Source organism: Galendromus occidentalis, unplaced genomic scaffold (genome assembly GCF_000255335.2).
Source record: "Galendromus occidentalis unplaced genomic scaffold, Mocc_1.1 scf7180000077078, whole genome shotgun sequence".
Classification (NCBI taxonomy): domain Eukaryota; kingdom Metazoa; phylum Arthropoda; class Arachnida; order Mesostigmata; family Phytoseiidae; genus Galendromus; species Galendromus occidentalis.
The window spans coordinates 34,954-105,427 of record NW_003805066.1 but is presented as its reverse complement, the minus strand read 5'-3'; the positions used below and the strand labels follow the sequence as shown (position 1 = coordinate 105,427).

At 52.2% G+C, this 70,474-nt stretch overlaps 3 protein-coding genes across 3 annotated transcripts; 1 reads left to right on the top strand and 2 right to left on the bottom strand.

Annotated features, from left to right (window-relative positions):
- The first annotated feature begins 37,670 nt into the window (after window positions 1-37,670).
- On the top strand, window positions 37,671-39,139 carry Tsp68C (Tetraspanin 68C). The gene is made up of 4 exons (XM_003740652.2): window positions 37,671-38,246; window positions 38,377-38,496; window positions 38,617-38,672; window positions 38,764-39,139. The coding sequence occupies exons 1-4, from the start codon at window positions 37,671-37,673 to the stop codon at window positions 38,888-38,890; spliced, it is 879 nt and encodes a 292-aa protein (XP_003740700.1). The 3' UTR covers window positions 38,891-39,139.
- A 59-nt stretch (window positions 39,140-39,198) lies between these two features.
- LOC100904171 (D-beta-hydroxybutyrate dehydrogenase, mitochondrial) lies at window positions 39,199-41,417 on the bottom strand. Its single transcript, XM_029110696.1, has 8 exons — window positions 41,055-41,417; window positions 40,782-40,856; window positions 40,573-40,641; window positions 40,339-40,427; window positions 40,048-40,265; window positions 39,788-39,920; window positions 39,542-39,692; window positions 39,199-39,408 (listed from the first exon to the last, which is right to left on the bottom strand). Exons 1-8 carry the CDS (start codon window positions 41,247-41,249, stop codon window positions 39,199-39,201), a joined length of 1,140 nt encoding a protein of 379 aa, XP_028966529.1. The 5' UTR covers window positions 41,250-41,417.
- Window positions 41,418-42,681: 1,264 nt separating this feature from the next.
- On the bottom strand, window positions 42,682-48,212 carry LOC100903878 (serine/threonine-protein kinase VRK1). Its single transcript, XM_003740649.2, has 11 exons — window positions 48,061-48,212; window positions 46,836-47,167; window positions 46,590-46,720; window positions 46,276-46,466; window positions 45,973-46,108; window positions 45,610-45,852; window positions 45,361-45,504; window positions 45,097-45,280; window positions 43,568-43,669; window positions 43,270-43,395; window positions 42,682-43,151 (listed from the first exon to the last, which is right to left on the bottom strand). The coding sequence occupies exons 2-11, from the start codon at window positions 47,083-47,085 to the stop codon at window positions 43,087-43,089; spliced, it is 1,572 nt and encodes a 523-aa protein (XP_003740697.1). The 5' UTR covers window positions 47,086-47,167; window positions 48,061-48,212; the 3' UTR covers window positions 42,682-43,086.
- Between the last annotated feature and the right edge of the window lie 22,262 nt (window positions 48,213-70,474).

Sequence of the window (70,474 nt, the reverse complement as noted above, 5' to 3'; positions counted from 1 at the left end):
GCCAGCGAATAGAGTGGTCATTACCGCCAAGAACTTGAGGAACATCCCTCCGACGTGTCACAGCGATGAACAAGATGGCCCCGGAGAGACTGGACAAAGAGGAGAACGATGTGCCCCGTTGCTTCCCGGAGGGGCGCAAGGTGAATTCGCAAAGGAATGCGGGAGTTTTTCTTCCCGTGCAGCGAGGGAATCAGCTGTTCCGATTGGAGAACTTGAGCTGTTGAACGAAGGTCGGCCAAACAAGAAGCTCCGCTCTCTCATTTCGTTAGCTCCCTCTTCCTGCGCTCCGATGCCTTCGCCGGAATATTCCACCGAGATTCAGCGCCTCGTACTCTGATCTTCGTTCGAATCCAATTGTCGATTTTGAGTCAGCCTCGAAAATGTAGAGGAGTGTCTTTTGGGCTATAACTTCAACGAGCGTTTCGACTCTAGTTCCGTCGAAGCCTCGGAGCACGTTGACACCATGAGCTACGGTATTGCGATGCAGTTCCTGCGGCGCGAGAGCCCACCGCGTCGTCACCCGCCCGCCGAGTCGACGTGCGCAGCGTATTTTCGCCGAAGCGGACAGACTTCCTGCAGTCGCAACTGAATGAGGTAGCATGTCGCGCATAGGGGATACAGGGAAGGGATACAGCACTCAATAATGCAGCATTGAAGCGGGCACAGATCGTCATCCGTCTCCAGGGCAGGTGCAACAAGCAGCTAGCGGGCCTCCCTCCACCTGTGCCGTGTAGCTCTTCGCGACGAACGCAGGGCACAGACGAAGCAGGTCTCGGCGTAGCTTCGTTTCTGGTGGGGCAACCGCCGTTTGGGAGTCATTACGGAACGACCGTTTTCGGTTGACATTCTCTCATCATCGCTCATGACTCCGATTGGGAGATCCCTTCTCCTCTTCTAATTTCTGTCCTTTGTCTCAGAACACCGAGAATGACTCCACATCAAAAAGAAAACCTGTACACCGACTCGCTGAGGGAGCCTAGCCCTGCCTCTCCGCGGGGCATCTACGAAGCTTCTACGAAAGTTTTGTTGATTCTTCCCTCATATCGGCGCGAAGCATTTCAAAAGTTCCCCAAATACGACACAAGTCGAAATTGTCTCTTTGAGGACTTATATCGTCGTCTTGTCGCACTGCCGCACAGAGTTGATCCCTCTCGGAAACTCGATGGAGACATCCGCCTGGACGAAAAGCCGAAAAGGATATCACTCTACTTCGGAGAGTCGCAGCCATCCGTCTGTCTGGCGCTCGGAGCTCCCCCGCTCCAGCGATGAGCTTTCGGTCTACATCCGTTTTCTGTGGTCCTGCGTCAATCGCTCGAGGGACGACGCATGAGCCTTCGGCGGTGAAGCTTTCGGTTTTGCGAGAGCTGATGATTTTTTCTAGAAAATCGCTCTGCGGAAGAAACTCGCTCCAGAGCGTTCACTAATCGCAAGAAGAAGTGCCGAGGCTCCTGGACATCCGTGTAGATACTTCCCCGAGCCGACCGGGAGCTTCTCGGTCCCGGAGCTTTCTCGCGGCTATCCACCAGCCGAATCGTATCGAGTCAGAAATTTCAGAAAGTCTCGAGTGTCGCATACGGAAACATTTTCAAACCGTCGGACGAGATGAAATCCCCTCTCGCCCGACAAGACAATCCTCCCGATGAAATCCTCGTCCGGATACAGGTTTCTGTAAACAGCTCCTTCAAGTTGTCGAGCGTGAAATCTTGCAAGCCCTAGGGGATTGGCGCGAGTCGAGCGGAGAGGGCATGCACAATGATTGCGACAAAAAAACCGAATGCGGAGACTCGACGCCTCCCGCACCGGCAACCGATTCCCGACAATGTGCCCTGAGAGAAATGACTCAGCGATGTCGCTTCCGAACTTCCATCTCGACCCGGGTCGTGTTTTGTCGATGCACGTCTCTATCGGCAATCGGTTTTCCGCGCGAGGAATCGTACGTCCCATCGATCCCGGAGACCAGTAGCGCGTTGTCATATGTATCTCGATAGATTCCATCTCCGTAACGATGGTGCATTCGATAAATTCAAACAGAATTCCCTCTGCTCCGCAGGGAAATTCTCAACCGAGCTCGTTCCTCTGGGAGAACGGGGGCTTCATCCGGCAGGAGCATGAAATCGACTTTCTGACCGAGGTACGCGCCGCCAGGGACCCGATACCAGAAGACACCGACGACGGACAGGAAGTTCCTCCTGGCCGTGTTCGTTTTCTATCCTCCAGCTCTTTGCTCGGTCAGTAGACAGCCTCACTCGATCGGAACTGGCACGTCATTCCCATAAAACCTCAGCGAAGCACCTAATAAAGTTCCAGTTATGCGTTTCACGTTAGCCACGCGCCGTCTTGTCGTGCCCCGCTCCATACCGAAAGAATCACGAGGATGGAGTTCATCAGAGTTGATCGAGAGATCTTCCGAGGTGCTCGACCGAAAAGCTGACGAGATGCGGGAAGCTCCTGCGCGGAATTCGATACGGAACGTCATCTCAGCCGCCGCCGCCGCCGCTATCTTCTCAGACGAGTGTCGGCGCGAGAGTATCGGGAATGTTGGATGCATTTCGGAAAACACCGCCGCTACACGATCAGAGATGTTGTCGGCATCAAAAACAAGCCCCGGACTCCCAAATCCCAGAGTATTAGCAACCGAAGCCACACAGCCGACAGGAAACGCGGCTGATGCGATTTGGGAGCCGCTCCGACAAGATTCCATATTTATTCCGAAGCTCAGCGGAATGCGCCTCCGGAAGCGTGTTAGACAAACGAGATTTCGCTTTTCCTGGCTCTCGAGATCCTGATAAAAGCCGCTGAGGTCGAATATATCTCTACACGCACACTCCACGTTGTGGAGCATGTTTTCGGAGTCCCCGCTAGATATCAGGTCGCCACGGCGCGTATTACGTTGCGCCGCGGTCCCCCCCGCCGAATAAAACCAGGAGGAATACACATCGTTATGGTATGTCTGTCTTCGGGGGTTTTACGGGCCAGCGAAACGCAGACCCGAATCCATCCGGATGACGCTCGTCTGCTTATTGGTCTGGGCCTGGCTTCGCTGATTTATTTTCCCACTCTCGCATAGTCGAACGTTCCCCGTGTTGTTCCTATCTTGCCACCTGCAAACGAAGCCGTGACGGAGAAATATAATGCGCGAATTGTTCAGCCAGGCGGACTCTCATCGATTAACAGGCTGATTGGTAGGACGGCGTGGCGGTACCCGCTGGGCCCAGAGCGAATATCCTGTTTCTCTTCAGCGGTCGGCGATAAGCACCCGGTTTTGATACAGCAGTCGGCTGGCATCCAGAGGACAGCCGACTTGCTTCCAGTCGAGCGGCCCGTGGCCGGTCGCCCGTCTGCTTTTCCCATTCCCTCCGATTCGTGGCGTCCCGGTCGAGCAGGCAACAAACCGCCTCGCCATCGTCCGGCCGACGGCAACAGCATCAGCGACAACGCGCTGGGCAACTGCTAACGTTGATGACGATCCATCAACAAGGGTCTCCTCGCAGAGTTGATGTCCTCTTCACCCGAGCGGTCTTCCGTCTAGGATTAGATGGAGGGTCGTCGGGCTAGCCGGCCGACCCCCAGCCCGCTCCCGCCTAGTCTGTCCTACATTTGCTTGGCCGACGCAGAGCTCTGAATTATGAGAGATATGCCTCTGATTCAGCGAGCACGGCCGCTCGTCTGGCCACGAGCAGAGGTCACACGTCTTGTAATTAACTAATTAGATGTTAGATGCCTTCGGTCGCGCGCTTCCCGGCTCACTCTCAGGTTGGTGTCTTGTGCGCGGGGAACTACGCCGATTCACGCAGTCAGCCAGTCGTCCGGGGCCGTTATCAGGGCATCAGGACGATCGTCAGACCAATCGAATGACTTACGAGCGAGCCGGCAGGCCTATCCGCCTATCGGACTGGCCCTGCCAGAAAACGGCGCCGGCGCATCGACGGGATGTCTTCACCGACCTCGATGCTCCCAGCGCGCGGCCAGCTCATTACTCCGATGGCTACTCAGTCCCTCGAAATGATGGAGAATTCGAGATGGAATTCCGGAGAGCCTCCAGCTGGAAACGACGACTTGATCAAACTTCCGTAGTTCCGCGAGCGACATCAGCCATGAGTCCACAAAGAGCCATTCGTGAGATCCTATTAATTTGTCCCGAGCTCCCGATGCCCCTTTGTGTATAAGAGCATGTGGAGCTCGGTTCAAGTCGGCGCCTATTTCTTCTCTGCGCTCGAATTAATTTGCACAGGAATCGCACAGAAGCATCGATTAGTCAGACGAACAGTCGGCGGAGACTCGGGCCGTATGAGATGGGTCGGGAGAGAGGCGAGCGCTTCATTGGGCAGGATACGTAAAGCAAGAATCGTTTTTCGATCGCGGATATCGTGCATCGAATCGGCACGGATCTCGAAACAAGTCCCCGTAATTTGTACCGAAATACGAGCGGACATTCATATTCACGAAATCGAGCGATTGCGTTCCCCGTATGCTGATGCAGGTGAATTAGCGGCGTGTGGCAGAGTGTGCGGGCGTGTCCGAACAGTCTCGTCGCTCGCAGAATCAATAATCGTCTCCGTCAATTACACGGCTACGTCAATCATCATCTTCGGCGAAAAATTCCTCCCGGGTCCCCAGCCGGCAACGGTCTCGTCTCGATGTTGGTGTTTCCGACGGCTCGGAGATCCTGGCTGGAACGTGGGTGCGTGGTCTGGTTTGGAAATCCGATAACAACGTCCCCCACGTCCTCAACGTCGCACGGACACCAGGATCCATATTCCACTTCATGATTCGATCTGTTCCAAGCTGGACACGGCGCTGCAGCCGAGGAAGCACGATGACACGGAACGAGGGAGCGTCTATCCTTCCGGGCGGTGGTTTGAACCCGCTCGACTGTCATCAGAATGTTTGCGTGCGCGGACTGAACAGTTGAGGATCGTCGATGCGTGAATCGGGTTTTTCCTCAACGATTTCAATCCGATACGCTCATCGAGTACAACTCGAGGCGGGAGCTGGAAGCTGCACGTCTGGAGCCTAAGCGCCATCGCGAGCACTCACCGTGACCGAAAGGACGCAACTCTCTTAAATAGCAGTGCTAATCAATTACCTGCGTCTGGGAGGGGACTAATTTGTTGAGCGAGCACCGCATGAACACCTTGCCGTATGAATGGGCCGTGTGTATTCAGACCCCTCATATATGTACTCTCTTCATATGTTAATCGCTCTCCGTAAGCGACCGTCTTCACGCTTTCGTCCGACAGCGACCGAGCGAGTCGGATGAGATGAATACTTCGGTTGGAGAAACGTACCTCGAGCCTACCGCTCGAAGTCGCTAGTCATCGCCGTCGACTGTTCCGAAAAGACTGAACATCTTTTCGAAATTGAAAAATTCGAGATATGCACTCAGACAAATCATTCGACAAGAGCTCAGTTTGAAGCTTCGAAATGTGGTGCGCCGCTCCATTCTCCGGGCAACGAGCCAGGGAGATGAACTGAGATTAGGTCCGAGTTGGAGCCATTAATTTATCTCTGCGGAACATTCTGGGAATCTCTAGTTTCAAGGACTGGCTCTTCCAAGAACGCAAACGAGATCACTTCTTCATCTCCAAGTAGCTCTCGAAGCTAAAGGGCGGAACGAGCATGTGTTGTATTATACATATATGAAGGTGATTTTCCACCGAGCGACCGACGGGACGGTAACCTAGGACCGTGATGGCGTGAGGTTGATCATCATCGATTCGAATCGATTCTGATCATTGCCATCATCATCGTCTCCACGGCCGGCGGACGTCTCCAGGCGCTCGGCATCGTTGTTGTACAGAGCTCTCGGCGGTTGCGATCGGCCGAGGAGCACTTACCGGCTTTCCATGTTCCGCGAGGAGGAACAAATCGACCGTGTCCGCTTCATCCTAACATACCGTTTCATCATTCCTCCCTTCCGGATTTTCCTCCTGATGAGTTCCTCGGAATATATTCCCCGTATATTGCAGCCGGGAAGTCATCTTCACATCATGAATTACCCTCGCTCAGATTCATTTTTCGAACTTCTCTCGCTCATCCATTTTTCAACAATCTTCGTGAGTGAGCTCGAAGGGTCGACTCGCCTCCGTTGCCAGGGATCAGCGCGAGTGAAAAAAAGATGACTCGCGAACGGTTGAACACGCTGTCAGAATGCATCACAATGCTTCTCCGTCGTCGTCGTTGTGGTCTCGACGCCTGGCATGAAACATTCATGCAAGTAGCTCGAGGCAAATTCCTCGCACTCACTCAGTCGAGGATCAACTGTCTCGTCCGCCCTCCCGCCGTCCTGCTAGCCGTTGAAGCCGAGTGCTGAGCACGCCGAGCACATTCAATGATTCCGAGGGCTGTTCTTATCTCTAGGAGGCCGTTCGCCCGAAACAAACGAGCTTCCATTAAACACTGCCAATAGCAAATCCTACAACCCACTACCGGTGCGGGGAATCATCTGTGGCAACTCGCTCCTATGTAGTGTTACTCATTCGAGATGTGTGAGATTGCGTCATCCGACCGTTCGGTCGAGCGAACACCTGCTCCTTCTCCTCCTACCTAGTTGTCTCGAAGATAGCAAGTCCAGCATTCCTGGCACGCGTCCAGGACACCTCGTTGGTCACAGAGGTCATTGAAGCATTTTAACTCCGAGGCAACAGGCACTTATGCCCGCCCTGCTCAGTCGTCGTTCCACAACAACAACAAGAGTTCTTGTAGTTTCGGACAGATGTTCGCTCAACAGGTGCTCGAATACTCCGACTTCTCGATACCGGCTCGTGCCATTTCGTTCTTTTTATCGTGGCCGCGCTCTGTCATCGCGAGCCCTCGTGCAGGTGGATCCAGAGGCGCTCCCGAATCGGGGGCTACCGTCTCTCCAACGAGAAGAAACTCTTGAAGGAACAAGTTCTGACGTATTCGCGAAGAGGATGGCTGCATCGATGTCGTTCCCTTTTTTTCCATCACCTACTCTACCCCTCGGTTCCGGAGAACGATTCCGTGCAAGTTAGCATATTCGATGCATGTGCCACCCGCACCATTCGTCTTGTCGCTTCGTTCGCAGCGTAGGCCGAAGAATTTCTCGACGCGGAGATCAGACGTCAAAGTACGGAATCGAAATCACGATCGGAATTCCTCAGATTGCTTGCTCGCTCGCTCTGAGCACGGAGCCGTCTCATCGTAGGCCGAAAGTTGCCGCGCAGTGGTTGTATACGAATGTAGCGACTATCGTCGTGTCGAACGCATAACGAATATACTACGGCTCACTCGTTACTCCCTGGACTCTCTACCTCGTAGGAAACTCAGGAAACAGGACGCTCATTCTGGACTCCGCTGAGCAGTACACACTGCCGCTCAGACTGGCGTGCGTCGGCACTGAGCCAGCGCGTGACTTCGGGAGCTAGTCGACTTTCACTCCGACTGAGAGGACAAACTGCGTCTCCGTTGGGAGAATCACTTATCCTCGGAACAGTGACTGAATCTGAACTCTGGTTTCTTCTCTTGCCGCGTTCCGTTTCCTCAAGGGAGCGAGTTTGGGAAAATTTGGATAACAGTCAACGGAAAGCTCGCTGAGAATCGCGCGATGGACCCTCTGAGACCAATACAGAGTTCCGGGAAAGGACTCGGATCGACGCTCGAACTGTCGAGTATACGGGATTCACGCGGTGCGATGAGGATCTTCAAGGAACTTTGATCCAACCTATTGGAGGTAGGACGATGCATGCTTCACCGACAGGCCGGAACAAAGTGATGGCCGGCCGACCAGCCAGCCAGCCCAGCCCACTTATCTGTTCGCTCGACGGCTGCGTCTAGTCTTTTATCGATCGATATCGCATATGAATACAACATCGATGCAAAGCAGTGAAGGCTTCCTATCGAAAGGAGATATTTTGAATTTCAGGAACGTGATGCCCTTCGCACCACAACGGAAATCTCTATGCATATATGTACACACAGAGAGACGAGAGGAACGAGCGGTCGGCGGAGAGCTTGACGGCTCCCAATGAATCGCGGCAACGGATATTATTCACCTCCGAAAATTGATCGGACCCGACCCGCTGGAACGGAAGCCCAATTACCAGGAACGGAACATGCCGAGAATCTCGGTTTCCGAAAAATCGTATAGTCTACCAGTCTACCCGACCGAATGGACCGTAATTGTCTATCGCGTCCCGACAGGCGTCGCGTCGGGCAGATTCGAGTCTGAGGGTCATTGGTGAAGGTCGCGTGCCGGAACTCCAACAATGCCGTCAGTGGCGACCGTTCGTGGCGTTGACGACGACGGCCGCGCTACACGAAACTTTTGGACTCTTATCCATCTCTCGACCCGGTGAAAAAGACGCAGCCCGCCTCTCTGAGCCCGCCTGTGTATATCAACGACGCTATCTGGTCGTTTATGCCTCCACCGGCAGACTCCATCTGTAGCAGCGGCCGCAGCGATGGCCACAGCACCGACAACGACTCTGACGACAGCAGCGAGAACGTTTTTTTTTCCTCTGTTTGGGAAGCCGTGCATGCGTCCTCCGGATTGGCAGAGACCACTCCCAAAGAATGATGACAGATGACGCAGGGAACTCACAGAAACAGTCATCTGTCCTTCGGCACGACCAGACAACAGCGGTCGTAGGGGGCGACGGCCGGCCAGCGGAAGCACAGAAGGCTACCTCTGGTCTGTCAACGAGTACAAGACGTTCACCGCGTTAGGCTATACCTCTTGCTGTGTTTTTGCGATCGATGATGACACGTGTAGAGTCCTATCATATGAGATAATCATCCGGGTATGTCATCGACGAACCCGTGTATGCCTCGCACTCAATTCGTTGACAAATTTTAGCCATAAAGGACGGATGAGCTTATGTAATTCTGAATTCAGAGCACTTGTTACTAACGGTGGGTCCTCCAACATCATCAAGTACCTATATCGTTTGCAATGGACCCCGTTTCGGTCGAAGTCCTCATCGGCTCGTGTTTATCCGATTCCTGGTAATGTTCGACTGTCATCGGCTCCAATGTTTATTCGATTGATAATAATGCGAGCCTCGGGGGCACGGGACGCTCCTTGAGATTGAATATCGTTCGCGAGAGGCTACGTCCAGAGTTTCTCTTTGATCACCACTAAAAAGCCGAGAATACCACGGTGACCTCACATGCACGTCGTTCACGTCGCCGTCGTGTATTTGATTCACAAGGGTGGATCGGTCGGCGTGGCCTCTAGCCGCCTCATATGGGCAGAATAGGTCATCACTAACAAAGAGTGATGCTGCCCTCGAAAATGCAGATCTGTACCTCGTGCGTGGGAGCAGTTCAGAGAGAGACGTTGCGTGCTGCATGCGAGCCCTTCCTCGAGCCCGGCTACCGTTGCGTTTAGGTCTCGTGCGCTTCCTCCCCTCCTTCCTTCATGACAGGTAAACAGAGACCCGTCTCGAACGGTATATTTATTCGAGAAATTCCCGAGGCTCCCGAATTCAGTGTCGGTTTAGTTGTCTGACCGAACACATGCTCAGAACCATCGGAACAATGCCTCGATACCCTTCGGAGTTCTTACGAAGTCGCGTCGACAGAAGTTTACCGAAGATTTCCAGACTACCGAATATTTAAAGGAATTCCACGATACGAAGTTTCCGGGCCCGCGCCCCCAACAGCTCCGTCGCCACCGCGATCCTCCGAACTCGTTAGACTTCGAAGTAACCCACAGGTTGGCTGACTGGTAGACTAACGTAGTACCCCGCCAGTCTGCGCAGTAACTCGCGAGGGCATCCTTACAGCCGGGCGGAACGTCAAAGAAAGACGTGCCCTGCATACTTCTCGCCAACTCGAGTCACGGTGCACGACAGCCTGCGAACCAATAGAAAAGTCTTCTTCTCGAACTTATTTAGCGTTTCCCGCAAATTCAGACAGGTGGGTCGAGGTGGAGAGCTCGGTAACTTACGGGTTCACTCGTTCTGATACGAGCGGAGCCACGACGACTTGGTTCAGGCAGCGGTCTCAAACCCCGCCGCACGGTGGAATGTGGTCTGGTCTCTGCTCGGAGCCCCTTGTCTCCTGAATCAACCGATGATCCCGTGAAGAAAACGTCTGAGGCTCCCTCAACCGGATTTCCTATTTCCCTGGCGTCTATATCTGTCCTCAACGGGTCGACACCGTCCTCTCATAAACCTGCCTTGTGCCATTTCGCCAGTTGCTCACGATCCCGTTAATACTTCGGCATGGTCAAATTCCGAAAAAATAATCCGTTTCGAGATAGAACATACGGCTGGAAGGTCTTTACAGTCGTTGAGAGAGAATATACCTTGCCCCCTTCCCCGAGATCCATGGGACAAAATGATAACGATCCCCCAGCCGAGGACTCGGAGACCGGCTCTCGGTCTAAAACTTTGAAAATAGAATGGACGGCGGGAAGTACGACACCGCGGGGGACTCTTCGAAGAAAATACAGGCAACCCAGGGGGAAGGGAAGAGGACTTGGGAAGAATGAACAGATGACAACGATATATGAGTAATGCTCCTACGTCTACCAACCGTGTCGTCGACACGCGACTTACGCGCGTCGCGGCGATAAACGAGCTGTTCAGATATAAATTACTTCCGCGGATCACACCCGCGGCAGGCTCCCGGACGCCTGAGAAAGCAGCCGTAGCAGTTCCCTCGCCGTATTCGGATGTTGAATCGGCTCACAGGATCGCTTGAACTGTTTTGGAGCCGATTTACCAGACTTTTTCCCGTACGGATTATACGGCAGACGACAAAAAGAGAAATCAATGGCGCATCGAGTGTCTGCGTATTTGAATTCTCAGTCGACGATTAGTCGGAACCGTAGGGTCTCCAGCACGGGAGCTTCCACCAGTGATCGAATTCGCCGCCGCCATGATCGGAAAACGATGTTCCGCTATACTTTGCGGCCTCGCATGGTTTCACCGTCTGGAGGCGGGCTTTTGCTCCAACGACCCGGGAGCGTAACTGGAGAGCTACTATCTATAGCTCTCGTCCGGGCGACGCCACTATTCCGGAACGACCCAGCGCAAAGGATAGCAAAGACGAACGCACTCAAGCAGAAGACCCTTCGGGCCTAATGGTTCCGGGAGAATTCTGGCAGCGATTATTCACGTACGAACATCTGTCCTGGCGTTGGGGTGACGTTCTCCCTTCTTTCAGCCATTCCATTCCATTTAAATGCGACCCGTGAAGCGCTGGTCAACAGTTGTACGGAATGAGCGTATGTCTCCATCGAGAACGCCCATAGAGAGCTCTTCGAAGCGCTCGACTTCTTCCCAATCGAGTAGAATGGCTCCTTTGCACTTCCGATCCAACCGAGCCAAGTACCTGTGCATTTTGTTCCCACAAGATGCTCAAACAGATTTCCCGGTCTGGTTGAGCTATCCCGCACCGGGCGCCGCTCTCAGCCCGTCCAGCCGAATTGAACATACATGGAGAGGAATTCCGATATCCTAAGGCACCGACGACCGATGACCGGTGACCCGTCGGCGAGCGACTTGCGGACATTATATCACCTTTTTAGCTATTCCTTTTTTTCTTCATAGCTATTTATCTTTCTCCCAATTACGCGCAGTCGTTCGATGATGCGATTGAGAATATTTTGCGACGCTTTCCTGGCACAATCTCCGGCAGTTGTCCCTTGCGAGGCTACCCTCAGATCCTGGGAGCTGACCCGGGGCGGCCTCGAGCGTATGTTCGACTACGCAGGGCTGGTCGCCGCGATGGCCATCACTCCTGAAAAATCCCAAAGATCGACTCCGGGAGAGATCCACGGAAGCTTTCGAGCCACGAGGAGAGCGAGACACCGCCAGGATCCCGAGCCGGAGTTCGCCGCTAGGGGAGAAAGGACTCAGTTCGAGTCCCTGCTCAAGCGAAAAACTTCCCCAAGTGCCTTTACGTGATGTTCGATTCGCACAGCGAGAGTAGGAATCCAAGCACCCGCCCTTCGGCCCTGAATATCCTTCGCGAGAGGCGTATACGCCGTGGGACCTAGCTTGCTACGGGTATCCTCATGCAGAGGCTGGCCGACGACGCGGGTTTTTGTCAATGAACGAATATACTCAACGAATGGAGGAAACTCGAGAGCCTCGGCTCTGCACCGCTATTCCAGTCCATGAATAAGGCCGCGGTGCGGAGATGTGAGCAGGAGCGTAGATCTCTCCTCTTGTTCTGTGAAGGACTGTCTGTCGCCAATATTTCCGACCTCCTTTTTTGTGTATTTGCCGCAGTGCTCGCTGGTGCCTTCGAGCCTTTTAGGCCGTGAGCCTGCTCGAATGGACATTGACACACTCAATGATGCTTTTACCTCCAGCCTGAGTGGTGAGGGAGGCAGCAGCAGTTGCAGACGCCCACATTACCTATCGGGCATCTGAGACCGTCCTACCCGAGGTTTCAACCCGAAACAACGAGCGCAGTTCGCACGCTGCTGAAAATCTCAGATGACCGACGCGACAGCTTCGCCCACCCGTGACTCGATCACTGACCGATCGGTATCGAGATACAAACATCTTGTTGCTCGATGTCGGTGTATGGTGTCTCGCTTCGACTAGCTGCTTCCGGGAGTTCTTTTTCCTAGCTCGAAGAGCCATCATGACAAGTGAAGATTGGATCGAGCTCGTCATTTGATGATTCTAAGTAAGACCCATTGATTGTTCAATGGACGACGTCGAACGTGATAGACTCGCGTAGGAAGAGCCGTCGCAGACGTCCGGCCGAGATAACAAAGTCGTTTGATTCATTTTTCGCCACGCTCTCAGGCGTCCCGCTGTCAATTAATAGACTCGACGTGTAGCGAAGAAACCCGCTAATTTTCACCGTCGCCGATTTCATGGCTCATGAATGCAGCCGGATAGAAGAGATTTATGATATCGTCGCTGTTAAGCGATCAACGTCAGAGGGAGAGTCTTAGCACTGTCTGGCGGCCGCTTGGGAGTAGAGCTCGATCTCGCGTATGTTTCCCGATCGTGACAAACCCGCTCCCAGAGTGCTTCGAGCTGCAGGGAGCTGAGGCAGAGTTATTTTCCCCGTCGAATCAGTCGTATCTGAGCTCGGGGAACGACGGATATACGAAGTTCATATCTAGCAGCTATCAGACTCAGTGAAAGCATCTATCGGACTTACTTATTGCCAATTCGGCAACCTGCAAGCAGAAAAACTACTCTAGAAGCTCTGGAACAAAAATAGGCAAATGAAATGCATCGTACTCACATCGGCCGAAATTTGCGATACGATCTTATTGAATGCTCCCAACCACCGAAGTTTCGCCCTCGACATCGTCGCAGGATCGGGTTCCACCACTTGGAGACCTGCGGCGGCGGGCCAACGTACATCAGCATGAGAATTCGATGATCGAACGATCCACCAAACGAGCGTGGAACACGAGCCGGAATGCATAAGATGGAAGCAGCGACGACGGAAGGGGGAAAATACGTTAGCGAACGGTCATATTTATCGAAAACTACATATATAGGTCCATACTTATTCATATCAATTAATTCGGAACACCTCATCATGCCACACCGGGAGAGAATTGCAAACGCGCTCAGAAACCCTATTATCACTGATTGCGTTCTGTGCCAGCGAACAGTCGCAATGGTAGCACAGACCGTCTTCGAGACATCCTGCTTGGGATTCGTGTCCCGAGCTAAGACATCCTGAACTTTAGAGAAATATTCGATTCAGATTCTCTTCAGTTGTCCTTACGGGACATCGTCAAAATGGCCGCGAAAATCGAATTACGCGCGCCTCTCACGAACGCGCTGGGAGTGGCAAAGCCGGGGGACACATGTACATCGCAGAGCCATTCGCAGGCTTCACGAAGGAAGCGGAAGTCATCCAGCTAAGGGAGAGTATTTTCCGATTGTAATTTTCCGGGTATTCCGAGTAGTTTGCAATTCTCGGTTTGGTTATACAGTTTTCCTTGCAACATCGGAGCAGTCGACACAGAATGAGCTTTGCAGGTGGGAACTTCCGACAAGGGTCGATGATGAGGAACGGAGTTCGAAACGAGGAAGTGGAAACAGTGTTAATCGTGGAAGTCGGAAGTGAATAATCAAACTGTGAATGCAAGAGTGAGTTCGGAGCAGAAGTCGCGGGATGCGATTCTCATCGACAACGACTGCGTCTTTCGTCAGAGGGTTCTCCGTAGGGAGATCTGGATACACAGGAGCACAGATGGAGTTACACAAACGAGAGACACAGGACAAGGAAGTTCAAGGAGCTCTGAGAGAGATATTGACAGAGGAAGGAGAACAGGATCTTGAGCAATAAGCAAACGAGAAGACCAAGGCGGAAGCCTCTGCGCGATATTTCGCCTCGCCAGTGGGAGGAATAGCTCAGCGGAACGCCTGAACGTAGCGGGATTCGCAGCGCGAAAATGTTCGTGAGTCAAGGGAACGCGACCGGCGAATACCGGGGACGACGGCCGAAACACGCAGAGGAAACGCGAGCACGGAATAGGGTCGAACAACAGGTTCGTCTCGGAAAGGAAAAATGGTTAGGTCCACCGAGCTCGGAGAGTGAGCTCACAGCTCGCGTGAGCGGCTGAACTCTCGTTCGGAGCATTCCTCCTTTGTTCTTGTTCGGGCCACACAGACATGAGCCCAAAGCTGGACAAATGGAAGCTAACTGACCTTAATGACACGATTCGTTAGCTGTCCTCACACTGCCAGCTCTGTCGTTTTTCCTTCAATCATGAAATTTCTCTTTGATTCTCGCCCCGGAGAACGGAGGGGAATTCTTCACGCCAACGTTCCGAAGGAGAAATGGTGCAGGGAAATGACACGGTAAGCTCAGGATGAGCTGTGGAACGCGACGAAAGCGATGTGATTGGAAAGGATATCCGGAGGGGACCTGCCGATGCCGGTTTGTCAAGCACCCGATACATCGACGGAGTGGGATGAGATATTTCGGGAGCCCACCGTTTCTCAGCTCAGGAACCCTCATCGCTCCTATCGTTGGAGAAAACAATGAGTTCGAATTCACCCCGTCAAATGAGAACCTCTCATCTAGGAACGGGATTCCCCCCCCCCCATCGAGACAAGACAAAGAGCGGGAAATCATGGAGATTGTAGAATCTCAAAAATGCGTCCGAAGTCCTCGGAGAAGACTGGCTTCTCGGTTCGCTCTCGAAGCTGCCGTTCCCCGCGAAGTTCCTCGCATCCCGATTCCAAGTACTCGAGGAGGAATTCCACAGTTTTTCCTCAACAAGAGTAAGGATCCGGAATTCCTTCATGCGAGAAGAATAGAGGATACGCGAACTTCTCGGGACAACCATGATTGGCTCGAAAATATCAAGGTGATTACTATAATGATACTGCTACTAAAGTAGGTACGCATGGAATCACTTCGACGTGGAATAAGGCAATAGTAATAATAATAACAATAATAATGACAACGAGGGTGTGGTCTTCGCCGATTCGGCCATCTGATCCTTGTGCCGTACCTTCGTCCATGCCAAACAGGGAAAAACCTCCGGATTTAGGTCGAGGGGATGGCGGAGCGGGTTGCTGAATTAGTGCGGGAGCAAATGTCACTCCTTGTTGGGGCGTAGACGGCGACTGGCGCGGATGATCCGGCGCGCCACCGTTGGGTTTGGGAGGAGAGGATACGGTAACCACAGAGCTCTTGCGGACGGTGGGAAACGGTGGGGAGGTCATATTCGTGAACATTGTGGTGTTGGTTGTGGTGGTGGTGGTGGTAAATGCGATGGAAGAGGTGGTCGTTAGTTCTGTAGCCATTGGCATCAGGGCCGATGCTGCCGGTGAGACGGCTACCGCCGCTCCTGATGCTGACGTTGGATCCATCATCAAATGTTCGTCACGCGTTCCCATCATCAGTTCACCTTGATCCGTCATGCCGGCGTGTTCTGCCTGCTCGTAGGCCAGCTTCGCCAGTTCAAAGCTGTCCTGCGTGTTTGTCCGACAACTCAGGTCGTTGCTGAGTTGCGAAGAATGCCGCCGCTCGTTACGAGACATCCGTACCGAGTATTCGGCGTCCCTCGGTATCTCACTAGAAGATGGATAAGAAAAGAAAACGGTTACACACTGCGGAACGATCAGAGCCTGTTCCTCGTTCTTCCGCAGGCCTTCTTTCGTCAAGAGAACTCAAATCTCAGGGTGAGATCAATGAATCTATTCTCTCCATGAGTGCATCCGAATTATCGAGCACTCCATGAGAGGAAACAATGTGAAGAATCATTTTCAACAATCGTATCCGTGAGAATCAAATTGGGCGTTTCGATGGGGCTGCGCGGTCGAACATCTCTACGATCATCGGCACAAGGATCAAATCCGAATCCTTATGAATGTTCAGATTATTCATGCGGATATTGATGCAGAGTCCGAGCGTCGTTAGGCGAAAAGTGTTCTCAAGAATATTTCGCGGGACATAAACGGATATATATAGAGGCAGTCCCGATGCGGAAACCGCTCGAAAACCGCTCAGGATCTGTGAATCACGGCCAGATTATGGTACCAACAGGGAGGTCTGAGGAAGGCTATGGGGCTGATAGAATTTCCCATTGCTCCCATTAGGCGTTTGGATGAGTTGTTCTGCCATTGCCCCTGGGGAGAGTCTCGGGAGAACAATTGTAGAGATGAAGCCACCGTGAGAATGCTTAGCGTTTTTTCTAGAGCCACCTTAGCAGAGAGCCATCCTCGAAAACCACAATTGAGGACTTGCGATTATTGTATTCACGGTACAACCGACTACGAATTCCCGGGCGTGTATATGAAATGAGTCAGGAGGTCAGCTTGCACCGGGCTGTCGGCAGGCAAAGCCGAGAGGACATCTGCCATTCGCGTGTACACTTATGCACGTAGTGAAACATACGGAAGGCAACCCGTCCGTTCGGCTGGTCGACAGACCGGCTGCCAGTCAGCCATCCATCGACAGAGGCAAGGAAGAGTGATAAATAATTCGATCCTCCAATAGGCAACCGCTAGGCGTGAGCGCAACCACCCGCCTGGCCAAGCGACACGATGACATCTTGTCCGTCAGAACTCATGGTCTTCTGTGGTCGGAAGTTTCTCTCAATTTTTTCCCGCGCGTAGAGAACGGTGGAAGCTCTCGATCGATGGAATCGGAAGCCACCTGATGCCGAGTCGAGAAGCGTCGGTGGATCTAGTCGCATCGAGTTCGGTTGCCGTTGTGATCGTTGCGATGCTGGTGCTATGTTTTTCTCTGCCCTTCAAAAATTCAAATAGAGCTATTTCGGCCCTGAAGAGGCTCGACAGCTCTTCGGATTGGTTCCTCGCGTTCACCCCTAGCGACGACGGAATCATTAAGAGCCGCTTCAATGTCATTTCCTTGCTTTCGGATGCAGTTTCCAGGGCATGATCTCCCAGTTTTCAGCAACGGTGGCGGAGCAGCGCGCCGGCGTGTGTCTTAGTCCGACCATCCCCGGGGAATCACCGCTCTTTCGGATGCACGGGCGATGTGCAGTTGATGCAACGGACTCGAGAATCGAAAGCCATACATGCTGGGATTTCAATTCCCTGTCAGACACGAGCCCCTGAGAACTCGCGACTCCAGACGAACGCTGGGTATCTTGCGAGCCGCGAAGACATCGGTTTCCCGCGCGAAGTCGGGACTTCTGATCTCCACGATGAGCTCGATCAGAACTCGGTACTTTGATTCTCAAGATTGTCTTCCGCGAATCTTCTTCCAGGGGCTTCCTTTTTGTTCAGGAAGCCTCACTTGACTCTGCAGTGGTCTGGCGACGAATATCACGAGATCGTCAGTCGGAGCCAAGGGATCATTCCTGGATCGGAGGAAACTCAGAACGAGTTTCTCCTAGGGGAATCCCCATGAATGGCGCCATGCCTAAAAGCGATCGGGGATCGGTGATTACGCACCGACTGATCAGCTCGCTGATAGCGGCATCGTTGTGCCAACGAATTTTGGGCCAAGCTGGTCATCCTCGCGCAACGGCGCCAATAGATAGCAGGGAAACGCGGGGGAGGGAATCAATGAGAGTAATGATCGAGCGAGCCAGCCAGCGGAATAGTTCAGCAGCGAGATAGAACCGGATGGTATCTCGCGAGCCGACGCGGCGCTCCCAGCGTGTTTTTGCTCGCGCACGGGCAGGAACTCTTTCATTTGAAAGTTTCGAACGTCGTCAACTTTGTCTGGAGGACTTCGCTCACTCCGTTGGACGACGGAGAACCCATTCCTAGAAGACGGCGACGATGATGAGATCGACGCTCCCACTGCTTGAGTCACATCGAACGTTCGCTACGCTTCTGTTTTTTTCCCTCCTTGTGAGAATCCAACTCCCGTGCCCTGAACTCAGTCGACATGGCCCGGAGATTCCAAAAGAGCTCAAGTTAGCCCAATGAAGATCCTCCCCTGATCGCCTCCGCCTGATAGTTTTTCGCTTCTGTGTCAAGAACCGTCTTATCGGAGGAGCCTCGCTCTCCATTACTTGAGCGGCAAACTCCTGCGGCAGAAGGCATGGCGGCCACTCATGGGGCAACGGCGAAGAACGTTGGCTGGGCAAGGGGAGACGGCGTTCTATAAATAGAACTCCTCATTGTCCGGAAGCGAGATCTCAGAAGCATGGTGGCGCCCTCCATCGCCTGTTTCACTCAACCCGAACACGGACCCCTTTTTTTTTTGAGATGTTGACTCATGTCAATCGAACGTCGGCGGACGATGACGGCAAACGGAACTGCTCGATCATTAGAAGAAACCGAATCGATGGCTGTCGACGAGAATGACCTAAATCGCCGCAGGGGCGTCGTCGTTTCTCAAACAAAGTCGACAACTGGAGTTTGCCTCCCAATCGAGTTAGACTTAAAATCACCATCGAGTTAGAGTAGTGTTCCCCAATCGAAAGCCAACCAGACCATTCAATACTTCTACAGAGCGTGTATCACCTCGACGCAAATGAATCAATTCAGGCGGAGCTTTTATTAGATTCACTGCGCCTTAGGTTCGCAGCTCCAACCTCTCATCCTTGCAAATTTCGAAATTCTCGAGAATTCATAAATTGAATAATTCACGGGAATTCACAAATATGGCCCAGAGTTGCAAGCTGCGTCGATCGGTGACACGACGAGAATCGCGCAAGCCGAACTTCCTCTCGAACGGTCTACCCGAGATCCCCTACCGGTTTCTGAAAATCATCCGCTCGATTTCCGAGCCGCTCCCCATGAATATCGGCCAACGGATCCATTTTCGGAGACTGCCGAGGTCCCCAATAGCTTCATCGGGGGGAACAAATGCGAAGGAACGCGGGACACCCCCAACAACCCGAATTCCTCGAAAAAAAATTATCTGATGGGAAACTCTCCCAACGTATTTCTCTCGACTCACCTAAGCTTGTGTTGTAATGGCGATTGCATTTCTGGCTCTGCGGGGTAAACCTGGTTACCCTCTTCATGAAAGCTCACAGTATTCGAAGTTCTGGACGACGGCATACTAGTGCTGATCATAGCCGAGGTCAAGACGGAAGACGTCGTTCCTGGAGGGCCGGAGACCATAGTGCTAGTCGCTCCCATGCCGTTTGCTGACGCATTAGCTGCCAGAGTTGTAATTAAACTGCCTTCTCTACTGCGTTGCAAAGCCTGGTATGACGGAGGTGAATCCTTCTGGAAAAAAATTGCCTACATGGTTATTCCGAATCGTCTCCAATTTCCCGCACCGTCGACGTTATTGTGCTTCCACAAGCAACCTCTGGCGTACGAGGAGACTGTCGTGCGGTTCAAGGGAAATTCGGAGCCATACGACGGGGCACTCCCTTCTTCAAAGGTCTATCTTGCTCGTCGGAGGACACGCACTTGAAATGCTGTAGCCTGCGGACTTTGACCGTAGGCGCTCTGTTGACCGCTATGTAAGGCCGAAGATGATAACGGCGTCCTCTCGAAAATTGGTTTCATGGGTGGATCTTGATAATGGTCCTACTCGACGGAGGGAAATCGTCGTTTTAGATCTCGTTTGGGCGTCACAAGTCGACTCAACACTATGTCTCCATGAGAGTGTACGGCGCTCTTCCGTCGAGTCGACTCCCTTCGTAGATCCGGCCTCACCTGAGTGGCGTGCTGACGTTGCAGCGATGGCTTCCGCTCAAGTCCACCAGCGGATTTTGTTTGCGCTTTTTGTTGTTGCTGTTGAAACGTCTGTTGTTGGTTCTGCATTCCTGGCATCGTGAATTCATTCTGTTGCATCTGTGTCCCAGATTGTGCGTTATGGTTTGCTAAACCAGGCGCTTGTTGGTCCGTTTGTTGGTAGGCTTGATGTGTCCCGGTACCCTGATCGAACGAATCGTTGTAGTCGAACGATCTGCCGCCCGTGGTCGAGTAAAGCGTTGACGTGCTCCGGTTGATCTGGTTATCCGAATTGAACCAGGACCTGGAATTATCGTCATCGATGCTTTTCGATACCCGAGGTATGAAGGCGCCGTTCGAGTCGTAGGGTTCCCGGTGGTCGTTTCTGGAGGCACAAAAATCGAGGGAACGTCAATAGAAAGATCATTGAGAGGAGGGGCAGAGATATATGCCTGCAGCAGCGGATCGACTTACGCATCTGCATAGTCTTGCTTTTGGTGTGATTGTTGCTGTTGTTGTTGTTGTTGTTTCTGTTGTTGCGATTCGAGGTTCCCTAGTTGCTGTGGCGCTCGGTTCGCTTGGTATCCATTCTGTGCTCCGAAATCTGCTTTTTGGTTCTCGCGATTGTAGTCATTGTACCTGTGACAAAGGACGAGATGATAGTCGGAAGCCGTCACTTGTTCGCAGAAAGCGCAGCGATGCTTCGTGATCGCAAGAACCCACCCTCGTTCGTCGTATTCTCCGTTATTGTACGTTCCTTCTGCGTATTCTTCCCCTTCGTAGTAGCCATCTTCTTCGTAATAACCATCTTGATCTTCTTCGTACTCTTCGTATGGGTCTTCCATGAAGTCTTCCTCCCTGCATCGGCAATAATGGGTCAGTGCTGAGGAATGTCACACATGGAGCATCGAAGCTCTCCTCCGTGTACTTAGGTCCTCCCATTTTGGGAGTAGCTTACTGGTATTGTTCTTCTTCATCTTCCTCGTCCTCATCGTACGGGTCATGGTAGTCTTTGTCATCTTCCCGGTAGGGATCATGTCCTGAAGGATGCGGGAACAATTCATAAGTGGCTGCCGGCTCCATCGAGCTCAGGAATCTATCCACGTTCGACAGAGAACTCGCAGTCGCTCAACTCATTGACGTCTTACCAGGTTTAGTTTTGATGGGTTTTGGGTGGACAAGTTTGACGGGACGCCGGTTCGGCGTACCTTTGTGCATCTGACTTTGGGAAGCCGAATTGAGGTTGTCTTGGTGCGGTCGGTGCCCGGGCGTGACGTAAAAGTCGCCGTGCATCGGAGAAAAGTCAATCGTATCTTGCCGGTCCCAATTCCGGTTTATCGCTCCGAAGCAGCCTGCAATCGACAGCATCAGCGGTCACGATATGAATTTGACCGGAGTCTCTCGTTTCCCGCGAAGCCCGATTCTATGCCTCCACCCGACGAGCTGATTTTGATGAATTGATAATTCCATCACGGAACGGTTCTCTCCGGAGAGAATCCCATCGGCGAGAGCTCGTACGATGACCATATTTTTCTGCGCGGAACACTCTCAATGGCGGGGGTTACGGCGGCACTCACCATTGGCCTCGTCTCCCACGCTATGGTCCCCGTGGGAGTCCGCTACATTGGCTTGCCCTGGAAGCGGAGCGGCTTCCATCTGAACGGAGGCGTAATTCTGCTGACTTTGCTGGTATCCAATACCAGTGCCATTTCCACCAGTCAGAGTATAGCCTCCCATGTTGTTTAACTGAGTACCCCCGGGTCCATCCATCGAACCCGGCGGCTGTTGCTGCAATATGAACGGTGCTGTCTGTCCCTGGTTCATGCCGTGGCCTTGCCCTGCTTGGAAGGGTCCCTGCAAGAATTAGGAGGATTCATAATTTTACGAATCTCCTAGCCATCGGGACCGAATCATGACGGTAGGGAAGGTTCACAAGATTGCATCCCGTCAGCTCCCTGCTTTTTCCCTCATGTGAAACGAAAAAGGGAATCGGAGACACGTGGGATCCTTACTGGAGGCTCTCGAAGTAGAGCTCTACGTATGGGAGCTCTAGTTCACCCGGATGACTTACCGTGGCATTGTGAGACGGTACGCTTTGGTCAAATTGAATACCGCCGGCTGGGCCGTTATTGTCCCACTGTTGCTGATAACCAGTCTGAGTCTGTAACGAGAATCCTGTGTTAGATCCCGGACTGGCGGGCTGAGGGCGAGACTGTTCGAGGATTTCCCGATAGATTCACGGAGTCGTTCTGCGAATGACAAACTCACGCATGAGACCTGATTATACGCTTGTTGCTGTCCATAAGACGGGTCAAGCCCGGTGTCGTCGAAGGCAAAGCCCTGTTGCCTCTCCAGACTGGGTCTCCGCGAGGATGTAGAACTCCAGCGGGGAAACCCATTCGGGGGTGCGCAGGATGTGTTCTGACTGCAATCAAATTGATCGAATTAGGTTCAGCTTCATCGAGCCAACCAGAGACCGGATGCTGTCTTCGGGCGCTCTAAGCTCGGGCAGCAGTCGGGAGGAATTCTCTACTCATTACTCTTAGGTACATTCTGCACGGGTGGCCGAGGGTAGGGTCTGCATGCCTCATCATCTCCCAGGAGCTCTTGGAGCAAGAATCTCGGAGAATCTCCATATCGGCGACCTCGCTCCAGTAAACTCCAGAGCGAGAGTGATTCCAACGATAGTCCCTGTGGAACATGCTCACCAAGGTGGCAGTGCGAATGAAGTCCCTAACCGTGAAGAAGTCCCTAATCGAAGCGGCGAGCTCTGAGGGAGCTGGCTCAATGACAGAGAAGGCCATTTGCAACTCCATCAGTTCTCGATTCTCAGCTATCGCAGCCGTGAGTGACAGCACAGTTTCTGACCTCTCAGAAAAAGCGATATCCTACATCAGGACTCGAGCATACCTCACATGGCCAGAGACTTCCATCACAAGCCCCTACGGTCAAAAGCAAGCATCAAGACTTCTCACCAAGTCGAAGGCGGAACGGACGCATGGACCAAAAACAGGCTCAACGGGAATTACGGGAACGGGCAGCTCAAACACGGGAAAATGTGGAATCTCAATCAAAGTGTGCTCTTTCGGCTCTTCGGACGACGAATGCAGGATGGGGCACTTCCATTCACCGACAGTTCAATGACATTGACTCCAGCGAAAGATATCGAGGTACAGACGCTCTACGAAGCGGAGAATCCCTCCTTCTCCGGAGCTCGTGAAAAGACAAGCAGAAGGTCTAGGTGACGAAGCGACTCAGGCGGCTCTCTACCCTACACTCCTGTAAACGGCGATCCGACTGGACCGGTCGACTGGAAGACTCACTCGAAGAGATTCGGTACGCCATTTTGTATGCCATTGAACATTCCGTTGATGTTCGGTTGCATTGCGCTGCAGAGAGATTCAAGCTGATATAGATGTGGAGGGTAGGACAAGGACTCCGGATATCACAAGTTTTGCTCAATTGAAACCAAGGGGAAGGCAAATTTCCGTTGCCCCGAGACGAAGTTAAGAAGAATCATGCACTCAAGCATCGAGTGAGAGAATCAGAAAAACGCACAACAACATTGAATTCATCCCGGAACCCCATGGAGGAACACTTGCGACAAGTGTGATTCACGGAAACGCCGAGCGCCGAGATGATTGACAGGGAGGCGTATGGCTGATGTGAAGGCCAACGATACGCTGGGGTAATCTTACCTGGCTTGCTGGTAGCCGGTCGGTCCTTGAGTAACAACTGCGACGCCCTGCTGCAATGAGGGACATGAAGAACTCAATTAGATGACAGGAAAGATCAGTGGGAAGGCAAGCTGTGGACACCTCCGCTATTTATATGCAGAGGCTATCGAGAACAAACCAAGTCCATCAGGCCTGATCGTCGCCTCCGCACACAGGCACTCGTGTCAGCTATCTCGAGGGCAATAAGGGAACCTCAGAAAACATCACTCATATCTAAACTACGGGAAATTAAAAGAATCGAGCGGCAACCAATGTCGCATCACAGCGGATCAATTTCGTCAGGTGAATCGGCATCCTGTGTCGCGCCGAGTCGGAGGCATTCGACGCGGCTTCCCTACCGTTATCGCTCACATTATGAAATCATAGAGAATTCTGGCAACTACATATTCCGCGCAAGGCTCGGTGGAAGAGCAGGGTCGGAGGAAGATATTTGAGCATTAGTGGGTTCTTCTGACGGTGAGGGTCACCAGCTCGCTATCAGTGATCGTTCGTTGGGGTCGAGGAGCTGACGACTAAGCTTAGCTTTCATTCATTCGGTTGCATGGAGCATGAGAGTTCAAATATGCAGTCTCCTGAGTGAGCCTCGCACTCAGCATGTCGAATCGGGTCAGTCCATTGGCGAGGCAAGCCAAACTCGCAAGCAAATATATGACGGGAAATCTAGCTTTGTGTTCGGAGACAGTGATTCTCCTGGGTCTAACGATAAGCCTCGCGGCCAGTGAATCAGTAAGCTGGTTGCAGATAGCTCGGAAAAACAGAGCACTGGAACTATTTATGACCGAACTCCATCGCTGTTACCAACCTCCAGTTTCTGCCGGACCGAGGATGTGAATTCGATAGAAAAATGTGTTAAAATTTGACGGTACGAAAATCTTGCTATCTAAAGAGCCAGGTGCGAATCGACTGCAGCTTGCTCAGAATCCTCAGATAGAGGCGCTGTCTACGGAAACATCGAGATTCCGAAGTCTGGATCAACTCGCGCGGGATGCGATCTATTGTAAATATCTGCGGAGCATGGACGGATAGGCCGCAGCGTGGTGGGGACCGACCTGCTGGAGTAATCGCTGATTTTGCTGGAGAATTTCTTGTTGACGCTGCAGCTCTTGTTGTCGAAGAATCTCTTTTCGCTGCGTTTCTTGGAGGTCCTAGGAATCGCAACAGGCGCGTTTACGACTAGGACTTGCTCTGATCGGCTGACGATCCGCTCCTTCAAGACCTTCTACGTCTACAGCTATTCTTGCGCTCCGAATACTACCATGAGTCGATTCTATCCTATTTCGCTATCTGGAGTTTCAGTCGGAACCGTGACCGATACCGACTCCTGTTTGGGGTAATAAACTCTGCAGTTCCTCACTTTTAGAACTTGTTGTTGTTTCCGAATCTCCTCTTGTTGAATTGCGAGGTCCTGCTGCCGCTGGTAATCATGTTGGCGGACAAACTCCTGGATCGAGAACAGATGCTCATTGTCAAACTGATCCATGAGCCGGGGTCAAGCTTAATTCGCCTTGCTCATAATCGGGGATGGAAAAATCTCGGCTGGAATCCGTGTTCATACCTGCTGCCTTTGGAACTCCAATTGTTGTTGTTTGAGGATCTCTTGTTGGCAACGAAGCTCCTGTGAGAGGAATAGATTTCTCTAAGCTGGCTCCAGCATAGGAAGTCATCGGACGAGACGGGGAGGAAGGAATAAAATACACTTATGAGATGCGTGAGGCTAGCTCAGCGATAACCACCTGCTGGGTTTGAAAATCTTGCTGTCGCTGAAGTTCCTGTTGCTGTTGCAGCTGCTGGAGCTGTTGTTGCTGCCGTGCCAATTGTTGCTGTTGTTGTAGCCGGGCCGCAGCCGAATATGCTCCCGCAGCTGACGCTATAGTGGGGAAGCGGGAGTCAGACGCCGCTCAAGACACGTCACGAGATGGCTGTCGAAACACACATTTCGATGGCAGGCTTCGAGAGGATTACCAAGGGGGAGGCATACCTGGGGTCGGCTGACTCTGAAGTAGATTCGTATCCTGGCCCGGCACGAGCTGATCGGTCTGACGGTTGTACTGCTGTAATTGACGAGTCGATTGATTTGTGGAAAGAATTCATCGTTTGCTACTCCGCATTTCCTTTCCAACCATGAAGCAGAGCCGAATCGCTCAGCCTACCTGCTGCAGGTGGGCGTGAACAACACCAGCTCCTCCAAACACGGAAGGATTTACGTTGACGTGCTGTGTGTTCAGCGGGGGCGGATGAGACCCCGACGGGGTGGAACCCACGGCCGGATAGCCGACGTCTGAAGTGTAGTCGCTGTCCTCCGATACGCCCGCTAGAAGAAAGAAACGGCTCGGAATGTTTTCAATTTCACGAATGTACCCAAGGCGTCCCTTGAAGCCGTCTCGAGCTATGTCGAAGTTTCGATCATTCGAAGACTATATATTCCTTCCTCGAGCCCCTGAGACACTCACAGTTCAAGGCGAACATTCCCCGTTTGTTATGCTGTACTTCTTCATCCATGATGGTATTGAGCATCTGCAGCTTGTCGGCAAGCTCCGGACCCGCATCAGCGCTGATCTCTGCTCAATCAGTGAATAAACCGGGTCTCACATTGGTGGAACTCAGGCAGATCCGATACGAGGGAAGAATACCGACGAACAATCAGAGGCAGACGATTCTATGAAATTGCCCCATGTAATCTCACCGTAAGGGAGTTCGAAATGGGCTTCGATGAGAAGTTGATGTCCCGTAGGCGTTTTGGTCCCCTGAGGATGTCCATCGGTTGAGTTGATGAATTCGGCGTCGAGCGTGAGCCAGACGCCCTCAGAAGGTTCCGCACTGTACTGAATGCCCTGTAGGTCCAGTGAGAGGAGGGAAGTTGATGTTATCGGATTTTCCCCGCGTTGACAAGGCTCAACGATATCAAGGGTCTTCTCAACGAGCACTGACCTGAAGAGGAATGAGCGCGCAGCCCACCAGTTTGTCCCACAGCATCCCCTTGTTCCAGAGCTCGACCACGAGACTCGCGTCCATCTGGGAGGTTTCACTGAAAAATTCATTAAAATAGAGGTATCGGGACGTCGCAGGGGGTACTGATATAATTTCGGCAAAAAATCGCAAACTCACAATATGAAATCCTGTTCCCACGTCGGATTGTTGCCTCGAACAGCCACTGTGGTCGATTTGACATTCTGGAGCTTCAGGACGACATAACTCGAAGTTTGCGCTCCTACACCCTTCAGGAACGCCGAACGCACTGGAAATCGATCAGGCTAGTAGAAATCGCGGAACCACTCAGGGTGGATCGGAGGAAGGCTTACGGTGCCGGCGTGAAGCGCGCATAACTAATGCCTCCGATATCCTAATAAAAGGGCATGGCCGTCTATCTTTCGACCTTCCAAAAGCTGCCCTTTATCAGAGACTTCCCCTCCATTGGAGATTCCCCGTTTGAGGGAGGCTGCCAATCTATATCTCCCGTCGACCAAAACCAACAAAAGGGTCGACCCCGGCCGCTCATACTGGCGCACAATGTTAAACCAATTGTATAATAACCCAGCATAATAGATAGTCAGGAAGACGAGCTGCGAGGGAAGCATCCGTTTTTCGCGGATCGGCCACCTGAATGACAACCCTCAAAACCGCCCGTAATGAGAGTCTGCCCGTATAGTGGACGCTGCCCGTATATGAGAGACTGGCCGCTGGAAGGTAACTGCCTGTATATTGGACACCGCACCACTTTTCTAGTAGGATATTAACGGTAGGATATTCACGCAGAAGTCGCGGACCCTCTAAAATAGTCAATACGTACGGGAAATATACATTGATACAGCCGTGTTCATCCCACGATTTGCGATCTTTAGGAGGAAAGAGACGAAGGATAATTCGATCGGATTCGACTCTTTTGTGCGAGAAACATCAGCTAGGATCGAGAATCCTAATATGGTTCATTTATAACCGTCGATTACTTGATGGACTCTCGGTTGATTCGGTTCTCCTAAAGATGTACAGCGATGGACCACGTCGGGGCTCTAGGGCTCGGCCACCGTGACTCCAAACCAGAATCCGTCTTCTCGTCGAGTCTATTGACTTCATATACTGGATAGGACTGCATACAGAATATCTTCCGAGCCTCCGAATTCTTGTCATTGCTCTGTCAGTTGAAGTTAATCTGTTCCATGCGTGATCGCGCATACCAATTTCCACCATCCCACTGCAAATCGTACCCATTAGACAGTTCATACGTCTGACTGAGTGGGAGAAATGCGCTGCGGACTATGGGCGCCCCCTCCGCTTTTCCCCAGCTGCGTCTCTTCCGACTGTCTTGTGATTCGCCCGTGGCTTTCCCTTTGCCGTAGCTGTCATGAAACGGTGAACCCAGGTCGGCGGACGCAGATTATTTGAACGAGCTCGCGTGACGATGTGAAATTTCTCCTCGCGAGCTGTTAGCGCCCTCATGAGCTGCGTGCCCCGTCGGGAAACCCGGTGATCGATATGCCCCGGCACCACAAGACTAACAAGGATGGACCAATTCCTACATTTTCGGACAATTCTATTCTTTCATTGTCGCTCGTGTGAAAGAAAACGAATGATCGTTCGAGGTTTCCGATATTTTCTCAACGTTATTTATTTCTTCACTAGCCGACAGCTCTCCGATTTGGTTCGAATGAACGAGCTCCGGGAATCTAATTTGGTGTATAAGCTTGAAAAAATAGAAGCGATCCCGTGACGTTAAAACGCGTGCCCGCCGGCAGGTAGATAACATGTCCGTCTCGCACGTCGAGACTCTCGTGCTCGTCGGAGAAATTTCCGCTGCCCTCAACGACGATCAGGATGCTGGGCGAGTTCACTTCGTCGACGGTTTGCCTCTCTCGAACATCGAACCTCATGACGGCGAAATCGTCAACAGGCGGTCGAAATCTCTGGACGGACGCAGAAACGATTTCCGGTTTGAAGCGAACCTCTTCCGTGCAGTTGTAGCTCAGCATCTCTACCAACGTGGGCACGTCCTTGAATTTTGGCGTCAGTCCAGCTCTGACGACGTTATCGGATGTTGCCATGCACTCGACGCAGTTCCCACTGAGGTAGGCATGAGGCTCGTTCGCAGCGAGGAACAGCGCTTCCCCGGGGGCGAGTTTGACGAAGTTCAGGAAAAACAAGTTGAATATCCCAATGTCGCCGGGATACTGAGAACTTAGACGGCAAATAATCTCCCGGAGGTCATCCGGGACGACCTCATCGGGCTTTTTCAATCGGTCCCGGAGTTTTTCGAGTTGCGGTTGGAATACTTCCGGCGGGCAAGTCATGACGGCCGAGAAAGCTTTCTTCAAGTCCTCTTCCGTACGGAGCTGAACTTCGCCGACGACCGACTTCAGTTCTGGCACGCCACGGATGAAAGTAGATATCTTGTCCAAGGGGCGGAAGCAGCAGAGGGCTTCGAAATCCGTCAGCGCGATCGCGATTTCCGGTTTGTGATTAGAGTCCGGATAGTTCGCCGGATCTTTCGCGTGCAATTGTACGGCATGACTCTTGTTGGGATGCGCTTGGATGGAGAGAGCTGTATCGATGGACAACACCTTCAAGAGGAAACTCAGATCTCCGCTCTCCTCTCGTAATAGGGATTGCTGTTCCCCTATGAGAATAGAGGGCTTGGACGGATGCGTGCCCATCCACAGTTCCGCGTAGTGCGTTCCGATATCTATGCTTTCGAGGTGACCTCCGGAGAGTCCGAGACTAGCCACCAAGCTCCGATCGCCTGGTTTTCCCCAGTGATAGTTCTGGACAGGACACTTGAGGAGCCGCATGGCGAAGATCAAGGAGAGCTTTCCTGCCGTGAGCGAATATACTCTAGCGCCACTCCGGGATGACAGTCAGCTGGTTAGCCACCGTAAGCAATGTGAATAGCAGTACCCGGGACGTTAAACCTCGGCTGTGTGGATCAGCCCGAAAAAGTTTTTTGGTTAGCCACCCTATGACTGTGTGTATCATCATGCGAGGGCTGCCATCTTGTTTTCACGGCCGGTGTGTAGGGCCACAAGGTAGTATCCAAGATGGCGGTTAACAGACTCCTTCGAGAGAGAACACAGAGTCCGAAGCCGCGCGCGATTCAAAATTTCGGGAGTACCATGAGCAACGAGTACGAACCGACGTCCACGAATGAGCTATATCGCTATTTATGCGAATCCAGATCCATGATGAGAGCGGTCTGTGGAGAGGATGCTGCTGTGCCTTGCGAAACCTCCCCCTCCCCTCCTCTCCATTTTATGAGTATCCGTCACTCATGTCGTACTCCGTGTTCGTCACTCATTGAGACCCGAAGGGTGAGCAGTCCCGCTCAGTTTGTATGGGTCGTGAATTCCAGCAGGGTTTTGGGTCGTCGGCGCCGTGCGAGAATGAGAAATTCTTTTCGGGGCGTCCCAGACTAAGGGTTCCGCCCCGACTTCGACCTGTTCCTATTTAGACCCTCCAATTTCATGATGGGCCAGCGATCTGCTCGATTCTCTTCTGAGAGTTTCAATGGGAGGATGGCCCCCAATAATCAGAAAGCTCCTGGCAGAACTTTTTAGGATCGAGGTGAAGGTGACCTACTATCGAACTTACTCCCATGACAGTCAGATATGCGGAACCTGGTTTCAAATTCTCGAACATCCCTGCTCCGTGCATTAATTAATCGATCACTCCGTCTGATGGAACCGAATCGAGACTGTGTGATTTCGGCCACTGACCCAGCCGACCGGAGAGCCTGAAGAATCATCCAGGCTCGGTGAGAAGCGCGGGGACGAGGCATGGAACGATTACGTTCTGATTTGATGCGTCCGGATCGTGATTCCAAAACATTTCGGAGCTCATACGGCAAGACTGCTTTTGCTGTGGTATGCCTTCCCTACGCAGCGAACCGACCTCACCGTTCTGACCTCATCCCATTTCGCTGTCTTGAAGCAGCTTCTTCGGACCAAACGAATCGTGTCCCAAAACTTCCTGATCACCCAGGAGCCAGGAGTCGATCGCTCTCGATTCACCTCCTCGAAAACGTAGAGCGTCTGCGAGTTCGCTCCGAAATGGATTCGGACCCTGGTTCTGTTTCTGTGCAGGCAGTTACTCGCCGGATGTGCGAGCCCCCAGCCAGCCGATAACGAGGGCTAATCAAGCACTCCGGAAATGTGAAGCCCGACCGCGTGCTAATAATTTTGACTTTTCATTTTTCTCCCATCTCCGTCTCCCAGACGAAGATGTACGTACTGTGGCGTTGTCGTCACGAGACGATGACGTTGAGAGGAATCGGGAACAATGCTGTCGTGTGCATTCGAGCGGAGTTCCTCCTCGCTTATTTGATTTAGGAACAAGCGGGCTCAGTAAGTGGTAAGTAAGCAAGTCTTCTCATATCTCTGGGCAGAAGGCGATTTCTGCTGCTGCTGTAGCAGTTCGTGAGATGAGTCAGCGCCCTTATGCCGGCTCCTATAACGACAACCACGCTCCCTGCTACCGCTATTGCGTTCGCCGTCGCTGACGTCGAGATGTTTTTTTTTTCAAAAATCAACTCAAGTTCCGGTGATTTTAACTGAATCCAATGGCTGCGAATCGATTCCCGAATTTGAATATGTCTCCGGCGACATCAATCGATCCTGTTTCGTGGCTCGACGGCGAGCCAGTCGTTCGGCTTGCTTTGGTCGCAGAATAGGTCTTTGTTTGGAATAGAAGGTGATTCGAGTTTGCAGCTCGCCCGGGAAAAAATCAGAGGTGCACGGGGAGAGGAGCATCTCGCGCGCTCATCGGTCGGTCGGAAATCGGGATAGAGGCTCGAGTTCAGAGTGTGTCCGACGATGGAGAAAGCTAGGCAAAGCGCGTTTAATTCTAGCTCGGATCGAAGCGTCCAGCGGCATCAGCCGAACCAAAGTTCATGATCCAGGCTCCTATCATCGAACTAAGAATAACTTCCGAACGATTTGCGAATCACATTTAGGTGGGTCTGCTTAAGCCAAGGGCTGCTCCGCCTATATGCAGTGCGGGCAACTCGTCCACTCCCCTGGCGATACGGCTGTGTCTGTGTGCACGGGAGAATTCGAGCGTTTTTACGGAAGGAATTGTCTCGTCATCCATTATTATAGGCGAACGAGACGCTGATCTCCATGAATCCCGATGAGAACCCACGGGACCGAAGGACGGACACTCCATTGCTTCTATGACCGAGGTGACATGACTCCAATTCCTCGCTGGGTGTCCGAATCGCTCGGTCTCCAGACGAGCTTTCAGGGTACACATGAATACATATTATATGGGTGTGAGGCCATTGTTGGCAGTCGACGATTTCGTAGGTCCCTACTTGTCTGGACGTCTGCGCGTTAGGTCAAGACTAGCTGACTAGATGCCGAGAGGAGAGAGCGGCCCCGATGATGTGGTCCGCTAGCGAATTACAAAGTTCACGGTCGCTGCCTATTCGGTCTCGATTCCCGATTGTTCTGTGGACGCTTTTCGATGTAATAGCAAGCATCTGCTGCTCCAGCGAAACATTCAAGTTCACGGCAGCTGTCCGTACACCCACCGACCGCATGCAGAACACGTTTATAGCGGGAGAAGTCTGGCATCCAATGTCTGCATCGTGAAATGAAAAGCTTCGCGGTGACGGAAATCCGTACGAGGAGTCCGTTCTAGCATACTTTTCCGAGGCGATTCTATCGTCGATCAACTCCAGGGACCTGGCGACTTCTCGGTCAGAACCGCGTCCCGTTCTCAGGGTCAGAGGGAGCACCTGTGACGCAGCGATAAGCGAGTACAGCTCTAAATACCCAGCCTACGATATGAGGTCGCTCAAGAACATGATGAGTACGGCGAAGATCGCACCGCGTAACGCGCGTTCATTTGGCCGACAGTTCAGCTGTTCCTTCCGTAGCCAAAGTTTGAACCTTTTCCTTATTTACGAACATCAACTCTGATGATGAGTGAGCTCCGAGCTCCGACTCGAATGAGTCCATGTCCGGCTCGGATTACGGACCGTGACGTATGGATCGGATACCGATGCTCCCGTAGCTGTTCCGAAGAGCACTGACCGTGAAAGAACTGGGCTCATGCAAAACTGTGACCTATCATTCGTTTTAGCGGTGCGGTGCCTTGATGCGACAATGAGACCTGTCCTCTCAAGTTTACTGTCGTATATCCAAGGGCAGAGGGATGTCCGTCGTCAAGAATCGTCGAGAGCTCTCAAACAGTTTCTTGAATCTGATACTCTCTCAACAAAGGCCCTGGAGCTCCAAGAGAAACGCCTAATTTCGCGGTGAGAGGTTTTCACATCCAGTCGGTGATTACCCGGAATCGCTCTGTTCGTCGAGGATTTTTCTAGCCTCCGTCAGGAAGCGAAGATAAAAGAGCGAGAACCTCATGGAGTGCTCTCCGTCAAATGAGCGGCACCGGCGTTCACTCCAGTGACTCCTGTTCAGTGAGCAGCTCATTCCAGTGACTTCAGTTCCGTAATTTCACTCTAATGAAGACTCGGTCGATAGAGGGAATCAACTTACCGGTCACACAGAGAAGAGACATGCTTGATTGTTGAAAGGAAGGATATCGATCGAGAACTTGAGTTGATTTTATGGACCTCAGCTCCAAACGATGCCTCCTCGGTCTCCTCTGTGTCAACAGTTGTTTTTAAGTCCGACACATCGTCTCCTCACTCACATGTCGCACTCATCGGAAAGAGTTTGGTCTACGCCCTAATTCACATGACTGCTCAGATCATCGGCGGGCTCACATCGTCGAGCTGGTCGTGTAACTGTACGAAAACGGGCTTCGATCCACCACAGGAAATATTTTCATGGTCGTCGGCAAGGAACTCCCTGATGACTGCTCGACGTTGCACTTCTCAACTCTAGACCCAAATGTGTTTCTGCGGTTGCTCTCCTTCGAGTCGTTCTTGCTGCTGCTGTCGTCGTCTTCGTGGTCGGTGAGAATGGAGCGCGGGGATGTTTTCGAAGTGAAACAGATGCATCCCCATCTTCTCGAAGAACTTTAGACTGACACGCACTACTACTTATGTTATTATTAACAGCTATCGATTAGGTCGAGTGTTTTTTTCCTCCGCATGACTCGCTGTGATTACTGCACGAGGCGGGTTCCGGATTTGTCGCCGTAGTCCCCGGCAGGCCGACTCGGAGACGATGGAGTTTCGTCCGACAGCGGATGACCGCAGGCCATTCTGTGAGAATCGTTGTTCGTCGTGACGGCTTCGTTTCACTTCTGCAACGTGGACGATACACTGAGCAAGCACTTGCAGCGATGCGATGTCAAGCCTCGATACTTTCCGTGGATCGACGTCTGTTTGGCTTGCGCACTCTGGTGACCCTCGATGCTCGAGCTCGGATCCATCAGCGACGGTCTTTTGCCATCGCTGCCGGGCGAGTCCACGCGGGATCTGCGCGGGCGGTGGGCGGTCGGGCGGGCGTTCGAGCGAGCAGGCGGTCGTGCGGGCGTCGACTCAGTCGCCCAGTATGAGGATGAACACCACTCAGAGTCGAGGCTTTTCGATCGTGCGCGAGGTCCCACTCAGTGCAGCTCTTGCTTCAGCAGACTTATGTTTCCAATGCTTGGTGGAGAAGAGCACTGCCACACGAAGCGAGAAGTGGATGTAGTATGTGGGCGAGCGCTCGTAGATCGGAGTGTGGTGGTGGTCTAGACCGAAGGATGGAGCATGACGTCACAGGAGCGAAAGAGCTAAACGTAAAGGAGAGCAGCAGCAGACGAACAGCTGACTCCATACACTGGGTCAAGGCAAGCTCAGAGCTGAACCGCTTGACAACGGTCTTCGAAAAGTTTCCGTTGGTTTTCGTACGGAAGTTCCTCGGACCAGTCTCAGGTCGCTTTCGTTCCTATACATTTGAGACGAGGTGTCTCGAGAGAGCTTCCCCTCCAAGGCTCGAATCAGGTTATAAGGGTTAAAGCCTCGACCGCCGCGCTCTGAGATTATCCGATCGAGTTTGGTTTGGGGCCGCGCTCACCGGTTGACTCTCAGGAACGCTCCTCAGACTCTCCCAACGGACACGACGTTTCGATCCATCGGAGCCTCTTTTTTTAGCCTCTCGCTTTTGTTAGGTCGAGTCCGTAGATGTGTCTGCTCCAACAGAACTTCCCGAGGCCTCGGAAATTCTCCACATCCTCAAGCCATGCCCCACAGAAATGCCCGAAGATGCCGTTGTTATTTTGATTTTGTGATCCTCTCAACTCATCCCCGTTGGATATCCATATTCTGGTCCTGTGAATGCATTTCATTCGAAGGTCGCTTCCTATTCCGTCTAACTGAATGGTTCCAATCCTCGCGCCCTTCGCTCCCTGCTCGGGACTTGCCGTTTTTTAATATATAACTTTAATATCCATCTTAATATTCAATGTATACCGTTTCAATATTCCCCTGGCAGTTCTCTTCGCTTGTTTATCTATCCATGTTCCAGACAGCATGCTGCGAGCGAGGTGCCATAGGCATTTTCTCTGATGTCGTCGCTCTTCTGCTAATGTTAGCCGGGGTCATGTAAGTGAAGGAGGGCTCATGAACATTCAACAGTCGAGCGTCGGATGATGCTTTTCGACGCGTGAACGTGTGGAATGGAGTGGTAAACAAAAGTATTCTAAAGACCTAGTATGCTTTTCTGCTCGACGTTGGAAGTCTCGGCTTCCATAATACCCCTGCCGTGGACAATGGAATGGTTTTCTGGCAAGTCATTCGTCTTGAAGTGATTCGCTTCCAAAATGAATGTCTCACAGTCCCGAGAAAGCTGAACTCGGAAATATGCCGCTCGCTGATCCTTCCGGAGTAAATGAGTGGATGACGCTCTCGCTTGGCGAATATCGATTTCTGATCCTGTCCGAGTGAGATCAGTTGTCAGTTGTTCAGCTTCTGCACCAGAAGTGGAGACCTACCAAGACCGGTCTGATCAGGGTCCACGCGGATTGTGCGGCGAAGCCACCAGCGAACACTGTCTCCGCCCCGGGAGCAAATGCGTGATGAATAGAATGATTTTCGTGGGGCTGGATTCGATGCTTCGCCAGCGAGCGGAGCTTGTTATGACTCACAGCACAGAGCTCTCGCACAAACAGTGGGAAGCAGAATGTCACGGATTTCCGCTTTCTGCTCTCGTTCCGAATCTCCCTGTGTCGATTCTGCTGAGAAGAGGGTTTGTCAACTTTTGTTTTACAATGACGATGCTCGGTAAATGAGACGTACAATAAGCGTTGCGTAATGTCACCGTAGATGCAAATTCACGAACAAACGACTAAATCGCGATAATCCTGTCGTTCCGGTTTTCGGTGTATTGTGGACTACGGGGGCATCAGAGCTCGACATTCCTTTTCCTCGTTTGCTCGACTAAACTCTCCTGCTATTCCGACAGTGTCTAAGCCTCTGAACACCTCCTTTCCAAACCACAGATTCGCAACTGATCCGAATGATCCACAATTTCGATCAGGGAGGACTATGTGTATGTATCAGACTGCAAGAGGGGGATTCTGAGGGAATGAAGTGGAATCCGGACAGCATTGGATCCTCTGTTGACTCCCCATGACCTCTTTCGTGAATTTGTCCCCTTGCGTCCAAGTTCCAGAAGCCATGGGCAAGCGAATCAGGTCGTGGTCCATCCCAGACCGCTGTAGTGGACGGAGCTACGAACCAACAGTCCGCCAAAAGTCACTGCATTTTAGAAGATTCTTTGAGACCGCTCCTCATCTCTCGACTCTGCGCGTCCCGAGCCAATCCCGCGGCGGGCAGTAAAGGAATGCGGGGAGCTGTATGATCGACGGGAATCGCGGTAAATCTGAGCCGCAGCCCAAAGACACAAGCGCCCGTCTGGGTGTCAAAAATAGAGAGTAGATGGTCCATTGTATCAATCGTCGACGCCGAAAGGATAGCTAGAAGTCTTGTCAGATTAGTGCCAAGGTCATCAGATCGTGACTTTGATGGGGGAGCCGTCGATTTGCCACGCGAAGACCTGCAGGAGTGGACAATGGATTCCGCACGGTCGACGGTTCGCGTCGGAAACGAAGGAATTCATTTCTGATGTACGAATGTATTCCTATTCGATATTTGCAGGGGTGGATGGAGACTACGAGCACCGCTCTCCGTACGGATGCTGAGCCCCTGAGGGCTCTCTTGGCGAAAGTCGCCGTGTCGAGACTCGCGGCTAATCCCCGGAGTCAATAGATCGGAATGATGTTTTCGGCGACCGAACCGCTCATCATGCGGAATCCCGGCGGTACCAGAGGCAATGTTTGCCGCCGCATCCTTCATTGAGAGCTGGTGCCGTCACCAGAATGGGAGGGGTGACGATCCCGTGTAGGATGCAGTCGTAGTCCGTGAACCAGCCAGCCAGACGCTTAGCCAGCCGAACAACCTGGGTGGATGGACTGCGGGACCGACTGGCTGACGGTTGACTTCAATTCGCGCAGTCGACCACAAAGGCCCGGATGCCCTTTGTATTTTGCTGTGTGGTTGTGCGCTGGTCGGTCCGCTCGCTCTTTTCCCTCAGTCGGTCCGGACGGAAGGACGCGCACAACTCACCGTAATCGAGGGTCTTAGATGATCCTAGGATACTCACAGGTGTTACCAAATCATTGTCAATCGTTGTGAGGTTCGCATCTCATTCCAAGGGCGCTAGAGTGTTGAGGCTCCATCGCCTCTACTTTGATATCCACGGTTTTACTGGAATCTTCGGAGGTAGTGCATATCTGAGACTCTGTTTTGCCCGGATAATGTTGTGTGTGCGTTCACGAGTGCTTTCCTGGTATCACTGACTGAGAGGTACGAACACATCTGCTTGATAGAACTCTGCACTACTGTGGATTCTCGACGGAAAAACACACGATGGAACGACGACCCGCGGAGCTTTCCTGAAGGACCCGTGCTTTTCTCGCTCCCATAAACTCTCCCAGCGCAGCAGCTGACCCGAAATTCGCCATAATGTACACACCTCGGGTTTTCGAAGTTCCGCACGCTCACCTCGTGAAACCGTCAGTGACACCACGCACTTCGAGGAAGTTCATACAGGATTCGCTTGATCTTTCCGAATCCATCGAGTTCCCTACACCGGTGTTCGGAGGAAAGATAATCCATCATGACCCCGGACAGAACAGAAAATTCGGAAATTTGCTTGGAACCGTCTACGTACTCAGTGGGGTATTTCTGGCGACGTGGGCGCTCTACAGTTTTGTTATTGACAGCTCCCGCACACTGATGACGCAACTCTATCTAGTGAGCAATAGGAACACGAATCTCAAGAACATTCCAACCGTCATTCTGTTGGTCTCGCTTCTGGCCATTGTGAACGGTTGCTTTGCCTTCTCGAAGAAGATCTGCGTGCGCTTCATTCACTTCATGCTTACGGTCGGCGTCATCGGTTTTCTGGTGTATGCCGCGGTCGCTATGAAACGGGGACAGCCAGAACTCGAACAGTTTTTCAGGAAAGACGCTTTACGGCAACTGCAGGAAGATTACGGCATCCTGCCCGAGGTCACTCACGGAGTCGATTTCATCCAGGTGAGGGGACAGTATGACGGGTCGGTCTTTGTTGTGACTTGTCCGGTCTAGAGTATGGCAATCCGCGATCACCGAAATATTCAGGAGCTCTGAGTTATGCGCCCTAATTCGATTTCCCGCCGCGGATCAGGTTCGGTTTGGCTGCTGTGGTCTGCAGTCCCCCCAGAATTTCGATCAGTCGCAGTGGAAGCGAAGAGGTCTCAACGGCCGGAACGAGTTCCCCAAGACATGCTTCGAGCTCAAAAACGCGGTGCGTATCCAAATGAGCTTCCCCTGGAGTGTTTCTGTTCCTCTCATTTACTCCCCGAGCGACCAATTCTTTTTTATTCCACTCCTCTCCGATTTTTCGTGACCCTCTTTCCCGATTCAGGACATGAATGATGCGGCTTTGAATCCCGTCGTCAAGAACAACACCGCGATTCATCGGTTCGTTGAGTTCGTTATCCATTCTAATCAGACTAATCAGCCATGCTTCAATCTTGCGACTTGCTCAGCATATAAGATCTTTCCCTTTCAGACAGGGCTGCCTCCCGTCAATATACGAATATCTCGTCTGGGACACTTGGGAGCTGGTGGCATGTCTCTGCGGGACGGGACTGGTCATGGCAGTGAACATGTTTTTGTCTTGTAAATACGTTCGTTGATAATAATAAATAAATACGATCCGAGATCGCCAAGCCCGTGATAACGTCGCGCCATCGAGGCGGTCTTCCCTCCCGTCGTCGTCCGGATCATCCTGATTCCAAGGGTAGATCCGATTGTCTACCGCAGACGTCGGTGGGGAGCATTCGTGGGTTCACAAGGAAAACTCTGAACTAAGCGCTCCCATTTATTCCAAATGCAAGCTCAAGGTAGTTTTATCATCAATTCACATCGAAAAGTTCGGTAAGAGCAAAATGTTTGGGATTATCACATATCTCACATATTAAACAATAAACAAACGACGTGGTCCTCAGCCTTGCTTCTCGGAAGACTTGCCTCGTTTGAGCGCGACATACTCGACTGGTTGAGCAATGTAGTTAATGATTTCATCCTGCAGTGCGGGAGGCGCCAACAGAGCCAGACGCCAGCTCAAGCCTCTCAGCCATCCATCGGGGTGATAAGCGTATTTCGGATGAGTTGCAGTAACCGCTTCGACAAAGTCGTCCACGACTTCCGAAACCTGCGAGAAGAGAAATCACGCTGAGTCTAAGCACATCATCCGATTTAGCAGAAGCTCATGGCAAAATTCGCTTCTTCCGCTCATTCTGGCATTCTCCTTCGGATTCTTCTGACTGACAACGGAAGTCGAGTACCTGTGTGCGACCGGCGCTTATGTGCGCCGAGAGGTATTCACAGGCTTTCTTGAAGTAAGCCTCCCCGTAATCTCTCTTGATCGAATCGGGAGTCGAATCCCACGACTTCTGCATGAATTGGATGAGGAGATTGTCGTCGGTGAGGTTGGTCCTGGAATTAGAATCGAGTCTCAGAGTTTTTCCTGCAAAGCTCCGACGTTCTGATAATCCTGATCTGATCCTGCTTTTCGGGAGAACGACACAAACTTGTAAACATTTGGCTCCATTGAAATGCACTTGACTCCGAATTTCTTCATTTCTCGTCGTAGCCCATCTACAAAGTAACGCGCGGCGGCCTTCGACATGCAGTACGGGACAGCCGGAGGGATCGCGTAGTGTCCTGACGGAATATAGGTGACGTTTCATTACGCGGAATAGCTTAATTTCTCAACGACTATGGGATTTTCGAGCGTCGATGCCTCGTTAGATTCTCGGAGTATATGTCCTATTATGTTCTACTCGCTCACCCCACAGAGAAGTCGTGCACAGAACACGTCCCTTGCTCTGCCTGAGGAGGGGAAGGAAGGGTCGAACAGATCTCACGAGGCCTATGACGTTGACGTCGAAGGTTCTCTGGAGCCAGTCCAACGATCCCCATTCAACTTCTCCAGCGTAACAGACTCCCGCGTTGCCGACGACGGCCCACAATTCTGTTGGGGATAGAAGCTCATTTTCAAGATCAAGACTCGCCGTCGACGTTTCGAATATCGACGGAGTGTCTAATGATGCTCCCCGAGGCCGAACTCCGGCCCCAATACCAACTCTTGTTCTTCAGTGATTTCGATACGGTCTCGTATGCAGCGTTGACCGATTCGTCTTTCGTCACGTCGAGGGGAACGATTGTCACCTGTGGAATGCCAATTTCTTGATTCTGAATGAATTTCCTCATCATGAGGACTTGTGTGGATAGGAGGGACCTTGATCCCGATCTTCTGAAAAGGAAAATACGACTCTGTGCAGAGAAAAATTCCGCGGCCCATCTGACGTCATACCTCATTCGAAGTCATCTTTTTGAGATTGTTAGCACCATCGCCTTCAGGGAACAAACATCCCGCGAAAACCTGGAATCGAATAATTCGCTGGAACCGGTCCCCAAGAGAGTCTTGATAAATCTAGATTTCATCGACTAAGGGCGCAAGCATTTCCGGTGACGTCGGAACGCTCCAAGGATCCCTGCAGAATAAATTTCACGTCCCCATACCTTGTATCCGATTTTGTCGAGACGGCGGACCAGTTCGAAGCCGAATCCGGAATCGCAACCCGTGATGAACACGGCCTGCAAATCCCAAAGAGCTTTGAGAATAAAACGAGGGTCCTTTGGAAACATTCTTGTGAATTATTTTTTGCTACAGTTATCATCAAATATAGCGTGCCAGGAGTGTCGATCACGGAACAGTGGCCTCAACCCGAGCTCTGTGAGGTCACGGGAATAACTATATGAACCTTGTACCGTCTCTTGTCGGCATCGACTGACCTTGTCCCGTGGGTTGACCGGCTTCTTGCCCCTTTGTCGATTATATTCGGTTGTTATCCTCCGGGCGAGCATACACAGGATGCACAAGGCTCCAGTAATTTGCACATAGGTCCACACGTAAGGGAGGATCAAACACGAGAGGGACAAACCGCCGAAAACGGCTGAGTAGATCTTCACCTGATCGATTACCGCCATCGTTGACCTAAAAGCGGAAGCACACTTCAATTCTTCCGCTGGGCCCTCTCCTGAACCTCGAGAGATTCTCTTCGGAAGAAGTAGGATCGAGTCTGGACTGGCCCTGCCTAGTCGGCACGATGAAACATCAGCCACAAGTGGAACTGTTCGAGCGTGAACGACCGAATGAATGAGAGCTTCCTGTCGTCACCGCGAGATAACAACTTGGCGAATATCCTTAGTGCTGAGACGAAGGACTCCGAACGCGTTGACTCCTGCTCCTGAGTCTCGATGAACCAGAATGGAAAATCGGGAAAAAATCTCCGGGAACAAACGAACAATCGACGCTGCACTCACTCACTCGTAAGCCGGAGAAGAAGTGCCGCGACGGAAGACGAAATCGGGTCAGCCGTGCCAGCTTGGGAGAAAAACCCAGATTTCTGGGGAGAGGGCTCCGGCTATTGGAACATGCCTTACAGAAGTAGCCGACCGCATCAGCTCATGCGGACTTCAAATACTGAACAGCATCTCCTACTGCCGGGAAGAATTTAGACCCGAATCCGGGGAATTTTGAACCTTGAATTTTCGATACCGGCGAAAGCCGCGAGAATACTTCCCGTGGACAGACGAGCGCCGCATCCTTACGGCTCAGCAATTCTCGTAGATCTACAGGTGAAATTCGGGGGACAACTGCGACTTAAATAATTAATCAGGACGGCGCGGGGACTGCCAGTATTTGACTCGTGTCGTTGCATGAAGTCGAGCTCGTTAATTCGATGTTGACGATTGCCGCTTCGTTGCGCTTTCGGAAAACAGGTCCAAGCAGAACTTGGATTTTTCAGCAGTTCATCGTTGGATCAGGGGGAAAGAAAGTGCTCACGGATGTGGACATTTATCCGCATTGAGCATTCCCGAGTATCCGTTTCGGTGACGATTTTCTGTCTTCTTGTTTTCCTCTCCTAAGACAATGCTGAAGAGCCTCTCTGGATCAGCGCAGCCGGCGGGAGAGGAATGGATTCCATGAGATAATCAGTGAGCTGCACTTCCGGTCTAATGGCAGCGCATTAGATCGCGGGGCGATGATACGTATTTGGCGAAGTTTCTTCTGGCCAACGGAGCCCGCGTCCGTCTTCTCTCCTGTACGAAACTCGCTATTTCGAAGCAGGGACACTTTCCGTCAGGAGTCATACAGTCGTGTTCCGGAGGAGCAACGCTATCTCGAGCGGGTGTCCGCGGACACGGCGCTCTTCCTTTCAGAGTAGAGGAATGAGGTTGATCGCATGCATGGACTTGGCACCCTCCGGTCCATCAGAGCATCTTGCCGAGTCGAAGTGAGCAAGGACATTGAACTCGAAATAGTCCAACGGAGTGACGCGGTCGAATCGGAAGCGTGTCGCAGGGAAGTCGGCAGAAATTCTCGGGTAAAGAAGCGGCGAGCGGCTCGTTCTTAAGTTAACAACTCCTGTGGAGTTGCACACGGATTCGCTTTATTCCATCATATATGCACACTTTGTACAAACGTTGTTGACACTGTAATCCCAGTATAAGATAAAACTTTCGTTATTTACAACATCCGGTCAGAGCTGCACATCCAACCTCAAAATACACCACCGCCGATACCGTGGAGCTCGGCGAATGAACAAATCAATACAATGCTTGTCCCGCACATGCCCCAGGAACGAACGTGGGAATATTCGCCCATCACAAGACTGCTGGAAGTCTCTCTCACACCGGCAAGTGGGGCGGGGCTTCAATAAATTTAAACAAAACTTTCCTACGATATATATATAAAGATCTTTTCGTTCGTGGGGTACAGTGCCCCGGAACAGATACACCGGTCCGGCACATTGAGTCGCTCTTATGCGATCTCGGGACTGTAGCTCCTGCTCCGTCGAGTCACGCTATCCGCTCTGTACAGATCACCTGTAATAAATTGTCACGAGTCTTGAAATGTCTCGAGGTTCCATGGGAAACAGCATTGTACGCATGTGATCCTCGAATTCGATAATCACTCGACAGACGCAGGGACGAACGAACTGACCTGAATCCAAGATCCTATCTTTGAAAGAGAGAGCCATTGTGGGATGGCCCCCGTTGCTGAACGAGTGGAGTTTTATCTGTAGCCGATCCATTAGAGACTGCATTGCGGGCGTAGGATTCTCTAGTCCTAGAATGGTTCGGATTAAGTTCGCTCATTCCTTAAGTTCAGTCTTGAGCTAATCTCAGCCATTAGACGACCGAGAATCCTTTAGAAGGCGGCGAATAGCCAGTCATGTTGTTGCCTAGTCCAGGATACCTGTGGGCTCGACGGAGACCCTGCTGTCTCCTTGGAATCGTACCTGAGGCTTTAGCTTCAAAAAAGTTGTTCGTTATCGGGAAAGGGTTTGAGTTGTGAGATCCGGCTGTAGGACTGGCCACCGAGCTGACACTGCGCGTGGAACCTGCCCGAAAGAAAAATTCTCATGAGTACCTAGGAGTGTTCCCTCCTGATCAAGCATCTAGCGGGAGGATGTCCCGCTTTATCTTTTCTGAACAGTCAAACCATGCACGCACAAGACAGGGTTATCTCGGGAACTGAAATGAAAACAACTGAGATACTTCATCAAAGATCCAAATGGGGTTTATTGAATCTACGTCGGTTGCATGCAGGATGGTGATGAAATACAATTCGCTCATTACAGGCGACTTTCTCCTACTCTGCGATAGGGTCAGAGGACGCGTCCCCTACGGGTTGGCTCCTCGGAAAGAAGGCCTCACGGTGCACAGTGATCCATGGGACTTTCTCCTCGCCAAGGGATGCCTAGATCGACCATCATTCGAACTAGCAAAGCGCTTCGGCGGAAGGTCATTGGGCATGCGAATTCAGATCGAGCTGATCGGAAAAACTCGTTCGAAAATCGACGACCGAAGCGTGCTTGCTCCGAATCGTCCCGTCCGAGCCTTGGAAGCGCACGCACAATAAGGGCCATGAATACAATTCGGCCGCCGATTCCCGGAAAAAGGAAAACGCTTCGGCACTAGATTCTTTTCACATCGGTCTGGAATCGGCGTAAGATTCTTGGATACGAGGCCTCGACGAATGCCACCACGGCACTGTTGATAGAGAGCAACCGCGGCTCCCTCACTGATCTCGCTTCTCCAATGTGTTCCGAGCACCCAATATGTGAATCGAGCTTCCTCCCGTCGCGAAAAAAGTTTCTCTTGAATCCCCTTGGATGCCGCGGGGACCGATTGAGCCGACTCCATAAGTCGCGCGTATCCGTTCGCCATCGAAAATAACTGACTTAACAACAGGTATATGAACTCAGATCGTACGAAAAAGAAGAACTCAACAACATGTGCTTATGACGATACACTAAAAGCGCCCGATTTCGAATGACTGGCTCTCAAAAAACGTTAAAAATCCATGGTGGAAAAGAACGCGCCTCTATGAAGGAGTTTGTTGCAGCAACCGCTCCAAACGAGTGTTGTGTGGCTGACCGGCGTAATTACTCTTCACTTTGCATTATTGACTTCGACCAGGGGAACTCGACGACTCCTCAAAGATAATTGTCCAACCACCCGTTTGAGCTTCCGCTGCGCGACCGAGGGTTTCTTCTTCAGAGTTTGAGCTTCAGTTTTTTTTTGTTCTTTCTGCTCATGCCGGAGCGTTGACTGATTTCTGTTTTCGTCTCAGAGGATATATCACCGCTTTCCCGCTCCAACTCGACCACGGCAATCCGCGCTCGACGCTCTCTTTCGGCTCTCTGAGCTCTATTGGCTGCTAACAGCTCTTCAAGTGATATGGCTCGACTTTCTTTAGTTTCTCGGTCAACCGTTATAACTATTCCCCCACCTTCTTCCTTCACCTCGACGTCACTATGCGTACCCGTCCGTCGTCCTGAGCTTTGACGAGAATCGAAGCAACTCCGGCGAACTGACGATGGTCTGTCACTCGTCGACGAGTCATCGTCATCGTCTGTGTTCGTGTTGTGACCGTTGGTTTCATTCATATTGGCTCTCCGGCGTAGCCTCGTATGAACTGAACCGTTTGAGGATCCGGATAACGAAATCTAGAAAAGAGGCCGGACAGTGAGAAACCATCGACTTCTGCTCGCCCATTGTCATAGCGGATTGGAATCGCTCGACTTACCCGGTTGAGTTCTTGCTCTACTTTCAGGCGTTTTTCTTTCTCTATGTGATAACTTCGACGACATCTCCGTTTGACTTGGACACGATGCACACCACCTTCGAACTGTAGCTGCATGTCGTGCCTGAACTCGCTTTTCAATATAGCCTGTCGGAGGAAACTTTTAGAGTCCGTATGAACTGAAAATTGTCTCTCGTGAGCTCGGACCCGAAGAAGCGAAAATGAGACCGAGAATTCGCAAGAAGCGCTCACCTGTTTGAACATTTCGCGGCACAGTTCGTAGTTCGGCTTATCATGGAATTCTAGTCGGGCTACGTAAGTAGCGAATTCAAGAATGTAGGGGGGAGAACCCTTCCGCCCGAAACAGGCCATCATCAGAGTCTGGGGATCTCGCATGTAGATATCTTTTTGACGTGCTATCTGATCAGCTTCCTCCCTATTCGACGACCAGGGCAATTTTCCAGATATCCAGAACAAAAGATTATATAACAACACCTGGAATAAGCAGACGATCTTCCATGAGCCGACTTCGCATAAGGACACCCCGTACCTCGAAATCATGAGGTAGAGCTCCGCATCGCACCGGAGTAACGCAATGAGAAGTGCCATCCGTACCTCGAGATCACTCCGTCTGGAAAGAGCTCCCATGTGACCGTCTCTTGAAGTGAATTCTATGGTACCATCGTGAGCACGGCGGAGATCTTCGCGGAATTCCTTGTGCACCTCGTAGCCGGATTCGTATACAAAATATCTGGAAGGCACGATAAGGCGTGATGGACCCGATCGTTATTCAAAATCATTTTTTCGACGGGCTATCATCGCTTCCGCATGGGACTCAAGCGTGGTGTTTTTTTCTGCAGCGACGAGAGAATCGGAAGCAAGTTGGTGACGACTTCCAGGAGAATATCAATATCTCACCGGCATGCGAGGCCAAAGTCGACGAGGTATATTTTGTTCGGATCATCGAAGCCTAGGAGGAGGTTTTGCGCCTTGACGTCTTTATGTACATAGCCATGGAAGTGGATATACTCGAGTATGTCGGTGACGCGTATTGCAACAGTCAGAGCGGTTTTGAGCGGCATTTTCCCATCGTTGAGGCTCAGAATTGTCTGGAAGAATCATCCGTGAGACATCTTCGAGAAGTTTCCATTGTTCATTCAGCCTCAAACTTCGACCCGCGAACCAAGCCTCCCAATCCGCGCTAGGTTCTCCTCGAAAACAGGATCACCTACCTGTAGATCCGTTCCGAATCGATCGATAACGATGAAACGGTACTTTTGCCGCCGATGAACGAACGAGCCAGATCCGTGCAGCCGAGGCATACCAACATAGTCCAGTCCTCTTTGCCGTTGCCATTCTTCCACTGAAATTTATTCCAATCACTGATCGAGTTGATTCTTCACCCCAAGTGCTCTCACCAAAATCATGGAAGAATTCAACCGAGAATTCATCTGGTGAGTATGACGGATAAAACTTACTCTTGTCGATTTTGGCACACCGATGGTAGAAATGCATTTCCGTGAATAAGCTACCGTTATCGTGGGGTTCGACTTTGATCGCCATCCTAGTATCCTCAGGAACAGAGCCTCGATCGGACCGAGTGGCTTCGCAAGCCATGAAAATGGAACCGAAACCCCCCGTGCCAATGTGGTTGCCGACTTTCCATTTTGTGCCTCGGACGTCCGTGACGACGACGCCCGAAACGTGCAACGCCACGGCCCGATTCATGCTCGGATTAAAGTAGTTTCTCAACCGATTTGGGCTGAGTCCTCAGGATGTCTCAGCTGTTCAGTAGCTGTAACCGCCACATCTGCGAGAAAAAAAAACGTATTGGATACCTGACTCACCTAAAGACAACGTCTCTTGGAACACGCGCCGTGCGGATGTTCGAATAGGCAATCGGACCCGTCGATATGGGAGGCATAGCTGCATTATCATGTGTGCCGAGTTCGCCTGTCGTTTCAAAAGTTCCGAAGGCCTGCACGCCGGCGGCTCACAGACTTCCCTTTGACTCGGCAAGTCTCGACGACCGGCCAGCGACTTCTGACACGCCTTTGGAGCTCAACTGTCCAGTGACTGGTAAATTTCGGTCGATTCGTAGTGACACGACGACCCCGACTAAGAGCTCCAATGGACATGAAGCGAGACGGGGGACAGAGCTTAGTCATCTGACACGGACACCTCGAATAGATATTCCATGAGAAATCGTCGATGCTAACAATCGGGGTCCCTAAATGGCGAGCTTTCACGATGCAGATGCCAGCAGATTACCTTCGGATACACCGTTTGAGTTCCATCATTCACCTTTGGGGGAACTTCCTGATACCGCCCAGAACCGACATGGGGCTGCCAGCGGTAGCAGATTTCCCAGCCGCGGATCCGGCAACGACACCGACGAATCGTCGTCGTTCCCAAATTTAGTTCAAACGTGTTCGAGGTCAAAACCAGCTGATCTGATGAATGTTCGAAGTTACCCGAGATCTCAGCGGACCGATTCCGGCCGGACTGAGAGGAATCGGGGATCCACACAATAATCGAATGATTCCTAGAAACCACGGTCGTATTCACAGCCGCACGGAAGAGGTCTCAGGTGTTAAAGGGCTAACGGCTTGCTCGTGAAAGCGTCGCTTAAAACAATGGCGTCTGGGCGTCACACGCAACTGAAAGTCAACCTCAAAGGCCACAGATGCCTCAAGTCCTCACCTCAAACGTGACGTTTTAAGTTGCTACGCGAAAGCTCCCGTACGTTACAGCAAAGTAAGGAAGTTTCTCACTCCGGGTTGAACACCGCATCTCACGGAACTAGATGCAACAGAACAACCAACTCCCGCCACACGGACGCGCCGCCGGTCACTACGGTTGAAGCCGTTGTTGCCTGCTCTGCTTCTGATGGCTCGTCGCTTTTGTCGTCTGCTCGAAAACATTAAGGCGCGTTCCGTCACCGAGGCCTACCAGCTCCGTCGAGTTCAGACGTGACGAGCCGGAATGATCGAGAATTGTAACCCCTCGCGCCTCCCTGGTACTTGGCGAGCTTTCACGAGATTTCGGGGAACCAGTTCGTCCGGAGAACCATGCAGATTCCGTGCTCAGAAGATCGAAGGATCCGAATCGGCAGCCCGATCTCCGAAGTCGAGCAGAATCGATTTTCGGCTCAAGTTGTCCGGTGTAATGCATTGATCGTGGAAACTATGATATAGGTACGCACTGAAAATTAAATCGCAATCATGAACTTAACCACTTGCTTAGTCGTCGCCTCTCCAGATTCCTCGTGGCGGCCTCGGAATCTTCTCCGACCTAAGGCTCCACCCGTTCGAATCGGACACGGGAGCTGCTTGTCGCGAGGTTATCCAGCTGCGCTGATCTGGGATCTGGGATCAAGATCCTCCGATGCGGGTTCGAGGTAGGCAATCAAGCAGGCGATCAGAGGGTTTGACCAACGTTTTTCCCGAGAAGGAGAAAGGTCTCGAAAGCATCACAGCGCCATGGCAGGGAGACTGCGTGAGAGAGGGAGGATGTCTTGAGAGAAGAAGTGCAAAATGACTCCTGGATAGCTGCGAGGTCTATGGAAGCAGATAGAACGTAGCTGCTCCGGGTGGGGGATCATGGGAGGGTTGGCCGCTCGTGCTCCCCCTCGAGACTGAACTCCGGCCTCACCAGAAAATTCTCCGAGGCGACATTCCTCTTGTCGTTCCGACGTTGACCCTGCGGTGTGAGTTTCCTTCCATCTCCGAGTCGTTACTTTCGGATCACTCTTGAGTTCGCCAATCAGCTTCCTGGTGACTGGGATTGGACACTCATTGGGATTCCATGGTGCTGCCTATTGGAAATCGCAGGGTATGGTTTCCTTGGACTGTACAGCCCTCGCCTTGTTGCAAATGCGCCCCTGCTGCTCGACTTCCGAAGCTGATTGCGAGCCGCATCGGCGCAATTCCATGAAAACTCGAGGACCATGATCAATCCCCAGGACGACATCCACTTCTTTCGAACTCATGGAGCGCTCCCGCACAGCTAAGAAGCGGTCTCGTCAACACTCAACAACCTTTTTCCGCTCCAAGCAACACTCGCTTACAGTAAGCGAGATCTTCTCCGCTCCAATCTAGTAGTCGAATCCGGTAAGGATGCGTGAATCTCTATGCTTTCGGCAGCCCTCTAGGTTTGTCCCGAGCTGAATTCGGGTTTCCCCCTTCACTTCGTACTCCCTCGTGAGCTCGTCTCCTCAATAGGTCATGCGCAAGAAGGGATCGATCCTGGGCCTTTCCCCGCGTACAGAAGACTCACGCTGCGTGCGTACTTATGATGGCAAGGTCGAACGTCAGCGTTCGTCTCTATATCATCATGGGACCGTTCGTAAATTTATGGGTACAGGTACCAGAAGCGGCGCTCGAGGAATCAATCGGAAAGTCGAGTATTACAATACCGAAGTGAACTTCCTCGGTCTCTGAACGACCTGGGAAACAAAGCGCGGATCGAAATGAATATTGAGCGGTAGCTATTTTGCTAGCTCCGCCCCTCTTAGTGGGACCGAATTGAATTCATTTCAGGTGGACATGCTTTTCAATTCGCTCGATTCTTTTTCCCGTTGACGGGGCTGAGGAGGATAGCTCCGTCTTCCCACCACTCCCGCGGAACGGTCATCGCGGCTGAATTTCGAGTCGTCTGCAAAAATAATTATCTCTTCCGGAAGTTTTCGTTGTCCTGGTCAGTGAATCATGCTTCGTGGAGACGAGAGTCTCCGCGCTTCCAACCCCTCTGGCCTTGTTCCAAGGTCAGCGTATGACGTGCCTACGACTGGACTGATGAGTTTGAATGCATGCGGCTGTCTTGAGCCCACTCCCTACGATCCTATCCACAGCCGGAATGTCCTCAGCTCGAGAAATCCCAGCGGCTTCCGGATGAGCTCCTCCTATTTCACCGAAAGAACGATCCTTCCCCGAGAAGAACGATTATCCTCGAGAAGGACCGATCCTCTCCCGAGAGGGAGCCATCCTTCCCCGAGAAGAAATGATCCTTCCCCGGGTGGGATCGATGGTTCACCGGAGGGGAGCGAGCCTCCCTCCGTGAAGGAACAAGTTCCCTTTGTGAGGGAACATCGTTGCCCTGTGTAGGAGCAATCCTATCCGGGGGGGGAACAACCCTGCCCTGGAAAGCAGCAGTGCCTCCTCAAGAAGGAACAATGCCTCCCGGAGGAGGAACGACTCTCCGCCAGGGAAGAACGATCTTCTCTCGAGACGGGACAATCTTTCCCTAAAAAGGTTCGATCCTCCGCGAGAAGGAGGGATTCTCCTTCGGGAAGGAACAGTCTTCTCCCGAGGAGCAACGATCCTTCTCGGCATTTCGAAGCTGGAGAACCGTAATCAACGCACAACTTCCTGCCTCTCGAGCGAGCTGAGACGGTCGTCTCCCCCTTACGTCTCCCGTCATGCGCAGTACGCACGGAACGGGGAGCTCCAGTGTTCGGCATCGAACCGGCAGTGGATATGTCCAGGGCAAGAATACAATACTGGAGCGATCCAGACCTTCGTACGATCCATTTTCTCGATATAACATATATGCATGCATGCAAATATCGGGAGGATGCAAATATCTGGGAAGAGGCGAATATCGATCGAGTTCCGTCTCTTTGGAATTCAGAAAGGAACAGACCCCGATATCTTCACGAGTATCCAAGGAATTCATTCCAGGAATTCATTCCAAAGAATCGATGGCGAATTCTCGAGCTCGAGCATGGTCTTTCACTGTCTTCGAAAATCATCACGGTTGCGATAGGGTATCCTCATTCCTACGCAGCTTTGTCACTTAGAATCCCTATGATGAATCAGGATCAGAGCTGTGCGCCGCGACCAGAGTTGACGGCGGCGGCGGGGGAGAAATACCCGGCGCGCCGGCACGCCGCGGCGTTACAGCGGCGCACCGCGGCGCAGGAGATAGCCACTGTGAATAATATAGGAGAGACGATTTTTTACAATTTATTTTCCATCCCAATAACAATGTAGGGAAGGGCATGCCTTAACTTAACATCGGAACTATGTGTCATATACGCGGCAAGAAACTTTTGCTGTCGTGAATGAAAAGAGTCTTCGTCATCGTTATTGGATCCAAAGTACACCGTTTTTCTCGCAACAAATTTCCTGCGATTGAAAACCTCCGTTCAGGTCGAAATTAGAGTCGAAATCTCTCATTCTGCCGCCGCCTTAGCAGCATCATGCACAGTATTGACTACCGAATTCGACGGCGCGCCGCCGGCGTTTTCGCCGCCGCCGCGCCGTGGAGATTCGGTGGCGGCTGGCGGCGGACTTGCACACTCGGCGCGCCGGCGCGCCGGCGATCTCGCCACGCAGCGCACAGCTCTGATCAGGATCAGTGCACGGAGTCATGTGCCGCGGGCATCTTTGACATCTCAAGGTTTTCCCCGCAAACGAAAACTCGCCTTCCTCGGAACGCGTTCATTTTCCTGTCTGACCGAGAGGATTCAACCCACTTCTCTCAGGCGCCGCCCCACGCCCAGTAGACCCCCTCCGCGGAATCTATTCCATTTACGAGGCGAATTTCCAAGCTCCATCGAGAGGACTTGGACCCGCACGCTCGATGAGCTTCGAGAAGAGTCACCCATTTAGAGAATGGAGTACCTCCCGGGAACAGCTCCAACACCGAATCTCATGCGAGCTCCATTCTCAAACAATATCACGGTCGGTATGGGGTTTGATTCTCGGGAGACATGCTGGAGAACGCGTTTCCCGGGACTTCGGGCATGCCTCAAGGGATCTGAGGTCTCCAAAAGCGTGCATCGACTGGAGAATGTTCCGAGCCGATGGGAGTCTCCATTGCGTATTCGGTGTTTTTTTCGAAATTGGAGAGAATCGGTTTCCATCTTGAGGGCCCGGCCGCTGCTGGAAGTCTTTCTCTTCTGCTTTAAATTTAGGTGAACGGTTACTCGTCGAGCAGGTTTCATAGTTGGTACAAGGCAATAGAGCGGGCCGGACCGCCATCCATTCAGTCAGTCGGGCCCATTGCCCGCTGCGAGGCCACTCCTACCTCACACCAACGAGCCGTTCGGCCGGCCAGCCAATGTACTCTCCCATTCACAGAACGAAGGAGCAGTCAGTCAGGCAGGCAGTCAGCCAGCCACGCAGCTAGCCAAGCATCCAGTCAGCTCAGCAAGACTGCCCGCCTGTCTCAATGGGTTCGAGCCGCTGAATGAACGTAGTACTACGGAGGCAGAGAGGCCGGAAGCCGTCTTGTTGTTTCATTCATTCATCCACTCGTTTCTTCAGTTCGTTGCTTCTTTCTTCTGCAGAGAAGTCAAATGCTTTTCTCCGAATTCGAGCTTGAAGACGGCAGAGGCTTGCTAGGAGAGAAGAGGAATCGCTCGGTCATTCCGTCGTCCGAGGCGCGTAGAGCTTCTCACGTAGTCTCTTCGAAAACTCCGGTTCCGAAAGTCGACCATCCGCCGAACAAATGAATTTTTTCTGTGCGACATAACTTCTCATCTCGGAGAACATTCGAAGGAGAGACTGTTCTCAACAAACTAGGCGGATTGATGAATCGGTGAAAATATAATTCGGTCCATCGAGGTGGGAAATCTCCGGCAGATTCCACCACGCGTCGTACTGTTCCCGAGTCGGCTGTAGGTTCGATTTTCCCTTCTATCGACCGGTTATTCTAAGATGGATCTGGTAGCCGGTTCAGCTGGTTGGCCCCTCACCTGTAGCCAAACGTCGAGGCGAGTCGAGACGGGACGCGCCGTCAATGGCCGTACGTACGTCGCTCGTAACAGTGTAACAGACGCGCTGCCCGCCCGTTCGGCAGTCTGCGTGGCTGGCTCGATGGCTGAATGGCCTCGCCCATTCGCCTACCCTACCCTACTCTTTTTCCCTAAGTTGTCGACCCTGCCCCGCCTGAGTTGTGGATCTGCAAAGCAAGCAGGCAGACTAAGTGACTGACTGGCTGGCTGACGGACGGACTGACTGCATCAAACGCACCCCGGGGCTTGGTTGGAACGTCAGCGGGGTCTGGCTGGTTGCTCAGCGCTCTTGGCTCTGATGGCTTTTATGCTGGATATCACCAACAAGGAATAAGTACCGACAGCAAATAACATCGGTGGCAGCAGCAACACCACCATCAGCAGGGCCTCTAGACAAGCGTAGCGAATCTTGGAAAAGCTGCATAAGTAAACTCAAAAAAAAAAACTTTCTTCGCGGCACGGAGCGAAGCATCACCTCTCCGTAATTCTAATCGCTTTCTCCATTTTCTCTCGTCCGCTGAATCGATTGTCAGACGAGGTTTCACCAACGATACGCAGAATATACATAGACCTCCTCGAATTTCCGCCTTCCTGAGAATCGATCCGTGATAGAGAGAAATCTGCAGATCGGTAGCAGCAGCAGCGGCAGCAACAGCAGAATTCGGACTCGAAGCAAAAGTCAAAACAGTTGTCCATCACAATCTCGATCTCACTGAAATAGGCGTTTCGACATTTGTCGTGTTCTCTTTTTTTGCTGTTACTGCTTTGTCGATTGCTCACAACAAAATCAGTGACAACAAACTCATGATCCAGAACATGCGACAACAAGGCGACGACATCGACAGTGGCTCACACCTTCGGATGCGAGTGTTCAGCGAACGGTCTCTATTTAATTCAAATCTTGGAAGCAGGAGCAATTTGACTTCTTTTTCTTTCGATTGGTCTTTGTTGGCTCGAATTCTCTTGATCCATGCGAGCGGGAACGCCTCACTCACTCGCTCTCCTGTCCGCACACTCGTCTGATCTTTTTTCTCGCTCGTACTTCCTCTCCGAGCATTGCATGGTCTGTCACGGAGACAGAGCCTGTAGAATCTAGGACTTCTTGTAGAGATCCTCACGAGAGTGAACACATGAAGATATATCTCCTTGAAGCCGATGACAAACGTTCGAGCGCGCGTTCGACGCCTCGAGCATGGGAACTCCTACAGCGGCCGAGTTCCATTCCTGAATTCGCAGGAAATTCTCAACAGATTTCCACTTTGTCTCGTGAAACATCTGAGCCCTCCCTCGTGCGTTGTCACGAGACGAGCTGATCAAGGGCGCGATCTGATTAGTTCATGGCGTTCCTTCTACGATTTCGGACGTGATCGGAGCCAAGAAAATCGGGGGACTTGCAAGATCTTAGGCTGCCGATATTTTCAGGTGCCGACCGAAGACCCTCGCCTGAGACTGCCATACCACCAACAGGAGCAACTCGAACTAACTCATCAATTGGGCCAAAAATTGGCCTCGCTTGAAACAAAGGCTGCCGATAAGCCATTCGCGATGGAAACGGCTGAATATCTCCGACACCATCCGTCGGATCTAGACAAGAATCCTCGAATAGCTCGATAATTCACAACAGCCATGGATTTTTCGCCCGAGTCGAGATCTGAATTTGTGGTACCGGACGCGGCCCTCGAAGCGGCAACCGTCGAAAAGCTCGAAAGAGACTAAATTCGATGGGGAATCAAATTCTCGCGGACTTCCGCGTTCTCCATATACAATCTTTGTGGAATCGTCGCAGTTTCGTAGTGTCTCACACTCCCGGGAATCGGCGATGATATCCGCCAGGATTCGCCACGTAATCCCAGCATTCCGGGAGAGGCCAACGGAATCGGGATCGAGTTCACTCAAGAATGTTCTGTTCGGCCTCCGAGCGGCAACAATCTCTTGAGCACAGGGATCCGTACGTTCAGGTAATTTCCTTCTCTTGGCGGAAGAAGGTGAAGCGGGGCGTCCTCCCCGGGGGAAACGAGTAACTCGATTCTGATCCTGATGAGAGAAAAAACGGTCGGAATTCTTCGCGTGGCGCCCATCCATTCGACGAATGGGATGATTCCACTTTTATGGAGCGTAAGCTTCTGGCGCAGTCTAAGAACATTATTTCGAAGTCAAATTTGTCTGCTGACACGACCATTGATGCGGATCGCGACACTTCGAACGTGACTTCCAGTAGCGGAGATCCGTATAAGCGGCAGTGTTTTGAAATTCAATCCTTCATCGTCATGTTCTATTTCGATCGAAATTTTACGCGCACACCGATTCGGTTCCTTAAATTCGTGGGGAGTTCCGAAGCCGCGAGAACATTATCTTCTGCGACTCTGAAATCTCGAGAGTTTAGGCGCTGGGAGCTCTTCCGAAGCTCTAGAGACCGAAGTCGCTCTCGCGGAACCTCTAGTTCCCTCCGGGAACCGCTCGTTATCGTGCGCTGAGTTCCGGTGAAAGCCCGCCGAGTCAACCGAGTTCTGCTCGGAGCAAATCCATGAATGATGACTCCGGGGCGTTCGCACACTACCTCGCTGAGTTGATGTGCGGTGGGAGTCATCGAGCTTATTGCTCGGCCCAATCATTGCTCTGATGAGGGGAGCGTCGGTCGATGATTGAAGTGGCTTGTTATGGAATCCACAAGTGAGCTCCCTCGCGAGTTCGCTCGTGATTTCAGAGGAAGCCGCTCGCGCTGAGAGCACCAGAGAACAGCGAGGACGAATGGGACGAACTCGCTTCTCTCGAGGGGGCTAATTACTATGGGATTCTATTGGAGTGTCGTTCCGATTGAAGTTTCCGCCTACTCAGCTCGTCGTATTCGTACTCCTCCTACCCGCACACCTACGGCGTGCGTGTGTTTTTCATCATGACTGACCCCTCCCGCGAAGCCCTTGATGTCGCACCGACTCGCAAGGAAAGCAGCTCGTAAGCGGCGGGCGGCCGGAGGTGTGAATACCGAGTACACACAACCGTCGGCGCAAAACTCCGTCCTCAAAGGAATCGGCGCTCGGACTCTCGAGCTGATTGAAAGCCTCTCGATCATGAGTGTGGACTTCATCTCTCATCCCTCGGTTTCGAACAAATTCGCGGATTGAAGAAAAAAATCGAATCCCCGAATTCGGCGTCCTGTTCCATCGCATGGACCGTCGCACATGGATCCCGAACTCATCAGGAACGAGAAAGAATTCCAATCTGAAATCTTCGAGAATCGACACGAGCGAGGCACGTGGAGAAATCGAGAATGAAAGGGATTCTCGAACTCGGACGGGTGAAGCTGGAGAAGATCAAAATTGAAAAGAAGAAGCTGTCAGAGTCGCCGGCAGGCTGACTGGCATCATCGTACTTCTTCTGCCTTTCGTGTTATGGTCTTTGTTGTGTTGGCTGACGTGTTTTCTCAATGGCATTCTTTCGAGGGCTCCGACTCGTCGCGTACCCTTGAAGCTGCAGTGAATCAAGGCAAGGGAGAGCGATGAATGGACGTCAGCGTCAAGAACAATGCTACAATCTTCGTACGTCCGTCTACTCTTCTCGTGGAACACCCTCAAAAGCGAGTCGAGGATCGTGACCGAACATCGAACGGCTGTAATCCCGTTCTCAACGCCGAGCACAGACATCGGGAAATTCACGAAATTTTCCCCCTCCCCTCAAACGGAATGTTCGAGTTCCGGCGAGAGGTCTCCGAATAATTCGCCTGTACCTTCGCATCGTCGGAGAATTTTCGTCGTATCTTGGTTCGGGGAGGAAGCTCTCGCTCAATGAGTGATTCCACAATCTAGTTCTTGTCTTTTGTCCGTGAAGATATCGGATTTTCTGCTTTCGTCGGCGGGCCCGATGTGCATGCGCATCGTACATTGAGGATCGATAAGCCGGTGCCGAACGGCAGGCCAAAGTACGACTAGCTCAGTGCCTTTTGATTTCGAAGATTCGCTTCGTTCCCGACCACATCTCGTGTATCGAAATTTTTCTGAACGAAAGAAACTTCTCCTCGGTGGACTGAATGACTGGTCGAGCGAGCGACCGACCGACCGACCAACCGATCGACCAGCTAGATGGACGCTGCTCAGATGGCTCATCGAACGTCGGATCGAACACGGCTCGGCCGCTAGCTGGCCGAAGAATCGTCCGTCTGTCGGCTCAATCTGTGTAGTGGTTCTGTTGTTCATTGATTCATAGATTCGTTCATTGATTCTATCATGAACAAGTCCATCTACGCGGATCTCACGACTACGGGATCATTCAGACATTCGCTCGCATCGTGACGTTCATAACAGCGGTCATACGGAGTGTTCTCGACCAGAACCGAAATCTTCTTCTTCTTCTTCGCTGGAATCAATCGCTCGTTGAAGAAGAAAGAAGGGAAAAGAAAGACGAGCAAATAAGCCGGCGGTTCAGTTGGAGCATCCAGCGTTCGGCGACCGCTCCGGAGACGGTACCCAACATGAATGTTCTCTATCATTCTCAATCCGTGGATCGCGTCCCCGTGAAAACTCCTGCTTCGATCTGATTTATCTAGCGTTCCGGACATCACAGGTGATGAGTCCGAAGAGTTACTGGGAAACAGTAGGTATTTGAGGACTTGCCATCACCCAGCCGCAACCGATGGATAACCGAGGGATCGAGACAGTCTACGCATCACCTACGGATTCAAACTCTCCAGAACGTTGCGAGTTTGGACCTCAAGACTCCCTCCATCGGCCCTCAATTATGGTCAAAAAATCGTGCCGACCAACCTTGGAAGATCCTTGGCGTAGACTCGAAGGAGATGCGGAATTTTTCACATGATACATATAAGGACACACAGTAGGATGGGACGGCTCTACTGATCGTGCTATAGATTTGACTCAAGCTCAAAAAGCGATGCGAGCCAAAGCAATTCGGGGAATCAGAGTAGGTATGTTTGGAAGTTCCACTCCGAAGAGTTTTCCTTTGGAACGGGTGCTGATCATGAGATGGTCGATGAAGAGAAGCTTAACTTCATGCAACTTATTCCTAGCCCTCCCGAGATTGGTCTCAGGAACTGGCGGCCGAAGCTGATCTGCTCTTAGACTGAAAAAACCAGCTCTCTCCCGTATTTCTGGATTGATCGGGAGACTGCGAAAACTTCGCTCGGACTCTGAGGCTGCCTCCTGATCCCCTCGGTTTCATCATTATCGATTCACGACTTTTACAACACTAGAGCGAGCCACCGATCTGGAATTGAGGTTGGAGGTAGGAGCGGACGAATCCACGCTAAGAAGGACAAATTAAAATATTATTTAATGACTCGTATCATCAGAGTCAATCGCCGGCTTTACAACAGGCAATATGTCGCCGGTCGGTTTTCTTTGATAGAGCCTGTGCGCATTCGGTTTTCGACTTCCTCGCTCGCTCAGCGCATGGAAGGCTCTCAGGTACCCGAGAGAACGAATACAAAGATTTCATAGTCGCCGAACTTCGGTCGATCACGAAGAGTGAGGCGGGCGCGCTTCACAGAGGAAAGTGCTTTTGCAATGCAAATCGCTCTCCGGATTCAACAGTCTTGACTAGTCTTGGGTTTCTGCTCGCCTGTGAGCCCGCCACCGAGCTCGCCTGACTGACTGAATGGCAGCTCCGGTAGCTAGACTGCATGTAAAAGCATACGCGGAGACCTCCTCTCGTTCAGCCCAAACACTCACAGATGGCGTCCATGCAAATCGCTGGGAAGTTCAAAATCGCTGAAAGGGTGGGAAGCGGACTAGCGGAGTGCACTACTTCGATCCTCTATCAAGAAGTCCATTCGCAGCCGCATCGCTTCCCGCTTGCGTAGTCCCGTTATTCTCAACCTGCGTCACCCCGTCCGAGCTCGGCGGATTTCGCCCGTGACATTCGAATGTTCCATCGGGAGCCTAGTCTCTCCGGGACAGAGTGGAATCAAGCACGCCTATAGCTAGCAAGTCTGTTGAGGCTGCTGCTCGAGAAGGCACTTCATTTTGAGGAAAGGAACAACTCGGTGCCGGGACAGTTCCATTTTTGACAACTCGATGCCTGACCAGCTAGAAGTCCGACTTTTTCGAGTTTTTTCGACACTCGACGACTTTTCAAACTCTTGATTAAAAACTTAGCCAGCTCTCCCGTTGTAAAGTAGAGGGCCGCGAACTCAGCTAAAGCTCACTTATTGAAATTAATCAAGTCTCCTCCCCTATGGATATCGTGAAAAGTTCCCACGAGAAAGGAAACCTCGAATTCATTCCAGGAGGTCTCCTCGCTGGAGACTTCCAACGGAGAGGTTGAAGCATGCCAGCAAGGCTGCTTAGTAACATCTAACGTCTCCACTATTGGAAGTCCCGATGCCTCACAGACCATCCCTAGCGTTCCCGCAGTCAGGCTTAAGCGGCATCTCCGCGCAGATTCGCCACGCAGAACGGCGCCTGCCGAATCCCAAGAATATCTCACGACTCAAACACCTGAAAAAATCAGTGAGGACTCCTACGTCTTCCATCTTTCTCCCGCCTCCGACCACATGTTTACAGGGATGGCACGCCTACTCTTTATATCATCATTTTTACTATATTTTTATTCCGGGTCCGATATTGTGTCTTTTGGCTCTTATCGAATTCATCCGCGGTTCCACAGACTCGAGAGAATGGCGTTGCCCTCTTGTCCAGGCGAAACGATGAGGAATACGCGCTGTGGAGAGAGCTCACGCGAAATTCTTTTCGCAGTATCTCGTATCGATCTACTGCTCGGAAATTAGAGCCCGCCCATATACGTCTGAGATGGAACGGAGCTGATAGAAGCTGAAGAACTAAGCCCCTGCCCTCCGCCTGCCTCTGTTGTCTGTTGGAATGGTCGACCTCTGATCCTCGGTTCTGTGATTTGACAACGCCTGGCGCCCATTTTCGCCCGCCACCCAGACGACTCTGACCGAGGGAGGTTTTCTCCTGATGTAGTCCCCCTCCAGTCTGATTTCTAGTATTTTTAAAGTGGACGACTTTCTGGATCCGTTTCTGGGCGAAGAATTCAAGGCGATCGTCCATTAATCCTGCTTTGATCATGCTGAGAGTGGACAGACCTTTAGCAAAAAGGTCGAGCGCTGCGGCTGAGCTAGACGATGAAGTCGTGATGTAACTTGTAAAAGGAAAGTCTCTTTATCGTTTTCTGCTCCTTTGTCGGAATGCAGCGCCATTTCCATCCCTCTGTCAATGATAGCAGCGAGCACTTTTCTTCGAATGCTCGCAAAGGTGATTGATTGCTCCACTTTCTGGGAGAGTTTGGAAAGTTATCTTTATCGAATGTCAGTCGGTGCAGCTCCGAGGCCAATCAAGTTGGTTGCTCGCGCAGCGATTTCGCTCCATGTTCCTGTCGTTACTACAAACGTACATAGATTGCATATGCTCTTCTGCTTCTCGCCGCCTAATGGTTTCATGCGTTCGCTGTGGACGACGACACTGCTGGCTTTGCTTTCTGGCCGGTCAGCTCTGCTCTTTCGATGAACGCTCAGATCGTCGGCTCGCTTGTTCGTTTATTCGTTGATCGACGGAATTCGTGGAATGTGAATGGCACGGAACGTGAGAAAGACTTTATCGACGACTACGATGCCGTTGTTGACATCGTCGATATCGTCGTAGTGTCGTCGCCGTGGCTGTAGTAGGTATTACCATCGGTGATGCCTGAGCGTCTTTACGATCCAGCTGAATGATCGGCTTGTTCGCGGTCAACGGGCCCTCTCATCTCCAGAGGGTTGAGTACGAGTCGTGTAAATTCTACATGAAGATATTAATTTCCGGAATTTCTCACAACGGATCGGAAACCCTGATCCAGTGTGAAGCCCCCTCAGCAGTCGCTCCACTAAAACTGAGTGAGCGCGGAGTCCCAACGATAATCGGAAATACCGGCTGGTGATGGAACCTCAGGTGAAATGCCGCGTCGCATCGGACCGGAAAAAGGAAAAAATAAGAAAAACCCAATGAGAGATACTCTCGTAGAAGGACGTGAATGATAAAAGCCATCGCGTGAATGTCTGATACGGGGAAAGCCGGGTGAATCATCGGACTGAAAGTCGTAATCGAGTGAGTCGAAGATAAACCGTGATTCGCACCTCGAGCATCTTCAGCATACGAGCTAGGCGCCACGGAATGAAAATGAGAATAAATTCGCTTCTCGCCAGGGAGGGAAAATATCGCTGAAATAACCTGACGCGATGAATTTATGGTGCACGTCATTGGACGTGGAGGATCGTGTCGAACGACGTGACGAAGAGAGTTCATCGAGCTTGATCAATAACTGATTGTCCATGTTCGTTCGAGTTCACCCGGAGAATTTCCAGTCAGCTGCAACGATCTGTTTCCGGTGCATGGATATCTGAAGGGCCCCGGAATTCACCTCCCGTAAGCAGAAGACTGTTCCTAGTCCGGAGATGGCGGCACATCTGAATGAATGGGAGGCTTGGTGCGTTGCCTTCAAAAGCAAAGTAAGTCAATCGCACACTAAACTGGGTTCACTACGTCACCGCTGTGTCGGAATTCGCGGAATGCCGACCGGCCGCCGCCGCCACCGCTGTCTTCGTCGTCTGCTGATCGAGAAGCTGCCGCGTCTTCATCGACGTAATTCTGCCCTCATCAGTCTATCTATCTGACTGACAAGCAAACTGAATGCCTTGTTCGCTCGCTTGCTTGCTAGCTAGCATGCTCGCTCGCCGGTCGGCTATCTTCCTACCTATCTATCGGAGATCTCATCCATGGCGACTCTGCGCCGAAGCACGGTTTGTGATGATGTTAATCGACTTCATTGAGGATTCCTCGCCTCCATCGACAACCATCTTCTCGTAGCCCGAGGCAAATGCTTACGACTGGCTGACTAGGTGATTGACGCAGCCGATTGACTGAAAGGCTGTCAGGCCAACGGCAGCAACGAAATCCGTCACGGAAATTCGCCGCAACGGAGAGAGGTGCTTACAACGTATTACCTCAGAGCGATTCCTCTCATTTTGTGAATTCGCGGTCCGTCGTCCTCCTCTCTCTGGTATTTGAGTGGAGAAACCTCGGCACTTCCGTCTCCTGGGTCGATGATTCGTCAGGAAGCTCCACGCGCACGGGGGTCGCTCATTCTTGGTCTCGGGGCTCCCGAATCATCAATGGTCGGAGCTGCCAACCCGAACTCTTCCCTGTAGCCTCTCATCATGTAATCGCCCCACCTTCTATGCGAATTCTCGGAAACGATTTCGACCAGTTTTCGAAAGGATTCGTCCGACTAGCACCCATGAAAGCCGTGCCAGATGGCTGCTTGTTACGTGATGATTGACGTAAATTAGCTCTCGGTAGTTTTCAGCTCACCGGCTCGGGTTCAGGGTAGAATCTTCCAGGGCTCGCCGTGAGACTTGTCTCAAGGCTGCGGAGTCTTTCTATCCTTCGACGAGGTGGTTCCTGGCTCCGAGGGAAATCTCGCCCAATCGATATCCCATCCCAAACTCCGAATCAGAGCGAAATTTCCTCTCAGTCTTGCTTCCCTGAGAGCGCTGATGGGGTGAGCTGCTCTGGGCTGCCAGGAGGACTCCAGGGAGTGAGACAGCCAGAGTTCGCATCGGCAAACCTCGGCTCATGGAGCGTGCCCGGAGAGGCGGAGATCCTGCCGGCCGACGAAAATCTTCGCACACGGATCTAGCGTCCGGAATCGGCTCGAACACGGGGTTCCGTTTTCCTCGATGGAATCGCGGGAGGGCATGCTTCCGGCGAAGACCGCGTTTTCAGTGACATCATGTTTCTGTGACCAAACGGGCCTTTTAGACCCAGTATGTGCCTGGATGTGGTCGCTTGAGATGTGGTTACGATTCCCGAGGATCCCACATCTCATAGGGAAACAGTCACCGTATCAAGTACATACCTAAGTACCGAGTGGCCAGTCGATCCTCACCAAGTCAGCGCTCGATTTCGTGACCGGCTGACTTTGGGAGTTTCCTCCGGAGGAGTCTCGTTCGACGCGCATCGGAAGTTCTGTGAAACCTGTCCAATCAGAGAATCCGCGGCGTCCTCACGCGTTCAGTATATCAAAGACTCCAAGAAAATCGAGGTGAAACGGTTGAAAAGTCAGGCTGTCTCTATGTGCGGTGGTCTCATGAGACGGTTTCTTTTGCAGGCACTGAATCGAGGCTGTACTTCGTTTCCTCACCGTACACTTCGATCGATGCCCGCCGTCTTACCTCGCTGTGGTAGAAGGGATCAAGAGTACTACTTCATCATGACGAACAACAAATCTCGGCGAGCGATGCGCCCTCGGTCCTCTTCACTGGGGACACAGGGTTCTGCTCATTAGCTTTGTCTTCGAAGTCGATGTTCCGTTTCCTGCGACGAACCCATTGGTTGGATGAGCTCCGATGCTCGGAGATCGGTGAAGATATCTCCGAGCTTTTCCTTCATACCCAAGCTACATCGATTGTTGCCGCCTGGATTTGGGAAATCACAATTTCGGGGAAGGGAAGGAGCCCGAGACTTAGGATTCCCAAAGTCAGCCTCAGTCAAACGAGCCCACCGTTGACGAGGATCGACATGAGACCTGCCGGATATTAGCTATAAATACAGAGTCAAATCGGTCCCAAGGCGCAATTTTGAGCCTATCGATGGTGGACACTCAGGGAAGTCTGACTGAGAAAGCACCCGAAGACCACGAATGACATGTGTTCCTCTGCTCCATGGGCGCTCATCGCTTGCGAACTCCCGGGATCTGGGTCTATAAAACAATACTACTTCTGCTCGAGAGGAAACTAGCGAGAAGCGCTAGCGGCAGCACCGGCTGCGCTGTTCCCCCTGGCGTTCGATCTTCGTTCCCGTGGGCCGCTCACTTCTTGTAACGGTTTTTCTCAGCGCACTCATCAGTCGCCGTAGTCGTCGTCGTCGTAGTCGCAGTATAGCCAGCGCTCACAGGAGCACATGTTCCGGTGTTGTCTGTTACTATGGCGGCTGTCAGAGAGGAACATCCCGTGCCGGCGATATTCATCCAAGGAAGCAAGCATGCAGCTCAGCCTATGTGTATACGGTAGATGTTGGTCGACTGGCTGACGTTCCGTCGTTCGAGCAAACAAATAGCGCTCCGTAGAGTCAAATGCATCGTCGGCGTCGATCGCGCCGACGAGACCACGGCCGACCAGCCCGCGTCAGCGGGCATCTTAAGTGAACAAAGACGATTGACGAAGAACAACTTAATTTCTTTGTTCATCCTAGCCGACAGTCAATTGTGTGATCCACTTCGACAGGGACCTCTGACGGAATCCCCCGGTCAGCCCGAGCTCTTCGGCTTCCACATCTGAGTCGGGACAGTCATGTACGAAGGTACAACGCACCCACACGAATACCGAGACCGATCCGGTCCGACCCAGATCGACGGAGAGCTCGGGATCGAGCGGATGCGTTGAGGGGATTCCCTTCTCGCCGAGCGAGCCCGCAGCGCCGTGCAGGACCTCAGTGCACCGTTATGCGTCGTCGGGCCTTGCTATTCACGATCCTGATGCACTAGTCATACTCTAGGATAGTGGGCGTGACCGTAGGTTGGGAGTGGCAACGTATTTTCTGTCGACATCGTTTAGTGGGGGCAGCCAGCCAGAATTAAACTGCTGCGTAGACAGTGGTAGCGGCGGCCCCACGTCTCCAACAACAAGAAGCCGTTAAAATTACACGAGCCGTGAGTCCACCACGCACACGAGCAAGAGAGTGAGTGGGTGTGTTCAGGTCTGGCCAGCGTTGAATCTAACGGCATCAGCAGCAAAATCATTCGCCTGGAGATGTACTTGCCCGGGGTGCTCTTGGGCTGGCCTGAGAGGGTGAGCGAGCGAGCGAGCGATTCAAGCCGGGATCAAGAGCAGAAGATAAAGAGTGAGCGAGGAGGGGGAAGGGGCTACGAAGTACTCCTCCACCGTGGGCTGCGCGTATGGTAGAAAGATAGGTAGGTTGGTTGGTAGATAGGTAGGTAGGCAGGCAGGCAGGCGGGAAGGTAGGTCGGCTGCGTGGTCGCTCGGTGGGTCGGATGGATGGACGCATGCTCAGTCGGTCCGTCCGATCGACTGACTTGCTGTGATTGTATTTGCCATCAGGGGGCACCATAACCGAGAGACTGAATTCGAATCGTCCATTATGTCTCAACGCAGGAAGAAATAGACGAAGGGATAAGAAGCCATGAGCTGCACCTGTGCCTGTCTGAAAGCGTTCCTGTTCGACCCATCAAGCCACCGACCGACTGAGCGACTAACCGGTCGCTCGCTCGCTCGTCGAGTACGAGCCGCCCATCCCGCGGAAGCACCGGAGGATTAGGTACCTACATATGGATATCTCCTCGATCCCGAATTCGGTATTACGTGAGGTGATATCATTCCTGTTCTTCCCTGGTCGGCACTTTGGGACCTCAGACAGGATTTACTGTCGTGGATTCACGGTTACGACGTGACAAGGGAGCGAGGGGAATCGGGATTTTCGGAAAAAAGAAATTATCGAGGAAAGTCAGAACCATCGACGGTTTTTCGTGATTGTAGCAGCTCTCCGCAGGCTTATTCCTCTGTGACGTGGGATTGCCTATGGCGCAATCGGGTTACCGCTTGACGAGACGCTAGCGCTACTGGATATACTTGTTTTCTCGGACCATCTGGGCATCAGGGAGAGATCCACAGACGAACAGGCAGACACAGACTTACTCGCTAGTACTCGTGGTCGCTCGTTGGCTCGCTCGCTCGCCTGCTCGAGTCGGGGGCTGGCTAGCGCTCTGGTTTGCTCGCCAGTCGCCTACTCAAATCGAGTCATCTGGGGCTTCTGTTGTGTTCGCTGTTCTCTCGGTCACATGAAGGAGCTGAAAGACCATCTGGTGAGACGGGGCAGAACGACTCAGGGCATCCATCTGCCGCTTGAACCTGCTGCGCGAAGCAAATCTGCCCGTCGTCGTCGACGTCCTCGCTGTAGTCGTCGTCGTCGTCGTCGATTCCTTACTAGCCCTCCAACGTACCGCCCGCTTGTAGCCATTGGATTGAACGACGGCTCCACCGAGCGACCGACTGACTGACTGACGGGCTGACTGTCCTTCGCTTTTCAGTTGTTTCATTCATCCCCAGCCAGCATGCCTCCGTCCTTCGACCCACAGGACCAGACTGAACAGGCGAGAAGCCCATGAGGGAATCCAGAGGGAACCAGAGAACGAGCCGAGACGCTTGGCTTGAGTTGTCGTATACGACGTCTCAGCGAGCTCGTTCGGAACGAAACGGAATCCCGGGCGTGTCCTCCGCTTGCCGCAAGGCCCGCTTCGACGCTCTCGAACCTCAGATGGTTTCCCCAGTCATCGTCGCGCACTCAAACGTCATGAAGATCTTTCCTATGGATCGTCGCTACGCCGTAATCGGAGCAACCGAGCATCCTGAACTATACTTTTGGCGCTGGATCCCAGCGGAGAAGCCTCGCCAAGAAATTGGGTTCACGTCAGTTTACAACACCGAGTGAGCTCCCTAGACGACCCATTTTCCTACTGACTCTTCTTCGCTCCCTGATGGCCCGATTATTTCAGTAGGTGCATCAGCCAACTTCCGTCGTCCGGTGAACCCATGTCTCATCCGGATTCAATTTTTCCTCGGATTCGTTCCAACTTGAATGAAATCACACAATGAACGCAGTAAGCAAAAGGCCAAAATGCGGGGGCGGAGCGGCAGTGATTTAAATCTGTTTCCTAACGGACCGAGCTTTGCCAGCTGTCTCGCCCGTGTTCTGCGCGTTTTGCAAGACGATTTGGCGAGGAGGACCCGGTTCGCTGTATCGATTGTCACGACGCCGTGTAAGTCATTCGCTGGACTTGATCGTCCTGCTCCCGGAAAATTTCCATGGAATCGAGATTCTCCCGAAGACTTTGTGAGGAGGAGGCCGTTACCTCCAAGACTGCTCATCGAACGTCGAGAGTTTTGGCGGGCATTCCGCCTCGGCGCGGCAGTTCGTCTTCCCCATCTTTTATCACTCGATTCGGCCGTTTCTTTTTCTCTACCCTTTATTTCCCCTCACGATCATCACCATGGCCATGGTCATCCTCGCTGTTGTTGGGATCTGCCTCTGGACGCTCTGGTCGGGAGTTGACGATCAGACGGACGGACGGCTCGGCTGCCTAGCTGGCTGGATGGCTGGCCGGTGGCTACCTGTTTGCCCGACAGGACGATGCCAGATGGGATTTCGAATGTCGCACAACCGTCAATGCAAGACCCATTCAATCTTTCACGCACCGATGGAGGAGCATCATCGGTCAATCAAGTGAGACTTCACAATGAACTTGTCGTTCCTCTTTCTATTCCTCCTTGAGTCTTCGCTCCTTCCGTCTCGGGGATTCGACCTTGCCGACCATACGCGTAGCCTTGAGACCTCTCCGCATGCGTCACTCGCCGTTCGCCCCCCGACCGATGGTTCCAGCGACGACGTTTGCCCGTCTCAGGATCCCGGTCAGTCAGTCAGTCAGTCACGGATTATCAGCGGGAACAGCTCTCTCAAAGTTTCTCTTCTCCGTTGATTTTTTCTCCTCTACCGGATGTCGAACGTCGACTGCAGACCTTCGCGCTCTGTCGGTTGCTTCGGTGATTTTTGCGGTGGTTCGCGCTCGCTGGCCGGCCGACCGGCTAGCTGGATCTTTCGTACGAAGCCGGATCTCGTGCTCGACTGACTCAACCTAGAGGTGCTTCGTGAGTGACCCCCAAAGGGCAAAGGTGCCAAGTGCGGATAGTCACCTTTATCCGCACGCAGTCTAACAATTTAGACGCACTCCATCTCGACTGCTCTTATGCGGGTCCAGAACCAATGCGCCCTGATCTGATTTCCTCGGAGACGGAAGTCAGAGGTCAATCAGAATTTCGGCAGTTCCTGAAGGCCCCCCGAGGTCTGATGAGGCTTTGACAGGAGTTTACAGCATTTCTGCGGAACTTAAATCGTTCGTCGAACTCGCCCGAGTAAATCCGACGTCAGATGACGGTTCCAACATCGTTCCATCGAGCACTACCCATTCGATTGCTGAATTCATTCATCATGCGGTGGGGTTTCTTACGAAAAACCTCCGAAAGGATCCCTCAACGTTGCCCCAATCACTCTGAACTGCCGGTGCGAGGGGGCTTTGAATCGAACCGGCCCGGGTCCGATCGACGTCCCCTTAGTTGGTCGATCCCCACCCATGGGCTAGCTGGAAAACTCCCTGCTATGGGAAGAGAGATCGATATAATCGAATCATTCTCCTAGGCTATTTACCTGGCGTACTGACTGGTAGAGTGTTAGAGGGCCGGCCGGCCGATCGGCCCACCCGCTCGCCCGCCTGCCCATAGTGCCACCACCTGTCGTCTGCTTTCACGTCTTCGTCGTCCTCCTTCTCGTTTTTCTTGGGCCGGTTGTAACTGCAGGCAGTCGGGTCAGTCAGTCAGCGGGCTGGCTAGCTGGCCGGCTGGCGGACTGGCTGGCGGGCTATCCGGTGAAGATATTATGGGGGCAATTTCAGTAATGGGTTCACCGTGTGCCTTCGTGGGAACTTCAGCCAGAGAAGTCGAAGCGCCCGGCTGGAACACCAGTCGAGGTTCGAACCGGCTTGTCCTTCGATATAGGCTCCTCGTTTTCCGCTCTAGACGCAGCAGGCTCAGGAAGATCCCCGAGAACCCCGGTCGTCTCACCAGTTCAGACCGGGCTGGAGACGCCCTCCCGAGATCTCGGCCACGACTGTCCGGGACTGCATGGGGCCGGTGACTTGCGGAGCTCGGGTATGCCGAGGAGAGATCGCTGGGCTCATGGCGCAAACTCTTGCCCTCGAGTCCGGGGCGACACCCTCCGGAACACCGCTTGGGGATTTTTTTTCGATTGCGGCCGATCCGATGAGTTAAATCGCGCGGGACGTATCTCCTTAGACGTACTGAGGTGGGAGCTGGGCCCAGGACCCCAGGGCTTCTGCTGGGGCTCCGGATAATTTGACGGGCGCGCGGCCACTGGCTCGTGAAATCAGTTCGCGAAAGTCATGTGATATCGACGAAGAGATGCATCTGGCTGACTGACTGGCTGGCTGACTGACTGAATGTGTGAGTGAGTGTGTATCATAACCGCTGGTTACAACAGTTACAACTCGCACTTGACCAGGCGCACCTGCTTCGGCCACTCAGTGAGTCGGTGAGCGACGGAGCGAGCGAGTGAACGAATGAGGCCGGGGTGTCCGAGAGGCTCTCCCCATGAAATATTCATCTTCGAGACAAATTGAGCTGGCAGCTTGTTTTTCCTATTTTTCGAGAATAATCGAAAGGGGTTCGTTTGTTGAATGCCGCCTATCGGATTTAGATCGATAAGAGGCTTAAGTTCGAGAATTTCCCCATCGAGTCAATCACTCAACGATTGAACGTTTCGAGCATATGATGACTGTATCAAGGAAAGTATCGAGCTGACACCTGACGTCAATCGCGTCGCCCATTGAGGGCAACCCAGCCCTCAGATCGGGAATGGGATCCGGCGACAAGCGCAGCACCGGTATTCCCCTGCAGGATGATCGAGAAACGGATCGTAGCTGACGATACGCCGTAAGACATGCATCCGCTCCCCCGTTGAATCTCGATTCGGCTCCTGCCGTGACATTCGTGAGATGGGAGCTCTGGATGTAGTTAATCCAGCGGAGTCCCGATCGATGGGAGATCGAGTGGTCAGCGGAGTTTGCTTTTTCGGTCGGACTCGCGGTCCACTCCGTTGAAGTCTGGTCCGCTTTTCATTGTCCGTGTACTCGGTGCTCGTGCAAGAGGTTGTGGGTCGTGGCTCCTACTCGAACAGCCCGCAGATCTTTTGGCATTGAAAAAATCACCTGTCCGCAAGCGTGCTTAATGAAGATTAGGACCCTACTTCGATCGGTCAGCGCCTCCCTCCGGATGCGATGAAGTCAGAATTCAAATGGGAGGGAGAGTCCCGTCCACGGTGATTTCCGCTCCCAAAACCGCTGTCGAAATCAAAACAAGAATCTACATTCATACATTATGGTCTTAATCTCGGCTCGGAGGTGCGTCGCCTGGAACATCATCTGGATGTTGACAGGATCTTTGGCGCAGGCAAACCGCTGCTGGCTCTTATTTTAGTCATCATCGAGGGACTTTCTTTTTCCGTCGCTTGGAGCGGCTTAGCTCGGAAGTTGTGAACCCTTGAGTAGTGCATGGCGAGTTCTTTATTTTTGTTGCTCATCGATTTCGGTTCCCATGCCTACTCCCCGGGTTCAAGCAGTTTTTTACATATGAGCTCCAACATTGCGTTCGCCAGAGCTAAAAGAGGAGACGATGACGACAACGAAGAGGAGATTATCTTCTGACGGCGATCTTCACCTTCCGATGTTTGTCTTCCTGGTCTTGTCTATTCCTTTCGCTTCCTCACATTGGTGGCTGGCGACATATGG

Coding starts and splice junctions, on each gene's coding strand:
- LOC100904171 (XM_029110696.1), bottom strand. CDS start 41,249: ATGGCGGTAATCGATCAGGTGAAGATCTACTCAGCCGTTTTCGGCGGT. Junction 40,857..41,054: donor CGGTCAACCCACGGGACAAG/GTCAGTCGATGC, acceptor TGGGATTTGCAG/GCCGTGTTCATCACGGGTTG. Junction 40,428..40,572: donor AAAAGATGACTTCGAATGAG/GTATGACGTCAG, acceptor GGCATTCCACAG/GTGACAATCGTTCCCCTCGA.
- Tsp68C (XM_003740652.2), top strand. CDS start 37,671: ATGTACACACCTCGGGTTTTCGAAGTTCCGCACGCTCACCTCGTGAAA. Junction 38,497..38,616: donor GCTTCGAGCTCAAAAACGCG/GTGCGTATCCAA, acceptor TTCCCGATTCAG/GACATGAATGATGCGGCTTT. Junction 38,673..38,763: donor AACAACACCGCGATTCATCG/GTTCGTTGAGTT, acceptor TTTCCCTTTCAG/ACAGGGCTGCCTCCCGTCAA.
- LOC100903878 (XM_003740649.2), bottom strand. CDS start 47,085: ATGAATCGGGCCGTGGCGTTGCACGTTTCGGGCGTCGTCGTCACGGAC. Junction 46,467..46,589: donor GATTCGGAACGGATCTACAG/GTAGGTGATCCT, acceptor TGATTCTTCCAG/ACAATTCTGAGCCTCAACGA. Junction 43,670..45,096: donor AAGCTCAGGACGACGGACGG/GTACGCATAGTG, acceptor TCTTTCGGGCAG/GTTCCACGCGCAGTGTCAGC.